Genomic DNA, 72,089 nt, shown 5'->3' with positions numbered 1-72,089 from the left:
CAGATTTACTTTATAGCCCTGTTAGTTACGCATGCATTAACACACTTCCGAATTAGAGGATGGACCAGAACTGCTTGAACACTTGTGGTTTTTTCTGTTCCCAATTGGATTATTAATTCAAATTTTGGGTTCTCCCGGAGTGGGTGAGCCAATTCTAAGTCGGTCCCACCAGAGTCGCCAGTAATATGTTGCTAACTTTTGGTTGGTTCAATTTGCTCTGTTTTATAACCTTTGCTCTAGAGTAGCCAGGTATCTTTATGATACCGCCACGAGGTTCAAGTTCAAGTACTGATCAATAACTCAACACACCAATTAGTAAGATTCAAATCAAAACATATTTATTATATACAGTAAGTCACTGCTTATGCATATAACTCTACTTTCTAGACTATTTCTATCATTAAAAGGCCTATACTTAGCTTCGGAATTGGCCCACCAGGTCAGGGGAATAAATGGCCTTTCGTTCGATCTGAGTCTGCAGGATTCAAAAGCTGGCATGGACTTGTAGCTAGGAGCGCCTATCTCGTAGCGAGCGTTGACTGGAGACTTACTTGGTTGGTGCGGCAGCTGGGCAGTTCACTCTCAGGGGTTGATTCGCGTTGTTGAGTGACCCTGCCAAGAAGACCGTTTTGAATTTGGGGGCTTTGCTTTATAGTCCCCAGGGGCTTCCCGCCCTTCGGGGCGGACCCCGTACCTGGTTACAAGTGATTGGACTGCGTTCCGATCACTTGGATCGATTTCTCCAATACTGGAGTTGTTCCCTGATCGCTGGGCGGTCCCTAAATATCCAGTGGCCTTCCTTTGCCTTGGCTCCTGCTGGCGCCAAGGAGTCTGGCTTGGCCTTATTCACCTGAAATGTTTCCATTGTGCCTGGGAATCACTCATTACTATGCAGATGGCTGCTGGTTTCAGTGCTGTCTGGTTTTTGCAAGTTCCAATACACAGGATTTCTGCACTTGCTCGTTTTTGCCTGTGTTGGCTGAATTTCCCTTTAGTCTTTGCGGTTCTCCATTTTAAGTCAGGAAGTGGCCAACCCAGGTGGCTACAGTGCCCACTAGCTAGCGATCTGCTGGTGCCAGCGGGTGGTCCAGTATATTTTTCAGCTGGGCATTATTAGCATTCAACTGATGCACTGTGGATGAAAATGAAGTGATCTGGGAGCAGACTGCCAGTCATGGGAAGGAGATGTGCCCACTGGCTGGTCCAATCTCAGGAGGGAGGAATTCTAGTACAGTTGATTTTGTGGAGCCCTGAGGTAATTTCCTATTCTCACTGATCCCACCAAAACAATGAAAACTTACCTTTAGCCTCCTATTTGCCTGATACTGGGCTCGGTACCGTGTACTCTGCCCAGGGGAATTACACATGGGATCCTATGGGGGCGATTCTCCAAAATGGAGACGAAGTGTTTGCACCATCATGAACGCCGTCACGTTTCACGACGGCACGAAATGGGCATGGGGACGACCGATTCTGTCCCCCACAGGGAGCCTGAACGGCACTGGAGCGGTTCACGCCGCTCCAGCCTCCCTTCCCGGCGCCAAATGGGCGCCGCGCCAACCTGCGTATGTGCAGTTAGGCCGCACCAACCTGCGCATGCACGGGGGACTTCTTCAGCGCGCCGGCCCCGACTCAACATCAACGACTCAGTGTTCAAGGGCCGGCCGCGCGGAAAGTAGGCCCGGGGGGGAGAGGCCGGCCCGCCGATCGGTGGGGAACGATCGTGGGCCAGACTCCATCGGAGGCCCCTCCCAGGGGATGGATCCCTCCTCCCTCCCCACTGGCTACCCCCCGACCCTTTGCGCAGATTTTCCGCCAGCAGCGACCAGGGGTGAATGGCGCCGGCGGGACTCTGTCGTATCCGCGTGGCCCTCGGCCCATCTGGGCCGGAGAATCGAAGGCCCCGCCAATTCCAGTGGCCGGCGCCGCGTCAAACGCGCCGGCGCAAATGGCGGCGATTCTCCGCACCTCAGAGAATCGCACGCCGGCGTCGGGGCGTCGTGGCGTGGTTGCGGCGATTCTCCAGCCCGGCCCGGTGCTCGGAGAATCACCCCCTATATATCTCATAGTACCATCATTTGTTTATGCAAAGGGTCCACTGCCCATTCAGATAAGTGCTAAGTGATTCCCATTATTTGGGAATAACATTTCCATTGGGCAACAGTCCTCAAAGTCCTTCACACTGCATCAAAAAATGCTATGAATAACTTTTGAGAGATCTAATTTCAGTTAGGATTCATGTTGGTGTTGTATTTTGAAATCACTTTTCAATTTTCTACAGATAATGCTTTCATGTGGATATTATTTATTCAGTCTAAAGTTGTTTTAACATCAAATGGTTTATCCACTTTAATTCTTTCAATTGTTTTTACAACTACCAAATTTGCCTTTCTCCTTAATCTTTTTTATATATCCTCAAATTACCCGAACGATACAATCTTTTCCAATTGTCTTCACATCCACAGTTGTAGATAATGGTTCTTGTATAGTTCTGGATGACATCTGCCCCTGGATATGGAGGGCCTCAGGCATAACGCTTAGTTACTTAACCTTTTGAAAACCTGAGATGAAGAAAAGTGACAGAATGTTCACAATGCAGAAAGTTTCACAGCATTAAAGACAACAATCTTCCCTAAAATGTGTTTTGTTTTTCTCAGCAGCTGTCGAGAAGAAAGCAAATATTGCTTTAAATTGAGTAGAATATTGTTATAAGTAAATGGGTCTCTATTTCATTACATGCATGAGATGAATAAATGGGTATCAGTGACCTTTCTAATTAGTCCGAGAAGAAATCCAGGTTAATCTAGCAACTTTACTATTTTCATAGAATGTACAGTGCTTCAACTAAGCTCTCGCTTAGAGAAAGAGCATTTACTTCAAATAGACGAACAATACGATGTTCAATTTTTTGGGGAAAAGCAGCCAAAAATATTTCACCATGTGGTTACACAGGAAGCAAGTTTTACAAAACTGTGCTTGCTTGTCAGAAAATAGTACCCGTGTCTGTTTCTTCTTGGGTACTTTGCGGGAGCACATTCCCTGACCTGCGTCACTGAATGTAGTTCATGGTAGCCTTGCATAAATGATGTATTATCAGTGTAGCTGGTAAGTGTTTATACATTGAAGCTCTGGGGTGACTATGAAGCAGTCCAGTGAGGTCGGCAGCTTGTTTTTCAGATTTTTGTGATCATTTCCTATGCCACTTGCTGTAAGCCCCAGTGACTATTTAAAATAGTGGTGGTTCATATATAACATGGGACCTTTGACTTTTACATCGTTTTTCATCTCCTTATTCACAACAGTAGGGAGATGACGAATGTCTTTTCTTCTGTCTATCATTCTTTTCCTCCTCTAATCTTTATATTTACTATTCCATTTCTTCAAGAGGGCATTTGTACTTAGGTTCAATTCACAAATTATGAGAGACATATCTGTATTATTTCTGAAAAGAAATCTTTTTTTAAAGGGATTTTGGAAACACATTTGTGCTTGTTTTCACAGGTGTTTGTACTTGGAAAAGGGTTAGCCACTGCCTAGGAGGTTCTACCACACAGCACTGTGCAGAGACGACTGTGCTGTGGGTCCTTTAGTTGTTAACAGTAGGTAAGAGGTTTAACAGATATTAATCATCTGTGCATTACTCAGAGCTGTGTTTTAATTTCTGACTGTGAACACAAATATTGTACTGGGATAGGATTTTATTTTGTTTTGTAAAAGAAAAGAATATATGATTCAAGTAAAAACATCTAAATTGACCAGCTTTTTAACTTTTAGCATTTGTCCCAAAATGGATAGTTCCAATAGGAGTTCATTTACTTCATATATTGTGCTCTATTTAAGTATAGATGTTGCATTCACCTTACGACCAATTCAAATATTGAAAGCAATGATAGAGCTTGGAGGGAAGTGGTAAAATGATTGCTGTAATTATAAGAATGTGAATTTACTGTGTATTTCCATCACTTTCCATTATTATTTTACTATTAACGGGGGTACATATTCATTTAAATGTTGGATAGGTGCATTCCTTCATTATTATACACTACTTGTTCCACTTTTTTAAACTGAAAAACATGCAAAACATATCAGATCGCTGTAACATAGCTCTTGTTACAATATGTTTTTGTACATTCCCAAAAGCAACATTATTAAAATGTTAGTTACCAAAGAAAAGAATAAGATCTAAAATGTAGGCAGAAATTCACATGGAAAAGTGGTAGGAGGCAAAATTTGATTGTTGAAATTAATGGCCGTTTGATTTACAGCACCAGGCTGTTTATTTAAGTTCGTAATTGTGTTCAAATTCTGATGAGTATGTTTTAAAAATTAACGCTCCCGTGCATTGCTTTGCATGATGCAGGCTTGCTGGCGAGTGGGCCCTGCACAGTATTCTGTTCATAGAATTTCATGGTTAGAAAATGATGTAGAGCATGAACACCTCCTTGCCTGAATTCCCAATATGCACTTCCAACATGTGAAGCTCTGAGCTGGCAGCACTAATTCATAAAACCTTCCCCATGTAAGTGTTGCTGCCAATTTGGAACTTAAAACTATGAGGTTATGGTTTAATACATGTGACATGTAATAATATCCTAACATTTAAAATGAACATCAAGTGCCATCATTTTTCTTTTATTCATTTTGTTTCTTGTGAAATACAGAAAGGTATCCAGCATAACATTTATTTCAGCCTTAAGATTTGGGCTGCTAAAATAAACACTACTAAGTTATCTTTCTGGTGGTAAAGCAAATGTCAGCAGGTTGATCCAGTTAGACTCGTAAAGTCAATGTAACAATGGGTCCTATCCACTGCCGGTTGCAGCAGCCAGCTCAACCTCTCAGCAGAGCAGTGAAGAGTGCAAGATGTTTTTACAGCTGAAAATAAGATGAAGCGCTATGGCCACTGCACCCCCTCCCCCCCCTCCTTGTGCTCTCCATTAGCTGCGAAACTCCATGAAGTACAACACTCAATGTATAAACAACTTGTGGAAACCATTCCAAAAAAGTCTGGAAGAGGAGAAAAAACACCTTTGAATTGTGCAATGTAGGCTTACATTCGACAGAACTCAAGATGGAGGCTTTGCTTAAAACAGCAATTAAGCGATCTGTATGAATCAGATACAAGGAAACAATATTTTAATTATGGTTTACGTATTTGTTTATCCCCTTAAAATGTGAGTAGTCCGACTCGACCAAATCTCCCCCAAACACAGAGGTTTAGAAAATAAATTTCATGAGATGCAACATTCATATTAAGTTAGGGTTAGTTGTTGAAAAAATAAAGCATGTGGCGGGTGTGAGGTGGTCTCGAAATGCAAATCAAAATAAATAATTAAACTAAAAATTCAAACATGTGAGGTGTCTGAACTATAGAATTAGTTCTAAAAGTGGGAGGATTTTATTATGACAGCAAAATTTATATTTACCGTCGAGATGTTCAGTTCAGTACAGTGGATAGCCTGGAACTGAACCACACAGAGCCAAAGCTTCCCATGAACCTATCTGGTTCTCAGATAGTATTGAGTTTGGTGAGCTGAGTTAAGGTGGTAACAAGATACCCTATAAAATGCTTCACTTAGCCTCAGCACCACAGTTAAGCAGGTTCCTGACGACTGTCCAGTTGCTCTTATTGGAAAGTGTGTGAGAAGCAAGGGTAATGTTAAGCATGGCTGTGATGCCTTTAACAGTTGTATTGCATTCTGGCACCCTCTATCTATGCTCACATGCGGGAAGAGGCCACTCAGACAAGTTGGAACCATATTTATAAAGAGGATTAGGGCCTTTCTGTCCATTTTTCAGCGAAAGCACATATGAAGTTAGCATCTCACCTATCAGTTTCCAACAATACCCTCACCCTCACTCTCCTCAATCTTTCCCTTATACATTTTTTTCATGCCCTACGTGGAATCTGATGATGTAGGTTGGTCAACATGCTGAAGAAAACAGCCAGAAGCTTGAGTTAATGCACAAATAGACCATTCAGCCCTTCGAGCTTCATTCACCATTCAATGAGATCATGGCTAACCTTTGACCTAACTTCAAACACCTGCCCATAATATCGGTGGTTAACAAACTTCTGTCATTCCTTGCTTGCAGAAATCTTTCCTAACTTCTTGGGCGGGATTCTCCGACCCCCCCCCGCCAAGTCGGAGAATCGCCGGGGGAGCGGCGTGAATCCCACCCCCGCTGGCTGCCGAATTCTTTGGCGCCGGGGTTTTGGCTGGGGGCGGGAATCGCGGCGCGCCGGTCGGCAGCTACTGGCAGTGGTCCCCCCGCGATGGGCCGAGTGGCCGCCCGTTTCCGGCGTGTCCCGCCGGCGTAAATCACAACAGGTCCTTACCGGCGGGACCTGGCTCTATGGGCGGCCTGCAGAGTCCTCGGGGGGGGGTGCAGGGGGATCTGGCCCTATGGGGTGCCCCCACGGTGGCCTGGCCTGCGATCTCTTTCCCTCTGCACCGGCCATTATCAACTTCCGCCATGGCCGTTGCGGAGAAGAACCCTCCTGCGCATGCGCTGGAATGACGCCAGCTCACGCTGGTGCTCCCGCAACTCGCCAACTCGTGCCGGCCGGCAGAGGCCCTTCGGCACCGGTTGGCGTGGCGCCAAGCCCTTCCACACCGGCTGGCGCGGCACCAACCCCGCCGGCTCCGGCCTAGCCCCTAAAGGTGCCGAGGATCGGCACCTTCGTGACGGCCCAACACCGGAGTGGTTCACACCACTCCTTGGCGCCAGAGTGGCCCGTCCCGCCAGTTCGCGGAGAATCCGCCCCTTGTCTTAAAGGTTTGTCTCTAATTTTCAGTTTATGTTCCCTGGTCTGGGATTCCTAAACAGCAGAAGTAGTTTTTCTCTATTAGCCTTTCACTTCTCCTTAATATCTTGAAAACTTTGGTCAAATCACTCCTTTACCTTCTAAATTTCAAGGAAAACAACTCAAGTTTGTGTAACAAAGACCTAAGAACACAAGAAATAGCGGCAGAATTAGGCTATTTGTTCCCTTGAGTCTACTGTGCCAGTCAAGAAGATCATAGTTGATCTGATTGTGGCCACAACTTCACTTCCCTGCCCATCCCCAAATAACCTCTTGGCAGCACGGCAGCATAGTGGTTAGCATTATGGCTTCACAGCGCCAGGGTCCCAGGTTCGATTCCCGTTTGGGTCACTGTCTGTGTGGAGTCTGCACGTCCTCCCCGTGTGTGCGTGGGTTTCCTCCGTGTGCTCCGGTTTCCTCCCACAGTCCAAAGATGTGCAGGTTAGGTGGATTGGCCATGCTAAATTGCCCTTAGGTTGGATGGGGTTGCAAGGTTACGGGGATAGGGTGGAGGTCTGGGGTTAAGTAGGGTACTCTTTCCAAGAACCGGTGCATACTCAATGGGCCGAATGGCCTCCTTCTGCACTGTAAATTCTATGATATCTATGATGATATCTATGGTCTTCTGCAAATCACCAAATATATTCAATAATCCAGCCTCCTCTTCTCTCTGCGGTAGAGAATTTCAGAAATTAACATCCCTCTGCAAGAAGATATTCCTCCTCATCTCCGTTCTAAATGGGAGACCTCTTATTCTAAAGCTGTAACTCACTAGTTCTAGATTTGCTAACAAGAGAATACATGCTTTCAACTGCTACCTTTCCAAGCCTCCCTCAGAATTTTATATGTTTCAATCTAAATTACAACGGATATAGGGCCCAACCTGCTCAACCTTTCCTCATAGACAGCCCCTTCCGCACAGGAATCAACCTAGTGAACTTTTTCTGAACTTCCTCCAGTGCAAGTATTTCCCTCCTTGAATGATGATGTCAAAATTGTACACCGTATTCTAGGTGTGATCTCAGCAACAGCTGTACAGTTGCAACAAGACTTCCTGTTTTTATGCTCCATCTACTTTGCAACAAAAGCCAGCATTCCATTTGCCTTCCGAATTACTTGCTGTACCTGCATAGTAACCTTTCTTGATACATGTAAAATACGCACTGATTCCATTCCACAGCAATCTGTAGTCTCGCTACAGTTCAAAAATATTCTGTTTCTCTATTTCTCCTACTGTGGAAAACGTCACATTTCCCCACTTTATACCCAATCTGTCGAATTTTGACCCACTCACTTCTCTATATCTATACGGGAGGAATTCTCCCAAGCACCCGCTGGGAGGCGTGCGGGGAAAATATGACAGGAAGCTAAGAAACATTTTTGACGCTGGCTTGAATTTCCTGCCAGATCCTTCGCTGGTGCCCACCACGGCGGGTCGGAAAACCTGCCAAAGACCGGCGTGAAAGTAATTTGCACCTCACTAATGGGATGCAGATGAAGGCTCGACCAGAATCTTCCATCCACTCCTGATTCTCCATGACACTGGCTGGAAAAAGTGCCGAACATGTTTGGAACATTGTGGCGTGCAGATGTTGGGACTCACCTGAACAATGCTTGGAGCTGCCTCTGACGTTCAGGGTGGAGGCCGCCTTGGACCCTGGAACATCATAGCAAATGGTTTGGAAGAGCATCTCGCAGGTATTTCCAGATTTGGTGTCTTTGAAGGGTGCCATCTTCCAGCCTCAGAATGTTCCTGGAGATCCATCTTCTTTCTCAAGAGGTCTATTTTTTGGCCTCAAAGTGCTCCCGGAGATCTGTCCTAATTTTTACGAGATCATCCTCTTTCTTCAGTGATGTTGGATACCTTTTCACTATGGTGTCCGGATAGGACGGCGGACTACCCACCATCAGGCCTCCCCCACCAAGCAATGTGAGACAATATCTCTGGGGCTGATAGAGACTGAGGCTGGTTTAGCACAGGGCTAAATCGCTGGCTTTGAAAGCAGACCAAGGCCGGCCAGCAGCACGGTTCAATTCCCTTACCGGCCTCCCCGAACAGGCGCCGGAATGTGGCGACTAGGGGCTTTTCACAGTAACTTCATTTGAAGCCTACTTGTGACAATAAGCGATTTTCATTTCATTCCATTTCATAACCTGGTGGGCTTTAATCCTGGCACCCTGGTTCGAATAGGTGACCCCCTCGGGGCACTCCATCTACCATGTTCTTGCCCACTCACCCACTCCTTCGTGTTTCCTCACCATTTACTTTCTCAGCTAACTTTGTACATTCAGTAAACATGAATATGTTACACTCAGTCCCCTCATCTAAGTAATGAATATAGATTGCTAATAACTGTGGTCTGAGTACTAGGTGCATGCTTATTATTGGAAAATTACAAGTGTATTAATGTCAATGGATGGATATTCACAGGTAAAACCACTGCAATTTTCTAGCAAGTTGCCCACAATGGATAAAGTCCTGTCGGTAAAGCTCTTCCTCCCTAAGGGAACTGGAGTGCTTCAGTGAGTAATTCTCCTAAGTCTGTGCCAGAAGGACCTGGGTTCGAGTTCCACTCCAGGGCTCGCTGATTATGAGAAAATCCTGCGCTGGTGCGGGCAAGCTAGTGTGTATTGGTGCTGCTCCCCAGTCTGGGTATATGGGAAGGGTTGGTGGCAGGAAGGGCAGCTTACTGTAAAACCACCCGCCAAATCCAAAAATAAATGATGGCTGATATGAAGCGATCAACCAGCATCCTGGAAAGGGAAAGTACATTTTTCCCTTAGCCTCTCTCCATATCCACTAGACAATAAATTTGCTTTTTACCTGGATTAAGACTCTCTCAGCCTTCTCAGTTTAAATGCAAGCCATTTCTCCAGTGTGTAATCAGTGATTTATCCTGGCAAAAATCTCAATAATTTATGAAGGCAGTTCTATTTGACCCAAATCAGCAGGTTAGCTACTCATTTGCTTCTATAATTCTATTCATCTTTTCCTTTTTCCAGAGATCAAAAATAAGATATACATATGGCGAGAAAATGCTATTGAGCCTCCCTGTAGAAACAAAAGCAAACCTAAGTTACATTCAAAATTCATGTTGTAAGAGCACTTAATCATGTCAGGGTGTGCCAAGGAACATAAGACAACACTTCATCTTCATGTTGTGATTAATTCCTTCCACTGATGGGACAAGTTATCTATCAATAGAACCTGACAATCCAACTCCAAGTACTCTGATGAATATCCAAGCAGTGATTTTTGGCAATGAAGTGAAAAGTATGCCATTGGGATGATATTTATTGATGTTTCTGTCAACACTTTACCAGAAGAATAATGACAACTGCAAACAGGAGATAGGGAAAAGTGATGTACTGAAAAAGTCTCACACTTCGCAAATTAAATATGTGACTAAGAGGCAGAGTAATGTTTTCCAGGGTTTAAGTTCAGTAAGTTCAAGGCAAAAAGCTGAGCCACTGACTGACCGTAATGCAACATAATGTTGAAATACATGGGGCAGAATTTAATGCAGGCCAAGGGAGTGGGGAGCAAGGTGGGGGAGGGGATGTTGAATCGCACATGCCAAATCGCCGATGTTGAGGTTAAAGGTCCAAGTGATCCTGGCTGCAAGGAAAATGATGTCAATACCGACGCCATGAGGCAGGAAAGTAATTTCAATTGCTTTGAATATCATTGAATATCACTTTTAGCAATCCAATGTTGCTTCGCAATGAAATATTAGACACATGGGATCATGGGCCTTCAGTTGTACTACAATTTTATAGGGCAATGGTGAGGCCACACGTGGAGTATTGTATGTAGTTTTGGTGCCCGAGGAAGATATTTTTGCTATGGAGGGAGTGAAGCAAAGGCTGATTCCAGGGATGGCGGGACTGTCATAAGTCGGTTAAGATTATATTCATTGGAGTTTAGAAGATGAGAGGGAATTTCATAGAAACTTATAAAATTATAACAGGATTAGACAGGGTAGATTCAGAAAGAATGGTCCCGATGGTGGGGGTGTCCAGAACTAGGAGTCATAGTTTGAGGATAAGGGGTAAAGGGCGGCATGGTGGCACAGTGGTTAGCACTGTGGCTTCACTGCGCCAGGGTCCCAGGTTTGATTCCCAGCTGGGTCACTGTCTGTGCTGAGTCTGCATGTTCTCCCCGTATCTGTGTGGATTTCCTCCGGGTGCTCCGGTTCCCTCCCACTAGTCCCGAAAGATGTGCCAAGTAATTTGGACATTCTGAACAGGTTCTGGAATGTGCCGACTAGGGGCTTTTCACAGTAACTTCATTGCAATGTAAGCCTACTTGTGACAATAAAAATTATTGTTATTATTTTAGGACTGAGGTGAGGAGAAATTTCTTCACCCAGCGAGTGGTGAATCTGTGGAATCGCTATCACAATAGTAGTTTTGGCCAAAACATTGTGTAATTTCAAGAAGGATTTAGATGCATCTCTTGTGGCTAAAGGGATCAAGGGTTTGGGGGGGAAGGCCGGACCAGGGTATTGAACGTGATGATCAGCCATGATTATAATGAATGGTGGAGCAGGCTCAAAGGGCTGAATGGCTTCCTCTTGCTTCTATTTTATATGTTTCTATGTTTCCTGGCTGTTTTAAGCTGGTGATGAGCAGCTGAGGCAGTCTATGATATGGAAGGTCAACCAGTTGGAGCTGCTGGCCACCACTTAGAAACTTTCTTGGAAGAGGGAAGAGGTGGCTGTAGTTCATCATGGGGGGGGGGGGGGGGGGGGGGCAAGTGTCCTTGCTAGAAGGTCAAAGATCATCATGGGATACTTTGGAGAGGTCAAGTGTGATACTAGGGAGGTCGAAGGGCAGATCTACCTGGCTACAGCAGATTCATGGCTGTGAAAGTGGTGATCCAGTCACAAGTGCCATGACTTTGTTGAAGGCAGGAGCCCAGCGGAGGAGACACCCTTGCTAGAGTCCTCACCGGTGTTGTGTTTTTGGAGGCAATGTGCATCTTATCCACCCAGTGTTCCCAGAGATCCTGGTGGAAGGGGAGCAGGACAGTCGAAACTGAGTCCAGATGCACAACTGGCAGAAGGCCATCAACGATAGCATAGAGTTAGCACAATTGCTTCACAGCTCCAGGGTCCTAGGTTCAATTCCTGGCTTGGGTCACTGTCTGTGCGGAGTCTGCACATTCTCCCCGTGTGTGCGTGGGTCTCCTCCAGGTGCTCCGGTTTCCTCCCACAGTGCAAAGATGTGCAGGTTAGGTGGATTGACCATGCTAAATTGCCCTTAGTGTCCAAAATTGCCCTCAGTGTTGGGTGGGATTACTGGGTTATGGGGATAGGGTGGAGGTGTAGTCTTGGCTAGGGTACTCTTTCCAAGAGCCGGTGCAGACTCGATGGGCCGAATGGCCTCCTTCGGCACTGTATATTCTCTGTAATCAAGGGGCTCAACCTGTGGCCGGGGCAAACACTAAGCACTGTCAGAAGAGAATCACCATGGCCAGTTCCTTAACTACCTGCAGTTATCTGAGAGACAATGTCAGCAATGGTTGAGGATGTCTCAGGAAGCCATCACTGACCTTTGAGCAGGATAACCTGTGACCCTGTGTATGGTTTGGAGGAAACCCAATGTCAGTGTCTTTGCAAGTCACAGGTGCATTAAATCTCCACATCAGTGGCTCCTTTCTGTACTCTATAGGGAACATGTGCAGCATCTCACAAACAGCCGCTCATTGTTGCATCAAAAAAGTGATGAAAACCCTGTTTAGAAGGGTTGGAGAGTTTGTGCAATGCAGCATGGACCCAGGCAGCTAAACTGAAAGAGTTGTGGGCAGACCCGTGAGCTTTGGGGCCGTCACAGATTTTTCACAGTGTAGGAATTGTTAATTGTTTGCATGTGGAAATCTGAACTCCAAGACCAGCCTGCATCTTTTATCAACAGAAAATAGTTCCACCCCATGTATAATTGGTGTGCAACCACAGATGACAGATCCTCCATCTGTGCTCAGATGAATACTTGCTGATCTGGAGGGCCACATGATGTTTGCTCTGAACCATGTGCAAGGTGGATTCCCCCCTTCTTGATGCTGATCAGAGATCAGGACAAACAAGCTTGATTCTGGAACTTGGGGTTCAGTGGCAGATCGTGTTCCCACAACTCCTAGGCTAAATCTGACCAAACCCCCAACAGCCAGATCTGCACTTAAACACCGGATAGGCTCGCGTTCGCGTGCTCCATTCCCATAGGTTCAGAGCCTGTCACTTGACCTGCGAAGTATTGCCCTTAAAGGAGCCATGCTACAACAGGGACCAATCGATACAATGTTCGGGGTTTGTTTTCACCAGCTGAGTAGATCAGACAGAAAACAGTATAAAGGGGAGCCATGAGGTGAAACGTAAAAGAGGAACATGAGGAATACAGCGCAACAAAGCAGTACACCAGAGCCCCCTCCCTCTACAATCAGAAGCAAAGGAAGTTGCATACCCGAAAGAATGGGGACAGCCCCGAGGACTTTGACCAGAGAGGACACACGGGGTGAATGGTTCATTTGTAACCTGCAGAATACTAAGCCCAACGCCGTGTGCCGGGTCGACTCACATCTCCTGACCAAACAGTGGGTAATTTTGTGGTTTTGACAACCATGAGTAAGAGAATTCAGAGGGGCTTAGCTCGGTGAAGTCCAAGGGGAAGTAATTTGTTTTGTTATCAGCCGAAAAAGAACGGTTAGCATTGCCTGTGCCACATTTAGCTTTGTTGTACTTAATAAACTCACTCTGAAAGCTTGGAACCTGTGTCAATTGCATGACTCATCATCCTTCAGTGTGGTTCATCAATGTTAGCCCAGACCTTCGACTGTAACTGAGTTGTGACCAGAGGCGGACTTGCACTTTGAGGCCCATGCTCTCCCTCTTTGCGGGGACCCAATGTACACCCCATCCCCAATGGCATCGATCCCCGTTCCCATTGATGGCAAGCCCTGCAGAAAATGCTGTTGAGCCCCTCCCACAATGACGCCGAACCCTGACCCCAATGACATCGAGCCGTGCCAGCAATGACGTTGAACCCTACACACAATGATGTCCAGCCCAGCCTCCAATGATGTCCAGCCCTCCCCCAATGGCATTGAGCCCTGCCCCCTTGACGTTGAGCCCTGCTTCCAATAATGTTGAGCCTCACCCACAATAATGTTGAGCCTCACCCACAATGGCATTGAGCCCCGCCCCAGTGGTGTTGATTTCTGCCCACAATGACATTGAGCCCTGTTGCAATGATGTCGCGTCCCGCCCCAATTACATCCAGCCTCACCCACAATGAAGCCAAGCCCTGACCAAAATGATATTGAACCTCAACCCAATTACATCAAGCCCTGCCCACCATGACGTCGAACCCCAGCCACAATGGCATTGAGCCCCACCCCCAAAGACATGAAGCCCTGCCCATATTGACACCCAGTCCGGTTGCTGCCCAGTTCTGCCCTCTCGCTCTCAGCCCTGCTGCTTGGCTGATCACTGACTTCAGTTGAGTCGCCCTTGTCGTGTTATTCAACTTGGGGTAACATGGACTGCAACTGGATGCAGTTGTACTGTAAAGTAGACACCAAATTTAGACGTTAGTTCAATACGTTTTATTGAATTTCTGGAGCAGTGTACACAGCTTGCTGTGGGTTGACACTCTACTAATCTAAGTGTGCTAACTATAACTAACTAGACCAGACTAGCTTGAGCCACATGTAGAAAGTGCTAACTGATATATACACCCTGACTGTCACTACAGTTGTCACCAGTGGAAAGAGGCAGAGTGTTGATGCCTCATGTGTTTTATAGTGGTAAACCACCCTCTATTGTTCTGCCTGGTTATTGGTTGTGTTCTGTCCTGTGTGTTGATTGGCTGTACTGGGTGTCTGTCACTGCCTGTCTGTATCTCATTATGTGCATGAGTGCATATCATGACAGCCCTGTTCCTGCTGGCTGCTGCTCTGCGATTCCCCGAGATGCAATGCCGGCGCTGGCCTTCTTCACACCTCCTGACTGCTGCTTGCTCACTCTCGCTAGGGTGGCTGGGCCTCGAGCCTCAATGACCATGTGTGCGCCTCGCTGGCTGCTGATGGCTATCTGACCTGGTGGCCTCTGCTCCTTTTGGGACCCACACCGGGATGACTGAAGTCCACCCATGGAAAATTATTGAGACAAATAAATTGAGTCATATTTAAATGTCCACATAAACCACAAAGAATATTAAGTGTCATTTAGCGGTCCTGTTAGCTGCGGGTGCAAATCCCGTAACTGGACCGGGCATGCTGTGGAAGACTCTGACTGAGCAGGGGGACCTTACGTCCTATCTGCTGGATCATGGCTCACCTGGAACCTTGGGGGCATGGGGGAACTCACCCGCTCCCAGTGGCCGTAAAGATGATCGTCACCCTGCATCTTTACGCCACTGGGTTTTTCTTGGTGGTAGCATCGACATGGGTGGACCAGGGAAGATTGGTGGTGATATGTACAACTAGGAATTTGAAGCTGTCAACCATCTCCACCTCGACACCACTGTTGCAGACAGAGATGTGTACGACACTTCACTTCCTGAAATCAATGACCGGCTCCTTAGTTTTTGTGATGTTGAGGGAGAGATTGTTGTCATTACACCACTCCACTAGGTTCTCTATCTCCCTCCTGTACTTTGGCTCATCGTTGTTCGAAATCCAACCCACTACGGTCGTGTCATCAGCAAACTTGTAGATGGAGTTTGAGCCAAACTTTGCCACAAATTCATGTGTGTATAGGGAGTGGGATGCTATACCGTGCCAACTTAACTGTGTCTATCTTTCTGGCCTGACGGGCCCTAAAACTACATCTAGGTGGATCCACAGGCTCTACATCAAAGGTTGAGGCAGCCTGCTGCAGTTCCCGCCCTGTGACAGGGGCCCCCATTGGCAGCTGCCCTCTGAAGATACGGGACCTGGATGGGTCCGACAGTCACTCGGGTGTCCCAGGTGGCATGGTGCCACCCTGTTCTGCTTGCTGCGCAGCAAATGCGCCAGAGACAGTAGGGGGGGGGGGTGGAATCTGAGGTGCTGGGGTGTTATGGCACCACCCCTGCGGGTGTCACCGGCACGGGCCCACACAGGGTGCACCGGGCCTTGGACATCCTGATCCATGGCCGATACCTTCGCCTACAAGGCTTCCACCGCGGTCGTCACTCGTGCAATGTTGGTGGCATGCATGGTCGGCACCGCCGTCTGCCCCTGCATCCGGTTGGACTCTTCTGGGTGGTTGCTGACAGCCCCTCATGTAGTCCCTGGCTATGCGTCTGCATCTCCAAAATGGATGGGGCCGCCCTTTCCAGAAGTCCGAGACCCATCTGGACGGTAGCTAGTCCCTGGGGTCAGGCCGCCCTCCAACTGTCCGCCCCCTCGGGAGTTCCTCCCTTGACCTGATGTACCACTGCACATGTTGGTGTGCACCAGATAGTGCCCCAGGAGCCTCTTCACTAAATTGTCCAACTGAGGTGAGTGTCTCTGGGGTGGTGGAGGGTGTTGGAGATAGCTGTGATGAGACATCAATGTCATCCCCGGACTGGTGCTCCTGGGTGTCTGGGGCTGCAGTTTGGGGCATCTTGTCGCTGTCTGTTACCTCGTCGTCACTGGTATCCACTTGGGGTTGGGGTCGGGGGTGTGGGACACCAGAAGGGCCCGCCTCATCCCCAGGTGATTCTGAGAGTGCAAATCAGATGCAATTCAACTCCGGTGGGAGAACATAATTTCCCAAATGGAGAATCCTACCCCTTGAGTGCCTGCTGCCCATTCAATGCGGGAGTGTAATGAATGGTCTGTCATGCTTCTCAGCTGCTGCTTATACCTGACTCCTATCTGTCTGCTGCTCGCACGCTGACTCCCCGGTTCATATCTGAATGAAGTTCTGCACTACTTCCTTTATCCCTTTGCTCGAGAGGGGGATTAGGGGTGAGGATCTCGGGTTCACTGCGTCATGCCCAAATCCTATCACTACGAATAAAACATTCACTCTGAGAGGGCCTAACCATCTGGCGACATTGTGGGCCGTTGAGGACAACTGTGTCCCGATTACGGGATGAGCCATGTCACTGAGAGGAGGGTTAAAGATTCTGAGGCATTAAGGTGGTGAGCAACAATAATATTAATTCAGTGTGATATCCAAATGTTACAAAGGACAATGTCTCCCAAATATTAGTGCCTAACTTCACCTGTGCCCATGAAGTTCTTAGACATGAGTACCCTCCCACTACGCCTGGATGTCATCAGAGGTGGTGGCAGTCTGCTGCCTGAAAGCTAATCCAATTGCTTCATTCACTTCTTATAGCCCAATATCTTCCTCTGCATCAAATGCTTATCTATCTAACAACTATTTCCAGTTGCACAGATTCCATATTTATAATAATTCACTGTATACATGCATTTCTCCTTAAACTTTCTATTCAGTCCCTCAGTCATATTTTAAATTGAAGTTTCCTCATCATGTACTGAATGTTGGATTTTTTAATATAGTTTGTATTATATATATCTGTTGCAATAATGTTATTAAAAGTCTGGGTAAGGTACACATATATCTGTTGCAGCAGTATTATTTTAAATCGAGATTTAACATACAGGCAGGCATTTTGTCAGCAGAAGGTGCAATTAAGTTGTCATAAAAGTGAGATCATCATTTACCAACCATGTATATTGTTCACCTATATGGGGCTCATGGAATTTTGTTCATAGAATGAAATGGTTTAGATAATTGAGGGGTTGAGGTTTAGCCTTTGGAAGATGGTCATAACCTAATTAGTGGGATAGAGATGATGTAATTATGGGAGGACTCAGGGCTCTAGCAGGAAGTTCAGTTTTTTAGTATTGATGGGAGCTTTGAGCTCAGCAGCAGCTTTTGCAAAAGGCTGTCAGGTTAAGCAGTAGTCTGACACAGATAGGAATCTGCAAGGTGTTTCCAGACAGGATCTCTTGCTCTCTCCCTTCAAGCAGCCATTGAAATAATAATTCAATAAAATAACTCTTTATCCAGAGGCCAGCATGTAATGCTTTGTTTGGGAACTTTATTTAAAAGTGTTTTGTATTACCTATGATGGGTTTTGCTTGATTGAAAATAAAGGAGGTATCAGGAAGGAGATTAAGTGTTTCATTTTATTGTTAAGCATTTTTTAGCTGGTAGTTGTGAGCTATATTTCTGTGATATTAAGATAATTTAATGCTGTGTTAGTAATAACGTTTTGTTAAATATACCATATCCCTATTTGTGTGTGAAATCACTCCTGGAGTGAGGTATCCTTTCCACACTGTCTTAAAAATGAAAAGAAAGTGATTGGGGTTCCTGTCCGGTATCGTAGCAAATGTTGGGGTCTGGGTCTAGATTGTAATAATCAGCACATGCCCAAACAGAGGAAACAATCTATCCCTCTTAAACCTGTCAAAATCCTATTTTAAATCTCCTCCAATGCTTCTTTTCTTCAGTGGAAATAATGGCAGTGCTTCAATGTTATTGGCATAATTATCAATTTGTATCCCTGGTACCGTGATGCTGCATCTGTGCTGTATTCAATCAACAGCTTGAGTGCCTATTCTACAATAGGGTTCTCAGTACTGCATCCATTATATCATCAGTAACCTAACCATTGCTTACCTCCAATTTATCGATATTCCTTTGTGATTACATGCTACTCCCTATTTATAAAACCTCAAATCACTTTGTCCCTTTTATAATTCTATGCATTTGTAGTTTTTAAAGCATTATGTTTTTAAAATCTTTATCCCACCTGACAAAGCAGATCACCTACCTGTTATAAAATCTAGATAATTTTCAATGGAATGAGAATTGGGCATACTCTATAACGTCTTTGTCGGATTTACTGCCCATGCGATGAAGAAAGTCCCAAACAGCGTTGGATTGCTCAGTGTTGATGCAGGTAATGCTGCGGCCTAATCCATATAAGGGCATGCCTTTAACATGTCACATTCTGGGATTATTGGCTTTTGATATGGGTTGGGGGTGGGGGGGGGGGGGGGGGGGGATGGTGGGTGGTGTTATTCTTGCTTTAATATCTAGTTTTTGTTCTGCTGTTAACCAATTTTCAGAATTTTCAGATGCAGCGTCTCAGTTATTTTAACATGGCGAAATGTTAACTGCTGGGCCAAAGAAAGAATAGGTAAATCGATGCGATATTCTTTGAAGTTTATCCAGAACGATCTGGGATGATTAAATTTGGAAGGAAAGCGAGGAAAAGAGAAAGAGACCACAGAGAGAGACAGAGATGTGAAAGGAAAAATAGTGCATGAAGAGCATATACGAGAAAACTAAATGGACAGACAGGTGGAGGAGGAGGGAGTTTTTGAAGGGATGGTGGAGGAAACCAAGACAGGAGACAGAAAAAGGATTGTGGAAGACAAGGATACAAGAGGGAGTGTGAGAAAGAGGACAGAAATCGGCAGTCCTTTCCTGATTAAGACTGCGCAGTACAACAAATACAACAGTCTGGAAATTCTGTGATCCATGCAGAAGGGGTCATGTGAATATTCAGGGTGGTCAACTCTGCTGGTGGCAGAGTAACAGAGGCCCTCATTTCAATCAAGGGGTATATCCCCGAGTGTCACAATGCGTCTTAGACAAGGGAGCATTTGGGCCGAAGAGAAGTGATCGTTCGTATTTATTTTAAAATTCTCCCCTGGGAAGAGTGCTTCTGGAATATTTTTGGATTTCATTTACTCAGGACCTTTGCTGCACAAAATGGGACTTACTCCCCCCCCCCCATAGTCTCAATGGATCAAATCGGTTAAGCTTGGCAAAGCTCCCAGAAATGCCTCGGAACAACCCAAGGTCCCCCCCCCACAAAATGTTAAACAATGTAATGACGGGTGCAGATGCAACATGCCTCTCCCCCTAGTGCAATTTCTCAGGCAGAATATGGGGCAGAAACCTGGTGGATCAGTTGCTGCTTAAAATTACAATCTCCCCTTCCCCCCATCTTATCCCATCTACCATGGAATCCTGTCTCAGTTATGGATGCCTCAAAATGTGGAATTTCAGGGCTAACTGTTCATTAATAAGCAAATTATGCAGAAAAGGTAAAAATATGAAGAAAACATTAAATGCATCATTGTATTGTTAAATTCTAAAGAAGGTACATATGTTCACTTTATATTAAATAACCTTTATCGTTATAATTAGATAGTTAAGTGTCACAGCCAGCAATGTTCTAAAAAAACATAAGAAAGAACAACTGGATAGTCTCTTTTTGGGACTATGTGCTGAGGAAGAATGTTAGTTTGGATAACTCTCTGGTCTTCTTTTGATTAGTGCTAGGGAGATTCTACAGTGCTTCTTTTCGGATGTCTCACCCAAAAAGGGCCATTTCTGACAATGCAGCACTCCCTCAAGTCTATACTTGAACGGTCAGTCCAGATTATGTGCTATTGTCCAGTGACGATTGAACCACAACCTCTTGACTGAAAGCAAGAATGCTATCATCTCAGCAAAATTACACTTACAAAGCAAGACAAGTAAATGATTGTGCCAACAAATAATTGAAAATTAACTTGTAATTGAGCAAAATATGTTTATATATCACTATAATTTAGCTGGCCCACTTGCCATTCGAGTCATTTAATGGCTCTGAAATGCATAACAACTCAAGCATACACCCAGATTTCAGATGTCAAATAGTCTATTGTAAAGGAAATTTTTACATTTCGAATTCCCTCAGCTCCAACTCCCATTTCATTGAGGACCCAGTACACTGGGAAGAACGTGGCATATCAACACACTGCGCCCAGGATGGGCGGCTGACTTGGATTCTGAGGTTCTAATGAAATAGCGCCACTGACAATCAATGGGCAGGTTATGTGCTATAAATTTAAGAAGCAGGATTGCCATTGGCTGCACTAGCAACTAGCCAGTGCTCTTCCTGGCCCCTCTTACGATGCTGGAAATCCACACACTGGTGTCAGCTTCCACAGGCATTATTATTAAGAACTGACCTCCTTGTGACTCCAGAGACCTTAGTGCGACCTGGAGTGAGGATGACCATAAGGTGCTGGTCAGCGCTTAAATAGGCGGAGTGGGTGTGTGAATTTTCCTGGTCATATATAAATTTACTTTATCCCCCATTGGATTGTTACTGAAATAAGGCTTTTGATGAATGTGCCTCGTGATGTCCCCAAGGATAGTTGAACAATAAATTGATAGTTGTGTCACGTCATGATGTTGAAGTTGTTGGAGTGCAACTATTATCTGTGCAGAGGTTGGTACCAAATGTGCTATTTTCTTCTGTGGCTGTACATTGCTTTAGAGAGTTGTTTTTTTGGCACTGAGTGAATTCCTAGGTTTTGTTTTCCATTAAATGAAAGAGTTATTTTTAGTGAGTTGCTAACCAGCAAATCTAGCCTCCAGTCAGTTTTTATGTTATGTAAACACTGTATTATTTAAACTGGTGTTGATTTTCACTCCCAGGCGATTTGCCTGTTTGGATGAGGCAGCATTTTAATGGCCGCCTTTGCCTCATCAGCATGTCACTTGATGACTTCTTGATCAAAATAGCCGAGAGGTGTTTGTTTGAGTGTAAAAGTGAGTGCCAGGAGGTTACCGAAAGGGCCCCATGGTGTAGTCCACCACACAATTGGTAAGAGCTCCAGTAAAGGAATTCTGGTTAGGTTACACCAGGGGAAAAAGGTAGACTAATGGAGGCAACCAACTATCCTCTGGGTTCTAAAGAAGCACTCCTTTTCCTCTTGACCCAAAAGGAAGCCAAAAGAAAAGTTAAAACAAACTTTGCTAAGCCTCTATCCTAACTGGTTTCAGGCATGTTTTGCCGAGCAAGGATGCTACCACTCTCCCCTTCTGAGGAGTCTCATTATAGTGGCATTTAGTAAACTCTCGATGAGTCAAATCCCAGGAGAGCTGCATTCAAATTCATTTAAACAGAGCTTTGTGATAACTGAGGGAGCCAAATGTGCCACATGAATGCTTCTTTATGTAACTCAATATGCCTATAAACGTGATTTACATGGTGCTGTATTTGAAATACTACATGATGAGTCATTCTTCTACTCATTAATTTCTGTTGTTCAGATTCAATTGCTGAATAAAAAACACACTAAAATACAGTATGTGAGTAAATAAAAATCCTTATTCCAGTAGAGTTTACCATGGGTTGGCCGTGAAAAAGGATGGGATTTAGCATTGGAAATGCTCTGTAATCTTGTTCTGTTTAGTGTGCTGTCTTCAGACATGAGTGATACAGTCCACCATGTCATCAATGCACATCAAACATGTTTTTGTTGTTTTTGTGATGCAATGCAAAATCCAGGAAAATCTCTACAGACTTCAGACCTTTGGCAGGGAAACAGGTGGCCAGTGTGAAGGCATTCACTGGAATTGTCAGGGTCATTAACCTCCAGGGCTGAAGAACATTCTGCATCTACAGTGGCATCATCATCTAGCAATTCGTCATGCATTGTACGGCATCATTCACATCTGTATAAATTTACATTGCTGTCTCCACTGAAATTTCCACACCGGCATCCTGCAGGTGAGCAAAACGTTCCCAATCATTGGTTTGGTTTGGATCACCCTGTCCTTCCCCTTTCTCACTGTCTTGTGTGGCTGCAACCTGTTTTGAACACAGCATGGTGGCAGCAGTTTGTGAATACGGCTTCTTTAATAAGGACACGGGGAGTCCATACCGAGTAAAATAAAAAAAGTTTTATTTACAATACGATATATACACAGCCCAGTAGATCCCCATCAGGTTCTTCTCTCTCTGGTCGGTGCCTTACTGCCGATCTCTTATACATTGGTTAATAAAGAACCCCTGCCCCCTAGCGGGGGAGCTCATACTCCACAAGGACCACGGGAAGATAATCATTCCCACCCCATAGGTCCCATGTGGGCTATTACAGCTTGCTTCACCATCTTCCCTGCTCTTTTTCAGCATCAACATGGCCTATGGTATGGTGGGGTTGTTTCTTATCAGGGGCCTCGATAGGCTGAGAGATAATTGCTGTCAGTATAGGCTTTTGGAGTTCCCAGTCACTCCCTGATCCATTGCCTGGAGCTAGGCTGTAGTGTTGGGAGGCTAGGACACTAGTCTGATGTTCTTCAGGCCAGCTATGTCAGGGTGTGTGGGGCAGTTCTCTACGAAAATGACAATCATCCTCTTCATAGAATCTTAGAGTCCCTACAGTGACGAAGTAGACCATTTGGTCCTTTGAGTCTGCACCGACCCTTCAAAAGACTACACTACCGAGACCCAGCCCCCTACCCTATCCCTGTAATCCCACCTAACCTTTGGACACTAAGAGACAAATTAGAATGGCCAATCCACCTAACCTGCACATCTTTAGATTGTGGGAGGAAGCCGGAGCAACCGGAGGAAACCCATGCACACACAGGGAGAATTTCAAAGTCCACCCAGACAGTCATCCAAGGCTGGAATCAAACCCGGGTCCCAGGTGCTTTGAGGCAGCAGTGCCAACCACTGTGCCACCGTGCCCTCCCTTTGTTCTACGTATGACTATAACCAGTAGAGTTTTCCCCCGATTCCAATTGATTCTACTTTTGTTAGGGCTCCTTGATGCCAGATTCAAACAAATTCTGCCTTGTCAAAAGCAGTCACTCTCACCTCACCTCTGGAGTTCAGCTCTTTTGCCCATGTTTGAATAAAGGCTGTCAGGAGGTCCAGCGTTGAGTGATTCTGGCGGAACCCGAACTGAGTATCAGTGAGCACGTTATTGCGATGTAAGAGTCCTTCCTGTTTGTTCCTGTTTATTCTCTTATTTTCCCTTTCTCTTATTTCTGCTGTTTTAAACTGGTGATTTGAGATTGGCTGCCCTCAGTGATGACTCGGTCTGATTAATATGGCTGGTGTCCAACGAATTGGCCCAGAAGGCTGTGATCTGCCCGGTAACAGGTAGTGATTGGGTATTATCCTTCTGGAATGTTTGTTGGAGCCACGAGGGAACATTTTAGTTTCGCTTTAAGTTCTGCAATCTGGGTCGGGGATTTCAACTAATTCTCTCCCAAAAGACCCTGATAAATTCTCTTCATAATGCCACTATGTGAACTTATACTCTCTCTAGTAAGCCTCGGTGCAATTCTCTCAAGACCGCAAAGACGAAGTTAAACCATGGGCTGGAAGCAGAGTTTGATGTGAGGCAAAATGTCTCAAGGGTGGCATGGTAGCATAATGGTTAACACAGCACCAGGGTCCCAGGTTCGATTCCCGGCTTGAGTCACTGTCTGTGCGGAGTCTGTAGGTTCTCCCAGTGTCTGCGTGGGTTTCCTCCGGGTGATCCGGTTTCCTCCCACAAGTCCTGAAAGACATACTTGTTAGGTGAATTGGACATTTTGAATTCTCCCTCTGTGTACCCAAACAGGCGCCGGAGTGTGGCGATTAGGGGCTTTTCACAGTAACTTCATTGTAGTGTTAATGTAAGCCTACTTGTGACACTAATAAAGATTATTTTTAAAAAAGAAATTGACGTGAATGTGAACCTTTGAGTTGAAGGCCTTGTTTAATAAAAACCAAAGTGTATCTCCAGAAGAAAGCATGTTCCCTGTGAGTACTGAATGAATGACACTTCAAGGAAGATCATCACTAGCTGTAAACCAGAAGCTTTTATGAACCAGAGCGCTGTGAGGAAACCACCATTTGAAGCAAAGACTCTTATCTTTTGATTTTAACTCTTATTATTTTCACCCTTTCCCTCCCCCCCACACTCTGTGTTTGGCTGACATATGTTTGTGGGTGGAGGAAGTGACAGTTAAAGGGGGTAGAAGGTTATTTTGTTGTTATTCAGTTACATTCACTGTATATTTCAGCATTAATCGTCTCATAAATGAACAGTAATTGTGCTTCAGCTTACAAACCTGGTGACCATAATTATTGGAGAGCCAAGGGCCAAAGGTTTCAGGTATTTGTACAGGAATTATTGCTTTATTCACTTGTGTTGTGACTAGGGGCCTGTGAGGCTGGAATTGACTGTGCACTGACTCAAGGCATTGTAACAGCTAAGTAAGTTCCATTTAATAGCACTGTTGATGACCACTTCAACACTTTATTGATGAATGAGAGTAGACTGATAGGAATATGTCCTGCTGTTTGTGTATAGAATATGCCTGGGCAATTTGCCACACTGCCAGGTAGATACCTGTGCTGTAGCTGTACTGGAACAGCTTGGCTAGGTGTGTAGCTAATTCTGGAGCACAAGTCTTCAGTACAATTGTCGGAATATTGTCAGGGCTCATAGCCTTTGCAGTGTCCACTGCTTTCAGCCATTCCTTAATATCTCATGGAGTGAATTAAATTGTGTTCAGTGAAGACTGACATCTGTGATGCTGGAGACCTCTGGAGGAGGCTGAGATGGATCACCCTCCTGGCACTCCTGGCTGAAGATTGCTGCAAATGCCTCAGCCTTGTCTTTTGTCAGGTTTGATCCCCTGGCTTTATGGTAATAGCAGAGTGGGGGATATGCCGGGCCATTATGCTACAGATTGTGACTGATTACAATTCTGCCATTGCTGATGGTCAACAACACCTCATGGATGCCCAGTCTTCAGTTGCTAGATCTGATCTGAATCTATCCCATTTAGCATGGTGGTAGTGACACAGCACGATGGATAGTATCCTCAATGTGAAGACAGGACGTTGTTTCCCCAAGGACTGCGTGGTGGTCACTCCTTCCAATACTGCCATGGACAGATGTATCAGTGGCAGAGAGGTTGATGAGGATGAGATCTAGTATGTTTTTCTCTCTTGTTGGTTTCCTCCCCAGGCGTAAAAGGAGGATGACTTTTCCTTCAATCCAGCAGCAATGTCCTTTAGGATCCGGCCAGCTTGGTCAGTCGTGACGCTCTAGAGGCACTCTTGGTGATAGACATTGAAGTCCCTCACCCAGAGTACATTTTGTGCTCTTGCCATTCTCAGTGCTTCCTGCGAGTGATATTCAACATGGAGTAGTATTTAATCATCAGCTAATGGTGGACGGTACATAGTAATCAGCAGGATTACTTGCCCATGTTTAACCTGAAACCATGAGATTTCATGGGGTCAGGAGTCGATGTTAAGGATTCCCAGGGCAACTCCCTTCTGACTGTACACCACTGTGCCACCACCTCTGCTGGGTCTGTCCTGCTGGTGAGACAGGACATACCCAGGTCTAGTGATAATGGTGTCCGGGACATTCTTTATAAGGTATGATTCTGTGAGTATGACTATGTCAGGCTGTTGCTTGACTAGTTTGTAAGACAGTTCTCCCAACTTTGGCACAAGACCCCAGATGTTAGTAAGGAGGACATTGCAGTGTTGGTAGGGTTTGGTTGGCCATTGTTGTTTCCAGTGCCTAGGTTGATGCCGGGTGGTCAATGCCAGATAGCCCGTCCGGTTCCTTTCACTTTTATTGACTTTGTAGCAGTTTGATACAACTGAGTGGCTTGCGAGGCCGTTTCAGAGGCATTTAAGAGTCAACCACATTGCTGTGAATTATGATGAGGACATCAGGTTTCCCTTTAGTGAACCAGCTGTTGTTTTTTTACGACAATCGACAATAGTTTCATGGTCATCATTAGACTTTTAATTCTAGATATTTATTGGATTTAATTTCCACCATCTGCTGTGGCGGGATTTGAACCTGGATCCCCAGAGTATTACCCTGGATCTCTGGGTCATCAGTCTAGTGACAATACCACTACACCACCAACTCCACATATCTCATGGTGGTTTGCTATGCTCTGCACAACCTAGTGCTACAGAGGGGCGGGCAACTGAAAACTCAGATAACGCTAAATATGGTTGCAAATCTTCGAAACAGCCTGCAGAGAACTGCGGATGATCTCTCGTTAAACATGTTCACGATTAGAGATCAACAGGTTTTCTTTGTACTTAAGGTAATCAAAGAAGATGAGGATAAAGCCACCAAGAGGAGTTATGGTCAGAAATCAGTCATGTTCTTGTTGAATTACGAAGCAGGCAGAAAGGGCCAGTTGGCCAACTCCTGCTCACATTTTTTATGTTCTTAGGTTAACTCTTTAAAAAAACTTAGAGTCCCCAATTAATTTTTTCCAATTTAGAGGCAATTTAGCGTGGCCAATCCACCAACCCTGCACGCAAAGACAGGGAGAATGTGCAAACTCCACACAGACAGTGACCCAGAGCCGGGATAGAACCTGGGACCTCGGCCCCATGAGGCAGCAGTGCTGCCTTGTTCTTAGGTCAGCTCTATCAGCCAACTTGCTTCGATACTTTTTATTGGTTGTATCCTGGCATCCCAATATCATGAAGACAGAGAAATTGGAAACATTATACATGTGTGTGAAGAACAATCCAAATAGTCACATGATTTGCACACAAAGCTTTCTATTTTCTCATTTTAGGTACGTTACTGTCCAAAAACCGAATTCATTACATTCTTACCAGGTTTGGGATGCAAATTATCTTCCACTTTTTGGCAAAACAGGTTCACTGTATCAATTAGTGAAGCCTGGTCTTTGTCTAAGAACATTGAAAACCATACTTGTTAGTCATGGTTTGACTGAAATGCTGACTGACGTGTTTGTGTGTGTACATGTGTGTACCTATATATTCTTGTGACAATTTCCTGATGAGTGTTGTCCTTTTCCCAGGATCGTCACCATGATGTGTTGGAGGGGCTTGCGTGTTCCAATTAACCCGAGAGCGATGCCGTCCGGGGCTTTCGTTCCTGGTGAGGCCACCCCTGAAGGGAAGGTTGAGGGCGAAAAAGAAGGATCCAAGAAGTACTCAACAGCAGAACAGGCGGAGGAGGGCGGTGGCCCCAACTGAAGAAGGCTGAAATGGGCAAGTGGCCCCATTCGTCATGGTTCGCCAGGCCGCTGAATCCGGCCACAAACTGCTGAGACCGTGTGGAACCCGGCTGTGCATTGGATCACCGGAGATTCTCTTCCAGCTCTCCGTTGGTCAATGGTCTAACGGGGGCCAAGGGCAAAGGTATAAGGATACTCTCAATGCAAGGAGGCATTAAAGCCACTAACTGGGAGGAGAAGGCTCTGGACCGCTTAGCATGGTTCTACTTGGTCCAATAGGTCTCAAGCAGATTTGAGGCTCAGCGACTTAATAGCAAGGCAGAACGGCGGCAGTGGAGGGAAGTCAACCTGGGGCTGCAAATTCCTCTCCGCATTTGCAACAACATTCCCCCACTGTAGAATCAGACTGTTCAGTCATCTGAAGATTCACAAAACTTGAGTGAAGTCATGCTTTTTATCAAGGGACCGCTGATGACTATGACCTATACATTCTTGTGATGATTTCCTGGATGTGTGATTCCTGAACTCAGTTAATCTGATGATGTGCTATCCACAAGGCTACTGGGCAGCACAATTGCTTCACAGCTCCAGGGTCCCAGGTTCGATTCCGGCTTGGGTCACTGTCTGTGCGGAGTCTGCACATCCTCCCCGTGTGTGCATGGGTTTCCTCCGGGTGCTCCGGTTTCCTCCCACAGTCCAAAGATGTGCAGGTTAGGTGGATTGGCCATGATAAATTGCCCTTCGTGTCCAAAATTGCCCTTAGTGTTGGGTGGGGTTACTGGGTTATGGGGATAGGGTGGCGGTGTTGACCTTGGGTAGGGTGCTCTTTCCAAGAGCCGATGCAGACTCGATGGGCCGAATGGCCTCCTTCTGCACTGTAAATTCTATGAAATCTATGATGATGACAGTTAGATGTGGTGATGTTTCCAAGTGTCCTAGAAGATATGGACACCTAACCTTAACTTTTGGATTGTAAGATTAATTTGACGCAGTACTGGCACTAGTAGAATTAGACAAAACATGGCTTTTGGAAGTAGTTGTAATGAAATGATGTCAACACACAAACAGGCACAGAAATAAAATGAGCGAAACATCGTAGATGATATACTGATTACTAGTAAAGCTGTAATGTTGATTTCAATTTGTTATTTTCTGTATGAAAAGTCTACAATCAGGCAAAAAGGGATTGAAGTGTTTCAGAGATTAGTTTTTCAACAATATCCGTCAGTTTGATTGATACTCAAAACACATAAAATTGTAGAGACAATTCCGGTTGAACAGGATTCGAATAGAATTCAAGGTCAAATGATATAGAAACGAATGTGGGCTACATGGATCTCGGTAGAAAGACTAAACAGTGGACAATAGAGATTCAGTATGTTTTGGTATTTTCTTTGCTTTCTATGTACTCAGCTGCTTTCCTGCTGTATTCTTAGAGCAATGAAACCCTGATACGCGTGAATTCCGGTTCCACCTCACTTGCAGTTAATAAGTCTTATCAGGCTCATGACATGGAGGAGAGGCAAAGTACTTTCTTAGCTGTGACAGAACCAGCCAATAAGTAGGCCGTTTGGAGTATTTGTGGTTTTTTTTTAGACTCACATAAAACATTAAAACGGCATTATTTTCAGATTCCTCTACCTTTGCCAGGTTGGTCTATCTAAAGGTTCATTTTAATGCGCCCCATTTGAGCAGCAGAGTGGAGCAAATGTGCAATGTGTGTCAAACAAACGTTGGTGGTTTGTAGTCCTCACGTTTACCAGACCCAAAATAGCTTCTGGCTAGCTCCACAAGCTTATTAAACAAGTTGTTTAATATTCAAAACCACATCTGAATCAGATTTCTATCCTGGTTTAATTTACATTATTTTTAAACATTATAAATATATTTGCAGTTCACACATTTATGAAGTTATAAATATAAAAATTTCATTTTAAAGGCATTTATGGTGCTACCATAATGTAAAGTTTCAATTAATCTCTTTAGTATTGAACCTTGCCCGAGTTGGCATCATGACTTTCATAATACACACATATATCAATGCATTCTGTCAATGGCAAATTGGCTGACCTCCCCAAGGGTACATTTAGGTACTATGAGAAGAATCTAACAGACGGGTTTTTCATCCCCACTCCAAATAATGTGGCTAAATTTGGTAATGGCCAATTACCCAAGAAAGGCCAGATGTGCAGGCCAGTTAAGATAAAGTTTAAAGCAGCATTGTCCAGCTCAGAGAGCTATTCCAGCTACTGCTAGCTATGTGGTCTGCTCCTACTATGAAATTAAATTAAATAAAATATTGCATTTTACAATATCCGTAGTGGCATTAGACCTGACTTATTTCAGTGTTGTATTCTTCATACACGCTTACAATTTAAAGCACTTCCTTCTGTTTATTATTAGAGATAGAGGCCATGATATTTTCCCATCGATTTGCCAGTGTATTTAGCAGTCTCAACCCATCCAAAGCCCAGACCTCAGTTAGGATTAGGAAGGAAAGTTAGGTGGAACTTCTGATAGAGAGTGGAATTGACAGCGGAGCGTTTACACTTTTGGGGGTCCCATGCTCTCCCTTTTTGGGGTGGTCCCCAATGACATCAAGCCCTCCCCCCCACTGAGGTTGAGCCCCGCCCACATTGATATCACGCCCCACACCAAGCTATGATTTATAACTCCTGGACCACATCAAAGACAGTTACGTGCTCTCACTTTTTCTTTTTCTCTGCAGAAACCACTTAACTGTCCTTGATGTGGGGGACTGGTAGGGGTTTCTCTTATGGGGAATCTCTGATGGGGGACTCTCTTATGGGGGTCTCTGTAATTGGGGATCTCTGATGGGTGTCTCTCTTATGGAGGCATCTGGTGGGAGGTTGTTGGAGGAGTGTTGGGTCAGCCTCACACTGAGGGGGGGGGGGGGGGGGGCTGCATAAATTTGCATGGCAAGGGATTTGTGTTCCCAGCAAGAGTACAAACCAATAGTGATTCATCCCCGGCGGGGATCACCATTATAGTCTCCCACGCAGAGATTTCTGCCCTATATCTTCGACACCAAAGAAACATATTTGTTTAATGTCTCCCTCCCCCACCACCCCTCTTGTCCTTGGCACATCTGGTGGGCAGCGGGCAGAACAGGGCAGCACCATGCCACCTGGGACACTCGTGAAGCAGCCGGGCCAATGCAGGCCCGGTCACCCCAGAAGAAGGCCTTTAACGGGAACCCAGGTCACAGGGCAGGAATCACAGTGGCCGCCCCCACCCCTACTGTACCATCTGAGGATCAAGCTAGATGTAGCGTTAAGGCCCGTAAGGTCAGAAAGTTAGACATCAGTTAAGTAGGCATGGGCGCAGGGCACAGTTTAGCAATAGGTGCTAGGGCACATACCAGTATTTTTGTTGTCACATTAAACACCTGTTCACATTGTTACAACATGCCTCGGTGCTCTGTCAGATGTGTGTGAGGGGTGGGCTGGTCTGGGCTGGCCAGGGAGGGGGTGCGGGGAAATGGAAACAGGTAGACATTGTGGGTGGCCTGGGCTCTCCACTCTTCCCCCCCTCCCCCCCCCCACCCCCACCCATCCCCACCACCATCACTCCAGGGATTCGATCGGACAGTGTGATGGAACGGCCAGCTCTCCTGCAGGTACCACCCAGGTGGAAGGTGGATGGTGCTGCCGTGGGCAAGAGTCAGACGTTGTTGAACCATGTGGACCATCAGAGATCATCGTAGAGCAGGTGGTCATCATCCTCCATCCCATGGACCAGGCCAGCTGTTGCTGCTAACCCAGGACCCCCACCCCATCGTGCGGCAGGTATGTATCATGGAGGGCACTGCAGGGGGGGTGGGGGGTTGCCGGGGGTGAGTGGGCGCGGGGTGTGATGTGATGTCAGTGCCCCTGGCCAGCGCCTGCCCTGCCATCCACTCCCCCCCAGTCGGTGAGCCTGGAGGCGATCAGGGTGTCCCGCTCGCGTTGGCCCTGGCGCGGGGGGATCTGGCCAGGAGCACGGCACCACATCCCCCACCCAAACCACCCCCACACCCCCCTGGCAACTGCTCCACCTGCAACCCCATCCGTGATACATACCCTTCCACTCAACGCCTGGAAGGACCACATTGCATAAAAGTTTAGGGGACCATCATCTTGACAGCCACAAGGAGCGGGAATCCTCCCCAATACCCCGCGGTGCCAGGTGCGCCATGATCTGGCAGATATGTCGCACTGTTTCCCTGTTCAGCCGGAGTCTTCGACAACTTGCCCGGCAGGTCCTTGAATGACAGGCCCTCTATGCTCACACAGGGCCTTATGCAATGCCTCCTTGGTACCTCCTCCTCCTCAGCCTCTTTGGTGGCCGGCTCACCCCCAGAACTGCGGCAACTAGCAGGAAGGCCACCATTGCTGGTTTCAGGGGCCGATGCTCTGTCCCCTGAAAAGCGGCGTGCTCTAGGAGTACACTGCGGGCTGCATCTACGCCCTCCTTACGTTGGCTGAGGGCCGCTCCGCGATTCTCTGTCCCCCGACCCACGCCGTCGGGAGCTGGTTCCTCACCCGTCAGGAACTCAGCGTGGTGGCTGCGGACTCAGTCCAGCGCCGCCATAGTCACGGAAGGGCTGACCGGCGGGTGGGTGGAGGTATTATACGGGGCTGCGAGCACTGTGGTGGGGCGGATCCGGGGCAAGCAAGCCAGTTGAAGGGGGCAACTATTTTTGCGGGCCGGGTCTGCCATGAAGCACCGCATGGCCACCGTCGTGCACACGTGGCCATGGACCCGGCAATTCTGCAGGCCGTATCGGCAGCTAATGATGGGGGCTCTACGCTTCCTGACTGATAGCAGCGCCCCCCCCCCCCCCCCCCCCCCGAGCAGGGTGGCCAGTTTGCACCTGCTTTCCAGGCGTAAAACACCACCGTTTTCACGCCGGCGTGCAACCTTAGTGTCCAGAACGGAGAATCCAGCCCAAGATTCTTTTTAAAAACATGACGACTTCAGTCACACACACCCTAACCCAGGCTGTTAACCCTTAAATTGCCAAATGATTATACTCCAATTCGTCACATTCTTAACCCATGCTTAATCCTCAAATAGCCAACAGTAATTGTTACTTAATAGTAATCTGTTAAAATATTGATAGTTTTCAACTGAAATTATCCTTTCCCTGTCAAGGCATCCTTGGAATAATACTGGAAAAATTGTTAATCCCATGTTGAATGGGTTGTCAAACCTGTGAAGTACCAGTATGAGGACACTGACGACTGATTAATATGGATTGTTCAAGGCCTTTGTGTCAGTCAGCAGTCCATGCAAGTTTTATATTTGTTTCTGTCAGTCAATTTAAGGGTGAGACCATTGAAAACAGCCACATTACGAGGCTGCATCTAGAAAACTGCATACCACAGTCATATCTACAAACACAAAATAGCTTCTCACTATCTCCACTTATCTAGGGTCAGTTACTGCATAATTTCTTCTCTAAAAACCAAATAGCTCAGTTGTCGTACACAATCAGTTTTATTTCTGGCTTTAACGTTTGCTCAAATTACTTTATTCTCTTCACTAAGAGATTGCCAAAGTAAACTGACATCCAAACCAGATAGATTTTGTGAATTTGAAATATATGCCTGAAGGATAGTGGGCGGGATTCTCCCATCGGGCAGCTAAGTGCCGACGCGGAGTAAAACCGGGAGTATTTTACTCCCGCGTCGGCACCCGTTCCGGGACCCCATTCTGCAGCCCAAAGGGGGCTAGGTCGGCGCTGGAGCGGCCTATGCCGCTCCAGCTGCCGATCCAGGCCTGAACCCGGTGCTGCGGGTTGGCGCAGTTGGGCCGGCGCCAACTAACGCATGCGCAACGGCCTTCTTCCCCGCGCTGGCCCCGATGCAAAATGGCACAGGGCTACAGGAGCCAGCGCGGGGGAAAGGAGGCCAGGGGACAGAGAGGCCGGCCCGCCGATTGGTGGGCCCCGATCGCAGGCCAGGCCATTACTGAGGGCCCCCCGGGGTCGGACCCCCCCCCCCCCCCCACCACAGGCCGCCCCCGGACCCTTCAACGTCGAGGTCCCGCCAGCTCAGAGGATGTTAGAACAGTGCCGGCGGGACTCGGCTTTTTGATGATGGCCTCGGCCCATTCGGGCCGGAGAATTGGCGCATACCCTGTCCGGCGGCGCGCCGACCACGCTGGCGCCGATGGCGGTGATTCTCCGCACTGCGGAGAATTGCGTCCCGGCGTTGGGGAGGCGTGGCGCGATTCGTGCGGCGCCGTGTCGATTCTCCAACCCGGCAGGGGATTGGAGAATTCCGCCCACTATTCCTCAAGTTGCAAATGTTTGCCAGCGTAGTACAGTTGCATTTCTGAGGAGCTTCTACCACCTGCCCAGCATCGGATAAGATCCAGGAAAATCCTAGTGAAATGGCGAAACTGGATGGCTTAATGGATGCAGAATTGTGACCCTTTAATTAAGCTGATATCCAAGTCCAAATCTGAAGAAGTGCTGCATTTTTAGAGGTTTTGGACAAAATAACTTAGCTAAAATCTGATATGCCAGTTGTGAAATACATGACATAATATGATCGAACCTATTGTAATACTCCTATCCATACTTAGATTGGTGTATTATAGATTTGACATTACAACTTGTGGGAAGTGGCATAAGTGGTCAGGAACTCAAGGAAAGTCTTCCTCCTCCATTGTACTCGCCATGATGTACAAGATGCAGCAAGACCTAGAGAATATCTGACAAATGCCAAGTAACATCTGCATCACACAAGTGCCAGGCAATGATCATCTTCAACAAGAGAGAACCTAACCATCACCACTTGATATCAAAACCCTGGGTAGTACCATTGATCAGAAGTTGAACTGGACTAGCCATATAAATACTGTGGCGACAAGAACAGGTCAGAGGTTAGGAATTCTGCAGCGTGTAACTCACCTCCTGACTCCCTAAACCCTGTACATGATCGATAAGGCACATGTCAGGATGGAATACTCCCCACTTGAGCACCATTCAAGGAGCTCGACACAATCCAGGGAAAAGTAGCTCGCTTGATTGGCACCCCTTCCGCAAACGTTCACTCCCTGAACCACCGACACACAGTGACTCATGATGCACTGCAGAAGCTCCTCAGACAGCACATTCCAGACATACGACCACTACCATCTCGAAGAGCAAGGACAGCTGACACACGGGAACACCACCACCTGGAGTTCCTCTCAGAAATATATTGCCTTTTCTTCATTGTTGCCTGGTCAAAGTCTTGGAACTCACTCCCTAACTGCACTGTATATGTACCTGCACCTCATGGACTGCAGTGGTTCAAGAAGGCAGTTCAACATTACCTTTTCAAGGACAATTAGGGATGGGTAATAAATGCTGCTGTAACCAACAATGCCCACAACGCATGAATGAATTAAAAAAAAATATATATATATATCAACTCAAATTTTTATTTTGTACTCCTGGCAGGTGTAGCTATCTACTGGTTTCTCCCCTTCCTATTTTTGTAACATCCTGCAGCCTGACAACTTCCTGAGAGCTCTTCATTCCTCCAATTCAAACCTCTTGTGTATCCCCTATTTTTATTGACCCACCACTGGCAGCATTGCCTTCAGTTGTCTAGGCTCCTGTGTGTAGAATCTCTTTCCTAAATCTCCCATGCCTTTCCTCTGTTCCGTTAAGACACTCCTTAAATCATATCTTTTTTTAAAATCTGTACTGATATCTGTTGATACAGCTCAGTGTCAAATCTTGCCTAAGAGTGCTTAGCACCTTGGACATTCTACTGTTTCAAGGCAAGTTGTTGTTGTTAAATTTGGAAAATGACTGCCTAATTTATTCAAATCCCAAATATGAGACATAACCAGGGTTGAGTGAGTGCAGAAGGACTCATATTGCATCAATCACCTGGGTTTGATTTACATTCAATGATTGCCTTGGCTCGTTCTTCCCACAGGCTGGAAAATTAATGTGAGCCATTTGCCTGCAAAACCACAACAGCAATAAAGCAGCATAATAACATATAGTATATATTTTTAAATATTTGTGTGATGTGGATGGATGTATAATAATACATCATATGAATAGGAAATTAGGTGTTGTTAAAATACTTTAAAAAATATTATTATTTAATAAACACCTGTAGGTTTCAGACAAGCTCTCCATATTCCCTGGTGACAGAAACACAGTGAAACGCCTCTCCTCCATTCACAATGCAGTGTAATCAGGCCCTTATCCCATTCACACCCACACACATGCCCCTCTTTCCCACACCCTCTGCCACACACATGCCCCTCTTCCCCTCCTGCCTTACACTCAGCCCCTCTCATTCACTCAGCAGCCCCTTTTCCCCATATCCCTCCATTCCACTCACTCAGTAGCCTCTTAAGCCTCAGTGCAGGGCCCCACTCACCCACACACCATCCCCCTTTCACAACCTCCCCGCCCCCAGACAATCAATCGCTCAGCGGCCCTTCCTCTTCCCCACTTTTGGTTTAGTTGTCGGTGCCTGCGAAGTAGGGTCACTATCCTGGAGCAAGGAGCCTGTACAGACGTACACAGCAGCAGGAACAGCACAGTTTGAAGCCACTACTCACCTTCCTGGCTCATCTGAAGGGCCTGCAGGTTTTTTCTGCACTATAGAACATAGAACAGTACACAGCATGATGGCCTCTGTCTGAGCCAAGCCGGCGCAGACACATCTCCGACCCACTGGAACTCACTGCCAAAATTGCCTTCTGCAGGTAAAGAGCACTTTGGGCTCGCCGTACACCCCTTGGTGGCATAAATCCAATGGGTCTAAGTCCCCCAGATCCTCCAGACTGGATAGTCTCCTCTTTACAGTCACCATTGTTGCTTCCAGGAGGGAGAGTTCCTGACCGCAAATATGATCCTAATGACCTTACTGGGCGTTGCCATCCACAATTTTGGAAATAAGTGTCGACTTTGCTCGCTTATCTTGATGCATTGGTAAATCTAGTAAAGTTAATGAAGCTAACATTGAGAAAGTATGAACAATTGATTAACCAAATCCCATCATTTATGGTTGTGGAGAGGGTTCATATCCCATTAATCATCATCTTTTACTTTTACTTTTCTGTCCATGAACAGTATGCCCTCCCTGGGGTGTATATTCTGCCAAGAGTTTTTATTTAACCGTGCATGGTTAACAAGATATTACAATCACTCGGTTAGATTATAATCATTAGGCTGCTACATTCTGTGTTGATGGAAGACAAGAGGTGATTCAAAACTCTTCTCAGTGATTCACTTTGGTTAATTGATTTCTAGCCCTTACCAATTTTACAGACCTGCAGTACCATGCTTAAATAAACTAAGACATCTTGGACAGTCCAGTCATGATCCCCTATCTGAATCAACATTGTAAAAATAATCTTGCCGCTGAGAGAGAATGTTTTCTGCAGCTTTGGGAGTTAACCCTTCAAGATTTGATTTTACAATTATAATTTTATCAGCATAACTTTTAAAAACCTCCTGAACCCCCCCATAGAGCTAAAACCTATAATGCTACACTAACGGGTAAAAAGGGTTTGCTACCTCTGAACTGGATCAGCTGTGTCAATTCATGAGGCTGAACTCATAGATACTTGAGTTTAAGTAGCAAGATGTAGGTAGATTTGTTTAACAACTCTGATAGTAAAGCAACTCAGGAAATGAAAGGAGGTCACATCCGCTGCACATTCTGAACATCTTGGGTCCAAGTTTACAAAATCAGACATCGTAAAGCTGCGGAAATTCTTGCCATGGCTCTAAGGAAGCAAGAGATAACCAAGTCTGGTCAGGGGGCCACACGGGAGAAATGGTAGATAGAGGATAGAGCTGCAAGGCCAGTACATCACAGAAATAAAGATTACAGCAATAAACATCTTTGTGGAGAATACAACTGATTTAATCGGCCATTCTTAGATTTTTATACTTGGCAATATATAATTATTTCTCGGCCTAGAAATAATTCACCTGATGAAGGAGCTGTACTCCGAAAGCCAGTGATTCGAAACAAACCTGCTGGACTTTAACCTGGTGTTGTCAGACATCTTACTGTGCTCACCCCAGTCTAACACCGGTATCGCCACATCATAGAAAAAAATTGTTGTTGAAAATTTATTATCTTATTCCTATTCTGAGGTAATCCTTCAGTGATTGTTAAAATCAGTAAGCGCTATTCTTAAGTAAGTGTTTATAATGCAAACAAAGATTTCATAACTTAAATTTTAACTGCAGCTTTAGAGCGGCACAGTAGCACAGTGGTTAGCACTGTTGCTTCACAGCACCAGGGACCCAGGTTCAAATCCCGGTTTGGGTCACTGTCTGTGCTGAGTCTACATGTTCTCCCCGTGTATGCGTGGATTTCCGCCGGGTGCTCTGGTTTCCTCCCACAAGTCCCAAAAGATGTGCTTGTTCGGTGAATTGGACATTCTGAATTCTCCCTCAGTGTACCCGAACAGGCGCTGGATAGTGGCGACTAGGGGATTTTCACAGTAACTTCATTGCAGTGTTAATGTCAGCCTACTTGTGACACAAATAAAAAGATTACACCCTCCACCATTCCAGAGACACTCACCTCGGTTGGGCACTTTAATGAAGAGGCTCTTTTCTTAACTTACATATCGTATGCTTGAGGATAGAATGGTGTACTAATCTTAATGGAAGGTAGACAACAAGATTTCATTTTAATTGTATGAACCATTTTTTGATGTCTATTATCATGATTAATATTAAGACCATCTCTTTTTGTTCTCAATCTACCCATACACCACACAATCATAAACTACTACTTGAGTAAAACTGGATTTGCATCTCCAGGGTCCTCAGTAGTTTCATTGATTGTAAGCTCTTCTTTCAGCTCCTTTGATGGTTCTGGCAGCCTACCTTGACCTTAAGCATCTATGTTCAGCCCATCACCTCAAAGTGATATCCATAAAGTTATGCAAGATTTGAATTTTCTTGGAGTTTCTCTCGCTCCACTGCTGTAATCTCAGTGAGAGGTCACTTTAACTCAGTTAATGAACCTTCTGAATTTGCGGCAGTTGAAGAGAAGTCACACAGAAATTCATCACCATGGATGTACAACGACTCATGATACTTTCTTTCAATCCATGGAGATTCTATAAAACATTCCTCCTAACCTAAAAGGCTCTGGGCTGGATTCTCCATTTCTGAGAACGGCGCAGGATTTGTGGACTTTCACAAAAGCAAAACGGGCACCACACCTGGACCGATTAAATTAAGGGACAGGCAACGGCGCCATGTGGAACACAATCGATTCCAATAAGAAAGAGTGTGGGATTCACCAGTTTCGTGATTGACACTCAGGAGGCTAACAAGCTGCAGCCACATATAAACACTTCACTCCCCACACGCACTATCCCAGCCAACAAGATGGCAGCAAGGCGGCATTTCATAGACGGCGAGCTGAAGACCCTCCTGGACGCGGTAGAGGCGGGAAGGAGGTTGCCAGCCGCCACTAAACATCACGCCTGGGCGCAAGTGGCAGTCAGTCAGCGCCGTGGGCAACACGTCCGGACCGGCCAGCAGTGCTGCAAAAACTGCAAGACCTCCTCAGGGTGAGTAGGCAACACTGTGCCCCTGGCACCAACCCTCGTCCCACACTCCCGTAACGCTACACCCCCTCATCAGGTGGGTGGCTGAACCCACACCCTGCACCACATGCCAGCACCCATACCAACTGCCCTGGCTGGGTGCCTTGGCCACTGAGGCCACCAGATACCCACCGCCTGGGCTGCATATTGGACTGTCGAACACTATCGTTTTCCATTTGCCCCCCCGCCCAGGAGAAGGCCGCTGGGAGCGGGAGAAAACTGGGGGGGTGACCGCGGGACCTGTGGCCCCTCACCGTGGCAGAGCAGAGAGCCCTGGACGTAGTCGGTGGCCTGGAAGAAAGGGAAGCCACCGGGGTGGAGTTTGGCTGCGCACAACAAAGCGAGAGCCTGCTGAGTTGTGGTTCCCTGTAACGCATGTGTCAGCCTCCCCCACCCCCCCAACACCGACCCACACCCCACCTTCACTCCTACCTCACCCTGCACCACCCTCACCCCCACCCTCACCCTACACCATCGTCATCCTCACCACCATCACCCTGTCTCCAACACCCTCCACCATCCCAGAGACACTCATCTCGGTTGTGCGCTTTAATAAAGGGGCTCCTGGGACACTACCTGGTGGGCACCACACAGCTGATCCGCTACATCACGGTGGAGGTAGGACCCCACTGCCCAGGCATCCTGGTGCGATCAGCTCACATTGAAGTGGATTTATTGAGCCACCTGGGCATATAGGGCCTCCATGATGGCGGGGATGCACCTGTGCCCCGAGGTCAGTGAGGTCTCAGACAGGTCTCCACTTGGAGCCTGGAAGGATCCCTGGGCCTAGACGTTCAGGGTGACCATCACCTTGACAGTCACCGGGAGCGGGTATCCTCCCCTATACCCCCCGGTGCCAGGTGAGTCATAATATGGCAGATAGTTTGCACTGTCTCCCTGCCCAGCCGGAGTCTTCAACAGCATGCCCGGTCCGGCAGGTCCTTGCATATCAGGCGCTTCCGGTACACAAGGCCTCATGTGGCGCCTCCCTTTTACCTCCTCCTCGGCCTGTTGGGCGGCCAGCTCTCCATCCTGGGTGGCTGCCTCCTGTTCCTTTGGGGCACGCTCCACTGCTGCACACTCCGCTGCTGCAGATTCTTCCTCCTTAAGCAGCCCCAGGGTGTACAGCTGCAGGGCATCCCCCAGGACTGCGGCGACTAGCAGGAACGCCACCATTGCTGGTTGTATTCCAATATCCGTTGTCTGCAGGGGATGAAAGGCCAACATGGTGCATAACCCCGTGCCAAACCAGATCCAACGGGCTACATGGCCACGGTTGGCACTGCAGGCTCCGCATTCCCCCCCCCCCCCCCCCCCCCCCAATCTCCCTGCCCCTGGCCCTGTCCATGCCCAACACTGAGGGAAGCCCTGGCCCTGGTGTCCATCCCTGCTGCCAGGGTTACTGTCAGCTGGTGCTGCCCTTGCCAGGTGTATGCTCCGTGACGCCAGCCTGGTGCTCCCTTAGGGGCTACAGTGGGCGTTGCCCTGGGTGCGGTGGTGGCGGCTGGTTGGGTGGTGGGGTGTATGGCAAAGGTGAGGTGTGGGGACACCCATACGCCAGTGTCACTCTGCAAAACCTGGGGCCAAGGAGGGTGGTCAGTGGGGTGCGCAGCAAGATGGCTGCCTTGCAGGCCGTGGTAATGGCAGTCCATACCTGGCGTCGCCCTAGTCCCATGGGGGGTCACCCCGGCCACACGGCCCTTTCCCCCGTCATACCTCCTCGGCCCTGGCAGGGCCTCCCCACCCCCCACTCCAGCCAGCCCAACCAGTGTCCGGCCCAGCGGCCCACAGTCGCACCTCTCCGTGTCCTACCTCCTCTCTCTCCTTCATCAGCCATGGCGTCGGTTTCACGATTTTTAAAAGCACAAGTGATCTGCGCCATCGGGAACTTGGCCCATCGGCGGTGGAGAATCGTGGAGGCCCCGGAGAATACCAGGCCATGCCTGCTATTGATATGCGGATTGTGTTTAGGGTACGTGCAATCCGGACCGCCTTGACGCCGCTGTCGAGGTGACGGAGAATTGCGATTTGGTGTCAAATCAGTGCTCGCTGCATTCTGCCGTCGGATCCGATCTCCGCCAAATCGCGTTTCGCAATTTCGCCGTCAGCAAAAGGAGTATCCCTGTCTCTTTGACATGATATTGTAAGAGGCTGATTGTATGTTTATTTTTGAATGCAATTACAAACTTCATCATGCTACAACAATATGACAAGCCAGGGATTGGGGAAACAATGTAATATTGAAATCTTTCATACCATGGCAACCATTTACAGAGAGTTTACTTGTTTATAGAGAAATGTTGGTAAATAGATAAGGCCCTGACTGATACAAAAGAAAAAACGAATTGGTCAGTTTAATCATGAAATTCCTTGGCTTGCAATCCCATGGTCATTCCAGGTCTGGAGCCAAAGATTCCCTCCAGCGCAGACGTTGTTGGAGTAGGGAGGCTTTACTGGAGAATATCTTATTAATGCAGGTCTCTGGCATGTTCTATGCATATGAAAACTTTTATCTTGCTGTGCGGAGGAGTTGCTGACACCTTCCCCCATAACCCCACAAATCTGTCTATTAGCCCCCTGAGTAAACAGGCAGACTTTCCAAATTGTGTAAAATAAATATTATTATTCTTGGGAGAATCTAAGCCATTTATGTGGCCTAGCTGTCATCAGTACCATGTAATGAGACCAAGCTCAACCAGATCATCACTATGTTCGGCTCCTCAGTAGCCTATAATTTATCACACTGCTTATCTGGTATTCAGTATTGGATTAAATTAACTATTGGCATGCCGCAAGCATTATCTTCATACCTTGCCACAACCTTTGTTTCCCAACCATTGATTCATTCCCCCCCTTGATCACTGTCTGAGACTGACCTGGACTGTTTGTAACTATATTCTATTTGACCCTGAACTGAGACTCTGACTCCATGGGCACAATTCAGCGATCCCGTTGTGCCCAGTGTGGATTTGGGCGCAATGGATGAGTCGCGCGAGAGCCCAAATTGAGCTCCGCGCTGGGCGCTGGGCTGCTTGCGAGTCACCCGACTCGCTCCAATCTGGATCTTGCCCTCGCTGAGTGAGATCCAGATCTGCATATTTAAATGGGCCATTATTCTCATTTAATTAACCAGTCGCTGGATTCACCCAGTGCCCATGACTCAACGGCCGTACCTACAAGGCGTCATTTAGTACTGGACCACACGAACATGGACGAAGCATAAAGGCACCATGGGGGGTCTCGGAGGCCATTGGAGACCCCAGGGTCAGGGACATGCAGAGTGGTACCCTGGCAAACCCCTGGCACCTGGGCACCTTGGCACTGCCAGCCTGGCACCTGCCTGGCACCTTGGAAATGCCACTTGGGCACCCTAGCAGTGCCCCACTGAAACTGACTGTGCCAGGCTGTCAGTACCAAGGTGCCCGGGTTCCAAGTTGACACTGCCAGGGGTCGGGTCTGGGGTGGTGGGCCTTGCCACTTGGAAGGGGCAAGGGGAGGTTGACCCAGGGACATTGATAAGGTAAGGGACTGTGGGGCGGGGTTCGATAAAGTAGTGGTGGGGCTGTCTGAAAGAGGGGGTGGAAAGATCGGGGCTGCTGGTCAAAATGGTGCCCCGATCTGCGAACAGCCATTCCACCTGGCAAGAGCAGCTCACCAGCAGGAAATCTCTCTAAATGCAGCCACGGAGGGAAGAAAGTCCCCAAGGCCAAACAAACCAGCAAAGTGCAGTTGAATAGCGGGGTGTTTCTCTGCCAAGAAGCGCCCAAAACGGACTTTAACATTTGTCTCTGAATCACATCCCATATCTCTTTGTCACCTAGAAGGCCTAATTCCATCTCATAATATAACCTGTCTCTGCCTCAGTCCAACTGCTGCTGCAAGTTCATCCATGTCTTTGTTACCTCCAAACTCAATTATGCCAATGGTTCCCTGGCTGGCCTCTCATTTCTTGCACCATCGATAAACCTGAGCTCACCAAAGATTTCCTGGGTCTCTACTAACCCTTACAAATGTATGGTCAGCCATAAAGCCTGCACTGACCTCCATTTGCCTCTGGTCCGTATGTTCAAATCACACCATAAGCTTCATGGGCAGGATTCTCCGATCCTGGGGCTAAGTGTTGATGATGTCGTAAACGGCGAAGAGCTTTACGACGGCGTCATCTGGCCGCTAGGATCAGCGATTCTGTGCTGCACAGGAGGCCAGCATGGCACTGGAGAGCCTCACGCTGCTCCAGCTGCCGATACGGGTGTCAGCATGGGTCCGTTCATGCGCGCCATGGCCGGGGCGTGTTCGCGCATGAGGGTGGGTTGCCGTCTCTGCGCCGGCCCCAATGCAACATGACGGAGACCTACAGGGGCCCGGCACGGTGGAACATAGGCCCCCACCGGGATAAGCCCGCCGCCAATTGGTAGGCCCCGATCACGGGCCAGGCCACCGTGGAGGCCTCCCCGGCGAGTCAGATCCCCCCTCCCCCCACCAGGCCGCCCCCCGCAGCCAGAACGCCGAGGTCCCGCTGGATAGGGCCACACGAGAACGACACAGGCGGGACTCGGCTGAACTCGGCCCATCGTGCGGGGAGAATCTCCGCGCTGGCGCCACTGGCACCGAATCTCCAGTGACCGAAGAATCGGGGGACCGGCGTTGGAGCGGCGTCACGTGATTGTCTCCCCCCCCCCCCCCCCACACGCCAATTCTCCGACCTAGTGCGGGGTTGGAGATTCCTGCCCCATATCTCTGTATGCTTCTTCAGCTCCACAATGCTCTAAAAACTTTGTATCCCTCCAATTCTGACCTCTGGTACATTGTGGCTATCCTTTGCCCTACCATTGTTGGCCATGCCTTCAATCTCAAGGTCCTTAGCACTAGCACTAAAATTCCTCAGGTCTCTCTGAACCTCAAACACTTCGCCCTCCTTTAAATGTCTCTTAAACATAACTTTTTCTCCAGATAACTCTCCTAATATTGGCCTATGTGATTAGGTCCAAAAATGTGTTTGATGATGCTTGTGAAACACCTTGGGACAATTTAACAATATTAAATGTGCTCTATAAATTCAGCTCAGAAGGAAAAAACAGTCAAATGGGGAAATAACAATACTGGTCTGAACTGGTCTTGTATACTTTAAAATGGAACACCAACAAAATGGGGAAATAAGAATACTGGTCCAAACTATTGTGACATCAGTGGTTTTGCGTGGAATCCCTCACTCAACTATTTTAACGATTTCAGGTTTCTGGTTTTTATGATCTTGTTAAAATATTGAACAAAAGATTTTCATATGAATAACATGATTGTTATCAAAATTCCAAAGTGCAATTTCAAACCTGGTGAAAATTCCTGATGGTTTCCCTTCCTCCCATTTTGTGAAGGAAAGTGAATTCTCAAGCATACTACATAATGAAACGGATACATAGCAAATCACAATGCATGCACTGTATAGAAAGTCCATATATTGAGACCCCAGGGTAACTTCTGACAGGAGCTTCACACACTCTGCTTGACGGGAGGCAGTAGACAGAGTAAATGTTGTGTGAAACAACCAAAAGGATATGGCCACCGATGAGGTAGCTAATATTTCACTGTATTAAGTAGATGTGCAAATTATGCATGTCGCAAAGAGTTTCCTTTGACCCAGTTAAATCCGGACAGAGATTATAGCCTAAGCCCTTGGAGAACAGCTGCTTCCAAGCTTCATGTGTGTTTCCATGCCACAGACTTTATTACTGTCGTGTCAAACTGGACCTACTGTTGACTTGCTATTAGAAAACGTGAGCCCACAGACGAACATACAAATCTCACAAATATCCAGGAATTTAGCAATCCTCCACTGAAGAAAAAATGAGAAATTATAGGAGACCTGTGGAATTTCTTTACCTAAAGATCACCAAGAGGGGAAGCACTGGGGCATATTAATTTTGGCTCCACTTTATTTCAATGGTGGTCAAAGAGGTTTTCCTTTGAAAGTGTAGAATGAGGGATTAGCAGATCAAAGGATGGGCATGTATAGGATGGTCAAATTGTTCAATTAGTGCAGAGACAAGTGCCATTTGTTTAATACAAACTTAGCGTTATTGTGAAGAGTGCTTCGGGATGCTACTTTGTGCACATTTGGAGAGAGTGGTTGAGACATTGGGTGGGTATTGTACTCAGTTGAAAGTCTGTGAGAATCTGCCACACTGCTGCTTAACCTAGCAAGTTGCTGGCATGGACGTGGAAACTGACTGGTCTTTTTCTTTGCTGCAAATATATTTAGTTATTTAACTAGTTCAGTCTGCATCAGTTGTAATTAGAAGCATGTGCCAAGTCAAACCAGTGTCAAACTGAAGTAACTGTAGTTCTGTTTCATTTTGTTCATTTGATTAGGTAAATTTATATATTATAACAATTCAAAATCTACAGTGCAACTGGTTCATAGTGTTCTCATTGTATGAATCATTTTCCCGAGCACTGCCTGAAGTGATCAGATTTGCATCACGAGAACCGTGGTGCATTTTAATGTTTGAACTGGGACATAATGGAATGAATAAAAGTAAATTTTCCTGGTCTCATGCCAGTGTGCATGCATGAACAACTGGCCAATTTAAATGTTGACAGTTGGAATCATGCATATTTAGTATTAACTGAACATGCTCAAGTGGCCAGTTCACAATGGAAAATGGCAAATATATGTAAAGAGAGAATACAATGAAACTCTATTGTGGAATCAATGTTTTACAACAGTATAGTTTCAAAGGTCCTTTTAGTCTGCCCTTCCTTTTGCTCATACTATGTGCTGCAGTTACAGCTGTGTTTTCTTCAGTGCCGTTTATTTGGATGAAAAATTAACCCTTAAAAAAAATAATATTTATTGTTGTTCAGATTTAAATCTGAAGTTTGTTTTAAAACTGAATTCTTCCCTCTGAACCACATGCAAGTAGTGTCAATAATAGATATGGAGAATTAGTATGGAAATACAAAGAAGCCAAATCTTTAGTGGAGGGAATTTCTTGTAAAGCAAATTTAAATCACACTGTTCAGCTGAGGTGCATAGCATGGCTTGTAAAATCTATTCAGTTTAGCAGATGTAATTCCTTTTGCCAGCCAGTTTAATATTGCAGAAAGAAAAATCCAGTAAGTGTGAACACGTTCTCAGTCTCTTCCTGTACAAAAAGTATTCAAACAAAATTGCTTCTTTTACTTTACTGTTGCGTGGTTCCAGTTTGGTCCAGACGTACCCAGCATTGTGTTCTTCTTTTTTGTAGTGCGATCGGTTGGAATGCAGTTTAATTCATCTCCAACTCCATCTACATGTTGGCTAATGACACAACCGTAGTGGGTCGGATCTCGAACAACGACGAGTCAGAGTACAGGAGGGAGAGAGGACACGGTGGCATGATGTAACGACAGTCTCTCCCTCAACGTCAGCAAAACTAAGGGGCTGGTCATTGACTTAAGGGAGCAAAGTATTGGACACACCCTTGTCTGCATCAATGGTGCCGAGGTGGAGATGGTTGACAGCTTCAAATTCCTAGATGTGCGCATCACCAACAATGTCCACCCACGTCACCAAGACAAGAAAGCATAACAGCGCCTATACTTTCTCGAAAACTAAGGAAATTCAGCATGTCCACATTGACTTTTACCAATTTTTACAGATTCACCACAGAAAGCATCCTATCCGGCTGCATCACAGCCTGGTATGGCAACTGCTCGGCCCAAGACTATAAGAAACTGCAGAGAGTTGTGAACACAGCCCAGTCCACCACGTGAACCTGCCTCCCATCCATTGATTATGTCTACACCTCCCGCTGCCTTGGGAAAGTGGGCAGCATAATCAAAGGTCCCTCCCACCCTAGTTATTCTCTCTTCCAACTTCTTCCATCGAGCAGGAGATACAAATGCCTCAGAACACGCATTAACAGATTCAAAAACAGCGGGGTCGATTCTCTGTCCCGCAATCCAGATTTCTGGTTGAGCATGCCGGCAGGATGCTCCGTTTCGCTGGCCGGTCAATGGGGTTTCCATTGTGGGGCAGCCCCACGCCATCAGGAAACCCCCGGGCTGCCAGCAAAATGGAGCATCCCGACGATGGAGAATCCAGCCTGTCGTGTTGGGTGTTCCGATACACAAACGAACCAACACGGTTGTAGATGGTACAACTCTGTTTTATTATTCTGTACAATAATAACTATTAACTTCTGGCCATGGTTCGTACTTCACCAGCTAACCTGTGGACCCAGCCCTAGCACTATCTTAGTGAGGCACTCAGCACATGGTCCATGTCTGAGTGGCACGCTGTGAGCTCTGTGCTCTGAGCTATCTCCTGTTAGAATGAGCGGGAACTGTGGTGTTCCCTGTTTTATAGTGCGTGTGCTCTCACTGGTGATTGGCTGTGATGTTGTGTGTGTGTTGGTTGGTCCATCTACCTGTCCATCAGTGTGTGTGTGATTGCACCATGATATGTTCATATGGATATCATGACACAGCCCAGCTTCTTCCCCACTGTTATCAGACTCCTGAACGACCCGCTTATGGACTGAACTGATCATTCTATGCATCTTCTTGACAGTTGCAACACTATTCTCCGTATGCTTCACCCGATGTCTATGTATTTACATTGTGTATTTATCGTATGTCCTATATTTTTCATGCATGGAACGATCTGTCTGGATTGTCAGCAGAACAATACTCTTCACTGTACCTCGATGCATGTGACAATAAATCTAAATCTAAATCTAATGCAAATAAATACGAGGTTTCAAATTCAATTGGCTATGTCTTTATTCTGAGAAATTTTGGTTCAAAATCTCTCACTGTGATCTGCATTGCTGTTGCTTATTTAAAACAAGCTTTACACCTGCCATCAGGTAGCGAGGAGTTTTTTAAATTTCTAAGAATGAATGGGTTTTGGTGAGGGTGGGAGATTAAACTGGCAAAGAATTGGGAAGTTGGCTCCATCTCACCAACATCTGCATGTAACTGCATTTTGTTTGGCTGGTTGGAAGAAAGCCTACAGGAGGGGTAGGTTGCTAATTTAAATATGTTAATAATAATAATAATCTTTATTGTCACAAGTAGGCTTACATTAACACTGCAATGAAGTTACTGTGAAAAGCCCCTAGTCACCACATTCCGGCACCTGTTCGGGTACACAGAGGGAGAATTCCGAATGTCCAAATTCCCTAACAAGCACGTCTTTGTGGGAGGAAACCAGAGCACCCGAAGGAAACTCACGCAGACACAGGGAGAACGTGCCGACTCCGCACAGACAGTGACCCAAGTCGGGAATCGAATCTGGGACCCTGGAACTGTGAAGCAATGGTGCTAACCACTGTGCTACCGTGCCACCCTATAGATAGTGATAGAGAGTTTTTTTAACAAGGAGCTTTTAACTTTAACTGTAAGTGCACAGGTTTCCAGGGCTTCCTGGAACTTACCAGTGAAATAAAAACAACAGTATAATTGAGGCACTGACAAAATGACAAGCAAAACCTGACATTAGCACTGAGATCTCATTCCTGCTTGTAATGACCTCCAATTGGCATTATTGGTTGGCCAATTGGAGTATGAGCTCCCTCAATGATAGCTCATTGAGGGGGCCCATATAAGCACCACCTGTGTAGGCTTTGTGAACCAGTCTTAAGTTGACTGGAATGCTAGCAGCACTGTTTGGAGCTGCTCTTGAATATAGTTATTGCAAATAAATACTGGTGTAGTGACAATACCCCTGCCTCCTGTGGATTATTACAGTGGCGACGAGGTCAACAAAGAACCTTGCGGAGACCAGCTGTCGCACTCGGAGGATAAGCCTTGCTATTTCAAAAATGCCGTTTTTGGGAAGTTGGATGCATTCGACCCGACTATTGAGGACTGGTCCCAGTATGCGGAGAGAATGTGTTACTTTTTCCAGGCCAATGAGATGACGAAAGGAAACGGGTTATACTGCTGTCGGCGTGCGGACCCTCAGCCTTCGCCATTATACGTAGTCTAACTTATCCCGATACGCCGGACACGATACCTTTCCAAGAATTAACGGAATTGGTGGAATTGCACTATGACCCAAAACCACCCGTCATTTTGCGTAGGTACAGATTCTACACAACGAAGTGGGAAGACAGAGTTAGTCACGAATTTCTTGACCCGCCTGAGAAGGCTGGTGGAAAAATGTGAGTTCGGCCCGACGCTAAATGAAATGCTTCGGGACCGGTTAGTGTGTGGCATAAATGACCTCACAATACAGAAGCGCCTGTTGGCGAAAACGCAGCTAGCCTGCAGGTGGGCGTTACAGCTCACACTGTCCCTAGAAAAGGCAGCAAGTGGGGCGCAGGAACTACAGGGCACGCCAATGGAGGTAGATGCCTGTGAGAGGGACTACCACAACGGGTCCAGAGACCAGATAGCCTCCCTCAGGAAAAGCCTGAGGAATAGAGGGCCAAAGGAAAACCCCAGAACTGCCCCCAAGTCTGCTAGGACTAACTGGAGACAGAGGGAACTACCGGCTGAGGCTCCCCCAACTGAGAAGGACCGTTTCTGGCACCAGACAGAGTGGGGTAACAGCGACAGAAACCCTAGAAGGAGGTGGCAAAAGAGGAATAGCAGGTGGGGACGCAGGGAAGTACACAACCTAGACGCCCCATCCTCCTCCGAAGGGGAACAATTATATAATATAGCGACGAAGAAAGCAGAACCTATTAAGATTACCCCACGGGTGAACGGTCGGCCGACAATAATGTAAATAGACACGGGTGCGGCTGTATCAGTAATTGGAGTGGCAGCATTTTAAAAAATCAAAGACGGACTCCAGCCACTAACCCTAACAAAAACATCGACGAAACTTAAAACCTACACGGGGGAACCCCTGGAAATTCTAGGCACGACTCAGGTACCCGTGGAATATGACAAACAATTGCTCAGATTACCGTTGACGATAGTAGAGGGCTCCGGACCGAACTTGATAGGACGGAACTGGCTGAAAGATCTAAAATTAGATTGAATGGAAATTTTCCAGAGTGGAAGCGGGTAGTTGAGTGGAGTACTCCAAAAATATCCGGAGGTCTTCCAAGAAGGTTTGGGGGAAATTATAGGCGCCAAAGCAACTTTGCACGTGGACCCAGAAGCCCTTCCAAAATTTTGTAAGGCCAGGCCAGTACCTTTTGCATTATGGAAGAAAGTAGATGTTGAAATAGAAAGGTTACGGCGCGACGGCATTATCAGACCAGTAAAGTTCTCTGAATGGGCAGCGCCGGTGGTACTAATTTTGAAGCCAGATGGCTCGATACGTCTCTGTGGAGATTTCAAACAGACGGTAAACAAATACGCACTGCTGGACAAATACCCGATCCTGAAAATAGATGACCTATATGCCAAATTGGCAGGTGGGCTTTTGTTCACGAAACTGGAAATGAGCCACGCCTACCTGCAGTTAAAACTGGACAAGGACTCCCAGAAGTTCGCTACGATCAACACCCTGAAGGGACTTTTCCGTTATACTAGGCTACCTTTCGGAGTATCATCAGCCTGCGCTATATTCCAGCGTACGATGGAAAATATTCTGCAGGGACTACTGCTGGTGGCAATTTATTTGGACGATGTCTTAATCACGGGTAGGACAAGCAGGGAACACTTAACGAACCTGGAGGAAGTGCTCAGGCGTTTCGCAAAGTCAGGCGTACAGCTGAAAAGAGAAAAATGTGTTTTTCTGGCCCCACAAGTGACGTACCTGGGATATAAAGTAGACGAGTCGGGCTTACACCCATTGGAAGACAGAGTAAGGGCAATAAAAGAAGCCCCAGCTCCCACCACGGCCCAGGAGCTACGATCATTTCTCGGGTTAGTAACCTATTATGGCAAATTTATTGAAAATAGGGCATCCATCCTCGAACCCCTCCACCAGCTACTAAAAAAGGGACAAGAATGGAAATGGTCCGCCTGCCAAAACCGAGCATTTAGGGACATTAAGGAACAGCTGTCATCCGAAAATGTCCTAGAGCATTATGACCGAAGGAAGGAGTTGGTGGTCACGTGTGACACATCACCTTATGGGGTAGGAGCCGTCTTAGCCCATAGAGGAAGGAATGGGGAAGAACGGCCAATAGCCTATGCTTCGAGGACCTTGGCGATGGCTGAGAGAAAGTACGCCCAAATCGAGAAGGAAGGACTGGCAGTGATATTTGCAGTAAAAAAGTTTCACCAGTATCTGTACGGGCGGAAATTCACCATAGTGATGGACCATAAGCCGTTATTAGGGTTATTAAAAGAAGACAAGTCAATACCCCCGATTGCATCAGCTAGAATCCAACGCTGGGCGTTGCTACTGGTGGCGTATAGATACCTTCTGGAGCACAGACCGGGAACGCGAGTAGCAAATGCAGATGCTTTGAGCAGACTTCCCCGCCACTAATACCGAAAGTAGAGGAGACAGTAATGACTCTCAATTTTTTGGACACCCTACCAGTGGAAGCGCAACATATTCGGTTGTGGACGCAAAAAGACCCAGTTTTAGCCAAGATGAAGCATTTACTGCTAACAGGGGAACTGGAGAGACCAGTGGAGCCCCAGATGCACCCATACTGGAGCAGAAGGGACCAAATAACCATAGAAAACGGTATCCTATCATGGGGAGCTCGGGTAATAGTCCCAGCTCAGGGCCGTCAGGCAATCTTAACCGAGTTACATCACGGACACCCAGGGGTGTCTTAAATGAAGATGCTAGCTCGAAGCTACGTTTGGTGGCCAGGATTGGACACAGACATAGCAGCCTTGGTACGTCGGTGCCAGGAGTGCCAACAGGGGCAAAGAGTGCCACCAGCTGCGCCATTGCACCCGTGGGAATGGCCAGGCAGATTGACCACGCCGGCCCTTTCATGGGCTCAATGTTTTTGGTGATAATGGATGCCCACTCCAAATGGTTTCACGTCCACCGGGTAAACGCGGCAAGCACAGCATCGACAATTGAAAAGCTCAGGGCATCGTTTGCAACACATGGACTTCCGGAGGTATTGGTGTCGGACATCGGAACGGCATTCACAAGTGGGGAATTTGGAAAATTCCTAAAGGGAAACGGAGTCCGCTACACCAAAACGGCCCCTTACCATCCAGTGTCCAACGGCCTGGCAGAGAGAGCGGTCCAGACACTAAAAGCGGGACTCAAGAAGCAGCCGGCAGCCTCAATGGACACAAAGCTCTCCCGCTGGCTGTTTGATTACAGGACCACACCGCATTCCACAACGGGCATACCGCCAGCTGAATTCTTAATGGGAAGGCGGCTGTGAACGAGGCTGAGTCTCCTTTTCCCAAATTTAACAGGGAAAGTGGAGAAACAACAGGAGGTCCAATGCAGGGGGCATGATAATAGTTGGCAGCAGAGACATTTCCAGGTGGGGGCACCGGTTTGGGTCAATAATTATGGAAATGGACCAACGTGGGTCAAAGGCACGGTAGTGTCCCAAACAGGGCCCATATTCTATGAAGTTTCAATTGGAGGTAAGGTGCTAAAGAAACACCTAGACGAAATAAGGGCAGCGGAACCACACCTGGAGGCAGGCGAAGCAGGACCGCCTCAAGCTGGGATAGCCCAGACGGAAAAGATACCTACACCCCAGCCCCGAGCAATTTCTCCAGACCCCGTCATCCAGTCGTCAGAGTCGGAGATGGACACGCTCGACGAGGCCGCCGCGACACCTCTCCCCGAGGAGGAGGAAGAACAACTTCCAAGGAGGTCATCAAGGAAAAGACGGGCATCTATAGGGGGGGGGGGGTGTAATGACCTACAATTGGCATTATTGGTTGGCCAATTGGAGTATGAGCTCGCTCAATGATTGCTCTTTGAGGGGGCCCATATAAGCACCTGTGTAGGCTTTGTGAACCAGTCTTAAGTTGACTGTAATGCTTGCAGCACTGTTTGGAGCTGCTCTTGGATATAGTTATTGCAAATAAATATTGGTGACGGTACCCCTGCCTCCTGTGGATTATTACACTGCCTTTAAAAAAAAATGTTTTTATTGGGTTTTCTACATGAAAAACAAAAAAACAAAGGAAGTAGAAGGCACATAACACATAACAGGGGAGGGGGGTCTTTCTCCCCTGATTTTTCTTTCTTTTTTTACAGAATAAAACTGGGTGGAAGGGCCACCTGGGTGGTGCCCTGATGCTATTTACATCTCTTCATTGTTTTTTTTATTTTTGTCCCCTTGTATTAGCATCGGCCATTGACTGTTCCTTCTTCCCGTAATTCCTTGCTCTCTTTCGGCTTGCTGTGCTTGTTGTGATCATTGTCTTCCCCTGCGCTCTACCCCCCCCCCCCCCCCCCAGTTTTATGTTCCCTCCTCCTTTTTCCCTTCTGGCTCCCCTCTATTGTTCTCCCCTCCTCCTCCCTTCTCTCCCCCCCCACCCCCCACCCCTCCCGTCCCCTCCTTCTCTGCTACCTCCTTTCTTTCCTGCTGGGTTTGGCTACTCCCTTTGCACTCCCCCACCGCCCCCCAACCAGGTCCTCCCGCACTCCCCTCTCTTATATCATGTCTTGGCTATTTTCCCCTGGGTCTTGGCTACTTATTTGTTGGTTTGTTTGTTTGTTTGTTTGTTGGCCGCAAACAGGTCTTGGAACAGTCGGGTGAATGGGTCCCAGTCGGGTGAATGGGTCCCATGTTTTGATGAAGCCATTTCCGACCCTCGGATGGCAAATTTGATTTTCTCCATTTGGAGAAATTCTGAGAGGTCGGACAGCCAGTCTGTAGCTTTGGGTGGTGCTGCTGACCGCCAGCCAAACAGGATTCTACGGCAGGCGATCAGGGAGGCAAAGACAAGGGCAACAGCCCTCCTCCCCATGAAGAGATCTGGCTGGTCTAATACCCTGAAGACCGCCACTTTTGGCACGGCTCCACCCTCATCCCCACCACTTTGGACATTACCTAGAAGAAGGCTGTCCAGAACCCCGCAAGTCTGGGGTAAGACCAGAACATGTGGGCGTGGTTGGCCAGGCTCCTTGGCACCTTTCACATCTGTCCTCCTCCTCCGCGAAGAACCTACTCATTCAGGTTCTTGTTAAGTGGGCTCTATATACCACTTTTAGTTGCGTTAGGCTGAGTCTTGTACACGTGGAGTTGACCCTATGTAGTGCTTCGCTCCTGAGTCCCCACCCTATTTCGAACCCCAAGTCTTCCTCCTATTTCCTCCTCATCGCATCCAGTTCGGTATCGGTCCTCTCTATCAGTCATTCGCACATGTTGCTACAGTTCTCTCGGTCTAGAATGCCTGCATCCAGTAGTTCTCCCTATGGTGTCTGTCGTGGTGGTCGCGGATACATCCTTGTCTCCTTCCAGAGGAAGCTTTTAAGCTGCAGGTACCTGGGTTTGTTGCCCTTTGCTGTCTGGAATCTCTCCATCAGTTCATCCAGTGTTGTGATCCTACACTTAGTGTATAGGTCCTGACTGTCAATGTCCCTCCGTCCTATCCCCACCTTTTAAAGGTGGCGTCAGTGAATGCCGGAGTGAACATATGGGCCAGGATTCTCCCCTACCCGGCGGGGCGGGGGGTCCCAGCGGGATGGAGTGGCGGGAACCACTCCGGTGTCGGGCTGCCCCAAAGGTGCGCATTTCTCTGCACCTTTAGGGGCCAAGCCTTCACCTTGAGGGGCTATGCCCACGCCGGAGTGGTTTGAGCGCCACCGGCCGGCGGGAAAAGGTCTTTGGCGCCACGCCAGCCGGGGCCGAAGGGACTGCGCTGGGCGGCGGAAGTCCGCACATTCGCGGGAGCGTCAGCGGCTGCTGACGTCATCCCCGCGCATGCACAGGGGGGGTGTGTCACTTCCGCATCGGCAATGTTTACTTTACAGGTGATTTGTTGACCGTGTCTTATGGTCTTATGGAAGAATAATTATAACTGTATAAAGAAATCTGGGGCGTCATTCTCCGACCCCCCAGCGGGTCGGAGAATGGCCGTTGGCCGCCGTGAATCCCGCCCCCGCCGTTGCCGAAGTCTCCGGTACCGGAGATTGGGCGGGGGCGGGAATCGGGCCGCGCCAGTTGGCGGGCCCCCCAGCTCAATTCTCCGGCCCGGATGGGCCGAAGTCCCGCCGAGAAATTGCCTGTCCCGCCGGCGTAAATTAAAGTAGGTATTTACCGGCGGGACAAGGCGGCGTGGGCGGGGTCCTGGGGGGGGCGCGGGGCGATCTCGCCCCGGGGGGTGCCCCCACGGTGGCCTAGCCCGCGATCGGGGCCCACCGATCCGCGGGCGGGCCTGTGCCGTGGGGACACTCTTTCCCTTCCGCCTCCGCAACGGCCTCCACCATGGCGGAGGCGGAAGAGACTCTCCCCACTGCGCATGCGCGGGAAACTGTCAGCGGCCGCTGACACTCCCGCGCATGCGCCGCCCGGGGATGTCATTTCCGCGCCTGCTGGCGGGGCAACAAAGGTCGTTTCCGCCAGCTGGCCGGGCGGAAATCCCTCCGGCGTTGGCCTATCCCCTCAATGTTGGGGTTCGGCCCCCAAAGATGCGGAGCATTCCGCACCTTTGGGGCGGCGCGATGCCCGTCTGATTGGCGCCGTTTTGGGCGCCAGTCGGCGGACATCGCGCCGTTGGGGAAGAATTTCGCCCGTGATATTTTAGCTTCAAACTGAGTAACAGAAAGTTTTGAAGGGATATTTCTTGTTTTAATTGATTTGTTATTGGGATGAGGGTACTGCAGGCAAGGCAAGAATTTATTCCCATCCCTTATTACACTTGAGTAGGAGAGCCGTCTTCTTGAACCATTCCAGTGCTTGTGGATAGGTACACGGGCAGAGCTTTTTCACTATTGGTTTGAGTGGCTTGCTACACCATTTCAGCAGCGTTGTAATAGAATCGCTTTTCCCCCCCAAGTCAAAGCAAGTCACAAGTAATTTTTTTGAAGTGAAGGTCAGTAACATATGTACTCTTACTCTTTGCTCTCAAGTCAAATCTCAGTAATTTTGTTGTTGGAATACATTTGAAAATATACACCCATTCTTCATTGACATGCTGTTGAAAGTACAAAATGTAATCAAAACTATAAAATAATGTTAAAACTTACTTTTCAGGATGGCTTCTTGGGTGGTGAATGAAGTTTGATGTGGGTCAGCAATCGAACCTGACATCGGACTGGTAAGGTTGCTGGGCACAAATCATAAAGGAAAGTTCCATACCTTAAATTTAAACCATCACCCCAAAGAGCTCAGGCTGCAGAACACGCCATGTGCAGTAGAGTAACACACGGAAGTAGAATGGGACAGAGAAAAATAAACCTTGCAAGCTGCTACAATTGACTTATTCAACATTGGACGTGACCTAATGGCTGCACTGCGCCCGCCTCGGATCCGAGCGAGCTGGTTAGATCGCAGGAGAGGCTGAAATCGGGGTTGTGCTGGGCGTCGATCGGTTTCCGATCTAACCGGCCACTCTTGTTTACTACATCCAAATCCTGCCTAAATGTGGCAAGAAACTAATAATCGCCAAATAAAACCATTCTCCATATCATTAATGGGGCGGATCCCCTCTCTAATAGCCTCCCGTGATCTAACCGTCTCCCCAGTAAACGGTCCTGCGGGAGCCCTTTAGCACACCTATTTAAAAACATGAAGCTAGCGCAATGGCTGCGAGCAGATCGGAGGAGGTGAGTAGCCATTTTGAAACCAGCAATCAGCCTAGGGGCACTGGAGCTGCTGCCATCTGCTGTGTCCAGAGCTTTTGGGACTCCTCCAATCGGCAATGGACCCGTTGGAGTGTCACAGACATTCCCCTCTGAATCTCACGGCTGCACCCTAGAATCTGCATCAGCTCCAGGTTAACTTTGTCCAGAGGCTTGGCATCTGACTGGGATCCAGCTGGGTTATGGGATCCAGCAGACCTGCAACTGATCCCCCCTGGATGAGACAGGTCACCTGGGTGAAGTGGTAGTGAATGCTCATCTCTGTGGCAGAGGCCAAGCTCGACCTTGGTGGCCACTCTGTACTCGGTCACCCCGTGAATTCCAGGTCCCATTCCTTACAAGGGGTGAACACTCTGATCACCGGCATCCTGCCCTCCCGTCTGGGCCCTTTCCCACCTGTCATGGGCTAACCTCTCCTGCGGGGACAAAGAGAGGGCATTGTGAGCCGCACACTTCATGATTCGCAGGGGTGGAGGGTGGTGGGGCTACGACGGGGGACAGGTGTGGGCACCGCTGTTGGGCATGGGAGGGATGTGCAAGTGGATATCAGGGTGTGCTGGGGCACAAGCATGGTATTATGCTGCAATGTGAGTGAGGTGTGCGGCCAGGGTAGGCAGGCAGGACCGATGCCAGGGGGCTGATGCCAACTCACCAGTGCGACGGGTGGAGATCATTAAGCTTTATAAGGCAATGGGTGATGATCCTCCTTGTTACACGCCCCGATTTGGCGTGTTGCTGCCACTGCCTCCCAGGCAACACTGGCTGACCTGTGGCTGACCCTCCAAACTCCTCAGGGGAACAGAGTCTCCTGCCTGGACTCCACCGCGCCCAACCATCTGGCCAGGTCAGCATCTCCGAATCGTGGAGCAGGTCTGCACGGGGCATGGCTGCATGCTGTCTGGTGTTGGCTCTGTGGGATCGGATTAAAAACTGTTCCCGCTCGTTAATGGGTAGCTTCCGGGCACGGTCCATGCCGTTCAGCTGGTGGGACAGCCGTTTCCGAAGTGAAGCCTGTGGGGCATCATTACCGGCCTTAATTAGCGTTAGATATTGGTGGTGGGCTTGACAGGCTGGCAATTCTCGCTCGCTACTGGACTTAGTGTTCCTCCGTTATGTCGCGCAAATTATTAACTAGACCATTTATATGAGGGAAGTTGCAAGCAGATCCGGATATCATGGAAAAATGGCAGGAAATTTTGGCGCCATGGGTCCATTTGAGGAATGTACATATTGGAATATTGGAAGTCATATGCATATGCAGAAAGATTTCACTACTATATCTTGGCCAACAAAATATCAGAAGATATAAATATCAGAAGATATTTTGGTCCGTGATTTTCTTTGTACCATTGGCAATAAAACTTTTAATTTACTCCGAAGACTGGCCCAGCCCAAGAAACCCAGTGATAAAACTTATCAAGAGTTGATTAAGATGCTAGAGGACCATTATACACCTAAACCATTAATAATTGTGGAGCAGTTTAGGTTTCACTAAAGGAATCAGCTGGAAGGGGAGAATAAAGCACAGTAGTTGCTGTAAGTGCCTTGCGGAGTGTTGTGAATTTGGTGACCCTCTGGATGATAATATTAGAGACTGTTTGGTATGTGGGCTGAGGACTGATGCCATCCAGCGGAGACTGTTAACGGAACAAACTTTAAGTCTGAAAACAGCCTTCGAGATAACTGCTTCAATGGAGCTTGCTGCTAAGGATGCTTCTCAGCTTGGAGCAGGCATGAGGATCCATAAAGTGGCTGTCGCCCAGAGAAAGTTTACCCAGCAACAGGCGTGTCATCGCGGTGCAAAAAAGTGCCATTCACAGGCTGATTGCTGGAACAGGAATAGCCAATGCAAACATTGTGGCAGAATTGGCCACATAGCAAGAGCTTGCTGGAGTAAACCCGTTTCTCCAGAGAAGGATGCTCAAAGAAAAGCACAGAACACACCTAAAGGAAGAAACCAAATCAATTCCACCAAGCGAATTCACAATGTTGAAGTTAAATGTACTTTCAGCTCATGTCCATTGACATGCCAGAAATGATCCCGCAATGGGGAAGGTTATTAAGTTTGCCTCTGTCTAACTCCTCCTTACATTTACTCACTGTCCTGCATCTACCTCACTCTGGCGTAGCAAATTCCACAGCTTCACAACCCTTTGGGAGTAGTTTCTCCTCAACTCGGTTTTACATTTACTAAGATACTAGAAATGATTTTAAAATGGAGGAGGATACCTGTTGTGAGGGATGGGGATAATAATTCCTCCAAACCTGCGACAACGTGGATTGGAACAATTACATGAAGGACACCTCGGTATGGTTCGAATGAAAGAACTAGCACTGAGTTATTTTTGGTGGCCAGGAATCGATGCCCAGATAAGGGAAAAAGTACAATTGTGCCGGTCATGTGCATGGATAAGGAACGCACCGCCATTGTCCCCATTGCATCCATGGGAGCAGCCTAAAATGCCTTGGCAATGTCTACACATTGAATTTGCTGGTCCATCCGAAGAGGACATGTTCACGGTCATCATAGACGCACACTCCAAGTGGCCTGAGGTGGTCCTAATGAAGTCAACAACTGCAGAACAAACCATTGAAAAGCTCAATGAGATTTTCGATAGGTTTGGGAGTAAGAACAAATCGTGAGTGACGATGGTCCACAGTTCACGGCTCAGGAGTTCAAGGACTATTTAACGATGAGTGGTAGCCAATACATAAATCAACTGGTCTGGTCACGTGATAGTCCGTGACATCATCAGCTACTTCAGGTGCTTTGCCTCCGTCTAGATCAAGCCATCTAATAAACCTCCGTTGATTATTGAATTCAACCCTAAGTGCTTCAGCATTCCATTCTTTTTATCCTGCAAGTACAGTACACAACAATAGTGTTATAGTTTTGATTTTGTGTAATTATAATTGTGACAATGGGACAGAAAATGTATAACATTTACGAACAACTCGGAGGCATGAGTCGTGAAAGAGGTAGATCGAAAACAAAACAAGATTTCAGAACATTGATATACCACCGACAGTTTCAGCAAACACTACGTATTTACTGGAAGGGTAGAACAAAAAATGGCAAATATTTAGCACTTAAGAGGAAAGTAAAGGAAAAGAAAACAAAGTGTTCGACAGGTGGGAAGGGATGAATTGACTTACATGTCTTCACCATCTTTGGTTGGTCACAACATATGTTTTAAATTTCCTTTTCACGACAATATGCCATTTACGAATCAGAACGTATTTAACTATTTAAGCTGTGAGCAATAAGGAGCCAGTCAGATAAGGTTTTCTTGTGTTAAAGCAAGAACTGATTTATTAACCACTAAACTCTAGAAAAAAAATGATAAAAATGTGAAGTCAAACATTCACCCCTCAGGCAGTACACACAAACAGGTATCAGAGGTAAGGAGAGTTAGAGTCCAATAAAGGAAAGGTAAAGAATGTATAGTTAAGTGTCCTCTGATTGTTCTTTTTAAAAAAATATATATTTTATTAAAGTTTTTTGATCAACCAAGAATTTTCCATTTTTACAACTTTGTAACAGTATATACATTGATCATTTTTAAAATAATATATTAACTAACGGCAAATGCCAACACAAATAAAAAACATAAAGAAATAGTAACACTGAGAAGATAAATATGAAGAACAATTATGTAACAACACACACAAAAAAAAAAACCCAAAGACCCGAATGCACCCTTCCCCCCCCCCCCCCCCCCCTCCCCCCTGGGTTGCTGCTGTTGTCTTTCCTATTTTCCCTTATCGTTCTGCGAGATAGTCGAGGAACGGTTGCCACCGCCTGATGAACCCCTGAGCCGAACCTCTTAGTGCGTACTTTATCCGCTCCAATTTTATAAACCCTGCCATGTCGTTTATCCAGGCCTCCACGCCCGGGGGTTTAGCTTCCTTCCACATAAGTAGAATCCTTCGCCGGGCTACTAAGGACGCAAAGGCCAAAACATCGGTCTCTCTCGTCTCCTGCACTCCCGGTTCATCTGCAACCCCGAATATAGCCAACCCCCAGCTTGGTTCGACCCGGACACCCACCACCTTTGAAATCACTTTTGCCACACCCACCCAGAACCCATGCTATACCGGACATGACCAGAACATGTGGGTGTGGTTCGCAGGGCTTCCCGCGCATCTCCCGCACCTATCCTCCACCCCAAAAAACCTGCTCAATCTTGCTCCCGTCATATGCGCCCTGTGTAGTACCTTGAATTGGATCAGGCTGAGCCTGGCACACGAGGATGAGGAATTTACCCTACTTAGGGCATCTGCCCACAGCCCCTCCTCAATCTCTTCCCCCAGCTCCTCCTCCCATTTTCCTTTCAGTTCCTCTATCATTGTCTCCCTCTCGTCTCTCATTTCCCTGTATATATCGGACACCTTACCGTCACCCACCCATGCCCCCGAAATCACTCTGTCCTGGATCCCTTGCGCCGGGAGCTGCGGAAATTCCCTTATCTGTTGCCTCACAAATGCCCTCACTTGCACATAACGAAATGCATTCCCAGGTGGCAACCCGTATTTTTCTGTTAGTGCTCCCAGACTCGCGAATGTCCCGTCCAAGAACAAGTCCTTCAGTTTCGCAATTCCTGCTCGCTGCCAAGATTGAAATCCCCCGCCTATCCTTCCCGGGACGAACCTGTGGTTGTTCCTTATCGGGGACCACACTGAGGCCCCCATCACTCCCCTATGTGGTCTCCACTGCCCCCAAATCTTCAGAGTCGCCACTACCACTGGGTTTGTGGTGTACCTTTTCGGGGAGAACTGCAGCGGCGCCGTTGCCAGTGCTTTTAAGCTAGTTCCCCTACAGGATGCCATCTCCAGCCTTTTCCCCGCCGCTCCTTCTTCTTCCCTCATCCACTTACATATCACAGACACGTTAGCGGCCCAATAATAATCACTCAGACTCGGCAGTGCCAATCCCCCTCTATCTCTACTGCGCTGCAGGAACCCTCTCTTTACCCTTGGGGTCTTTCCGGCCCACACAAAGCTCATGATGCTCCTGTCCACCTTCTTAAAAAAGGTCTTTGTAATCAGTATGGGAAGGCACTGAAACACAAAAAGAAACCTCGGGAGGACCACCATTTTAACCGCCTGCACCCTGCCCGGCAATGACAGGGGCACCATATCCCACCTCTTAAAGTCCTCCTCCATCTGCACTACCAGTCGCGTCAAGTTAAGCTTATGCAAGGTTCCCCAGTCCCTGGCCATCTGGATCCCTAAATATCGGAAATCCCTTGTCACCCTCCTCAGCGGCAGCTCGTCTATTCCCCTGCCCTGTTCCCCGGGGTGCATCACAAACAGTTCACTCTTCCCCATATTCAGTTTGTATCCCGAAAACTCTCCAAACTCCCTGAGTGTCTGCATTATCTCAGGCATCCCCTCCACTGGGTCCGCGACATATAACAGCAGATCATCTGCATATAATGACACACGATGTTCTTCTACTCCTCTAAGTACCCCTCTCCACTTCCTGGAGCCCCTCAGCGCTATGGCCAATGGCTCAATTGCCAATGCAAACAGTAACGGGGACAGGGGGCACCCCTGTCTTGTGCCCCTATATAGTCGGATGTAGTCGGATCGTTGCCTGTTCGTAATCACACTTGCCACCGGGGCCCCGTATAGGAGCCGAACCCATCGAATGAACCCCTCTCCAAATCCAAATCTCTTCAGTACCTCCCACAGATAGTCCCACTCCACTCTATCAAATGCCTTCTCTGCATCCATAGCCACCACTATCTCTGCCTCCCCCTCCGGTGGGGGCATCATCATCACCCCTAACAACCTCCGTATATTGGTATTCAATTGCCTTCCTTTAACAAATCCTGTTTGGTCACCATGCACCACCCCAGGGACTCTGATTGTACTTGAGGTGTAGATTTTTAAAATCATTAGGTTAGCTGGTTTCGGGGCAGCACGGTGGCGCAGTGGTTAGTATTGCTGCCTCACAGCGCCGAGGTCCTAGGTTCGATCCCGGCTCTGGGTCACTGTCCGTGTGGAGTTTGCACATTCTCCCCGTGTTTGCATGGGTTTCGCCCCCACAACCCAAAGATATGCAGAGTAGGTGGATTGGCCACGCTAAATTGCCCCTTAATTGGACAAAATGAATTGGGTACTCTAAATTAAAAAAAAAAATGGTTTGCTGGTTTCTTGGTGCAGTCAGATGGGGAAGATGTTGCAGTTCATCCCACATCTCGGTTTCCCGATAAGTTTCTGATAAAGTTGACTTCTTGAACTTGGTGAGACAGACTTTTTACAAATGAAAGAGCACAACGTTCAGCCTGTTTCCTCTGCTGAAACCTTTCTTGACACCACCTGCATCACTTGCAATCCCTCTCTGCAGTGGCTGTCAGCTTTATTCATCCCTCCCCCATTAAGTCCATTGTTATATAGTACATTGATAACTTACACAACTTTCAAAATATTAGCAATAACAAACAATATTTTTAACGCAGTTTATCAGAATCTCACTGTCTGTTGGGATTTTTTTCTTTCTCTTGGATTGGTGTATCTCACTGGTGGAGGTTCAGCTGTAGAGACAGCTTTGGTTGGACTTGCTTCACCAGGATTCTCTCTTGGTACCAGCACATTACTTTCCACTATTTGCTCAGTTTCACTGGGAGCAGCAGTTTTGCCTGTCATTGGTTGATCAGCCGCTTCACTTGTTAGACACGCAACAACACTGCTTGCTGACACAATTGGATCGGGCAGCAACATTGGCTTTTGGGATGGCTTCCGTCTCCGCAAATGATCTATGTGCTTCTTCAAAAATTTGTCCTGCACTTTCACTTTATCGGACAGTCTTGGCCATCGGGACTCTCGGGGCCAAACTTGGTGCACTTCTAAAATTCTTTACAATAACCTCAGGGGTTGAACACCTTCTTGGAGATAACGGTAGGTATGTGTGCTCATGACAGTAGCTGGATTTTATACTCTGCTGGTACTGGGCAGGCCAAACTTGTTTTTACATTTTGTGCCTCAAATGTCCTTTTTTATTACACCAGAATCACTCTGCTTCTCTAAATCTACAGATTTCGAGGGAGTGATTTCCCTCGCACTGGCAGCACTCTATTATTCCTAGGCTGTTGTTTAAATCTTCTATACTTTGTGGCTCTGTGGCTTCTGCATTATTCTCCCTACTTAAACTAGTACCTTCACTCCGGGTACCATTGCTCCTCACACCTTCCTACCCTAACTGGTCGACCTCGTCGTTCTGTGCACTTTGTAACTCCTGGGGACTCTTCTCGGCACTCTCTATCGCTGATACCATTTCCAGCACCTTTTAAAAAGTTAACTACGATTCAGTTGCATTTTTTACACTACATACCAATCGGTCCCTTAACACAGTGTTTTTCAAACTTTTTTTTCAGGGACCCATTTTTACCAACTGGCCAACCTTTGGGACCCAACCTGGCCGACCTTCACGACCCACGCCGGCTGACCTGCACAACCCACCATTTTCTCTTACCTTGTTTCTTGCTGACAAAAATGGTGGAAATGGTTTTGGGTCCCTTTGGCCCCAATGGTCCCTTTATCCCTTTGGCCCCTCCGAACTTGAAAAAAATAGGCTGTGACCGTATTAAAAAAAATACAGCCGCACTGCGCATGCGTGCCCGATCGTCGGTGCACATGCGCATAGTTTTGCGCATGCGCACCGATGATTAGGCGTGCATGCGTAGTGCAGCCGAATTTTTTTCATCTGTTCCTGGCCATTTTGAAGGCCGCTCGCAGCCGGCATTATTAAAAGCCGGCTGCTGCGGCTGTTGCACATGGATTTGCACGATTGGGAGCACCACGACGGACTGCTCCGCGACCCTCCCGACACCCACCTGCAACCCACCCGCGGGTTGCTCCCCTGAGTTTGACAATGCCTGCCTTAACATGTCATTCAATGCTACCCCAAATTTGCAAAGCTCCGCGATTTGTCTCAGCCTTGCTACGAAGGCTATAATGGTCTCCTCTGGGATTTGCTCCATGGAGTTAAATTTGTAACTTTGCAATATTGCTAAGGCTTAGGATGGTAATGCGCCTTTGCTAGCTTAACGAGCCCTGCAAATGTCTTCATGTCAGGAGCATCCGGGGACGTCAAACTTTAGATCAAGTTATACGCCTGGGTCCCACATGCAGCCAGCAATATAAATTTATTCTTATCCTTCCCCTCTATTTCATTATTTCATTAGTATGGAAAAAATATTTCAAACATATACTTCCACATACCGTACCCAACCTTCTGTGGCAGCATTGAAAGTTTCTAGTTTTCCGAAGAGACTACCTTTTGCTCTTGTGCAGGCTGGACTCGATTGGACTTGTTCTGCAACTCTTTCAAATGACCTTTCCTTTCAAATTCTTTCTTCTTTGCAATCTGTCGCCAATTTAGTGACCACCAGTTAGCTAACTAACAACAATGGGTTTATTACCAAAACAAACTATGTACTGAGCATTATAATCGATGTCTTCATTCTCAGCACTAGGATCACAAAACTGGCTGCAAAAGCCCATGCTGTGAACCGAGATCCCTGTGCTCGTTTCCATTGGATGAGTGAGTCACATGACCCTTCTGATGTACGCCCCCTTAATGCAGTGACCGACTAGAGCTACCAGCGAAGTGAAGGTGGCAGAGGATGAGACAGCCACTGACAGCATAGATGATTAATGAGAGCAGAGGCAGAGCCAGACAGGAATACCAATGGGAAAATTACAGATATCCAAATGGATGGTGGAAGCTCCTGAAAAATCTTGGGAAAAAATTGAATAATGTTTGATAACGCCTGTCTACTTATCGTCTTACGCTGTCCTTCCGGATTTAGGATGGGTTGCTTCCATTCTGTTCAATGGGTTCTGAGATGGCTGCTAAGTCCAATGTGCAATATGGAGGCTCTGACACATGTGGGCCTGGGGGTGCTTGGAGGGTTGGGTGTATGTGGTTTATTTTAAGTTTGTGCACACGCTCTGATGCCTTGACTTCATCCCTGCACATTCCCACAACATTTTGGTTGGTAACAAGCCAGGATCTCCCGTGAATTGGTGGGAATGTTTGACCTCTTCAGGGATGCTTTAAGACATTCCTTGAAATGTTTCCATTGTCCTTCTGGGAGTCTCTGGGTTCTGGGACGATCAATTGCTTTGGAACTCTGGTGTCAGGCATACTAACTACATGTCTCACCCAGCGGAGCTAGCTTTGAGTGATTAATGCCTTGATGCTGAGCAAGTTGGCTTGCCCCTGTCGATTAAGATCAATGATGAGATCCTGGAAAATGTGAACCATTTTTCATACTTTGAGAGCCTCCTCTCAGTGGAAGCAGGCACAGACAACAAAATTCATCATCACCTCTAATGTGCCAGCTCAGCCGACTGAGGAATAGAGTATTTGAGGACCATGATCTCAATATCAGCTATAAATCAGTCTTCGAAACAACTGTAAAAACTATCTTAATAAAAAATATATTTTAAAAAAAGAATAGCCAACTATTTTAGTTCATTTAATAATATTAGGTTGAGCGCTTTCAAATTGTGAATCTTTCCAATACGGTGAATAAAGATCTTGGCTGGATTCTCCGATCCTACAGCTATGTGTTTCCCGGCTTCCCGCTGTTCACTGGCTTCGACGTTCTCTACTCCCGTCGCATGTCAATAGGATTTCCCCACACCGCCGGGAACCCACGGACAGGGATGCACTGCTGTCGGGAACAAAGAATCAAAACGGCCGGAGAATCCGGCCACACTATTTTGTTCTGGTTGAGAAGTCAGTGACATTTGATCACCAGTTTAAGGTTGTCGCTGAGAGAATCACCTGCAATGACTTCTCATTCCACTCCAAACTATTATCTCTTCTGCTTCCCAAGGATCTATCCTTGGACCCCTCCATCTTCTTATCTACATGCTTACCCTCGGCAACATAATCTGGAAATCTGACATTAGGTTTTACATACATACTGATTTTAAAAACTAAATTTAGAGTACCCAATTCTTTGTTTGCAATTAAGGGGCAATTTAGCATGGCCAATCCACCTACCATACACATCATTGCGTTGTAGAGGTGAGACCCATGCAGACACGGGGAGAATGTGCAAATTCCACACGGACAGTAACCCGGGGCCGGGATCGAACCTGGGTCCTCGGCACCATGAGTGCTAACCACTGCGCCACCATGCTGCCCCATATGCATACACCCAGTTCCACCTCACTAATTTTCTACATACCTTCACTGCTTCTGATTTGCTCAATGCTTGTCTGACATGTAGTCCTTGGTGAGCAGAATTTTCCTCCAACTATACATTGGAAAGAACAAATTTTCTTTCCGGGAACTGCCTGAGGCTGTACCAGACAGTTTGCAGCCTTGATGTCATCTTGACCTTGAGCTTAGCTCATAGCCAACCCATCACCAAGACTGCCTATTTCCTTCTCTGTGATATTGCCTGACTTTCTCACTCCATCATCTGCTGCTGAAACCCTCTTTTGTGATGCTGTTAGCTAACAGATGTTAGTTGTGGCTGAGTTGGCAACACTCTTCCCTCTGAGTTTGAAGTTTCTGGGTTCAGGTCCCCCTCCAGGACTCAAGCACAAAAATCAATACTGCCACTTCAGCAAGAGGCTGAGGGAGTGCTGCAATGCCAGATGTGCAGATTTTGAACGAGCTGTTAAACTGAGGCTCTCACAGGTGAATGTAAAAGAACCTATTGCACTATTTCAAAGAAGAGCACATGAGTTATCCCCGGTGTCTGCCAATATTCATCCCTCAGTAAATCTCACAGATTGTCATTATCACATAGCTGTTTGTGGGAGCTAGCTGTGGAGAATTTGGATGCCATGTTTCCAACACTTCAAAAGTATTTCATTGGCTGTAAGGTGCTTTGAGGCATTTGGTGGTTGTGAAGGGTGCTATATAAATACAAGTCTTTCTTTCCTATTAGTTTTATAACTTGACTATGCCAATGCTTTCCTGGCTGGCCTCCAATATTTCACCCGATTCTTACTGGAGCTCAACCAAAATTCTGTTACTCCCATCTTAATGCACATCAAATCCTGTTCACACATCACCTCTGTGCGCACTGATTTACTTTACGTCCTTGTCCATAGCTCTTTGATTTTAAAATCCTCATTCTTGGTTCCGAATCCCTCCATGGTGTAAAGGCCCTTCCTGTGTGTTCCTGTTTGTTCCCTTATTTTCCCTTACTTTTATTTTTGCTGTTACATTTTTGATCCATGGATGATTTATGGACATGTGTCTTTAAGGCAGACAGCACTGTTAATTCAAGCAGAGGGAAGCAGTGGGCTGTGCCTTTGATTCAACAGAGGATTTCAGAAGACTGTGCTGCTTTAGGCTGGTGATTGTCGATTGGCCGGCATCAGTGATGACTTAGTTTGATTGATTTGGCTGGAGGCCAATGAATTGGCCCAAAGTGTTGTGCTCTGCCTGGTAAGAGGTGGTGAAACATTCCCACTGGAATGTTTTCAGAGTCACGGGGTTCCAGTTTGTTTGACTTTTGATTCCGGCAGCCTGGATACAGGGTTCCAACTAACTCTTTCCAAAAAGATCCAACTAATCCTCTTCATAGCTCCACTGTGAGTACTGACTCTCTCCAGCAAGTGCATTCTCTTGAGACTGCAAAGGCCTGAAGTCAAACCACGAGCTGGAAGTAAGGTTTGATGTGAAATAAAGGGTCTCTCCAGAAAGATATGGGCCTGAATCTGAACCTCAAACTGAAGGCCTTGGGCTGGATTCTTCCACCCCGCCAGCCGCAAGATTGCCACGGGCGGGATGCGGACCATGTAAAGATCCACTGACATCGGGTGGGAGTTTCCAGTCACTGGGCAGGCATAGCCAGAGGATCCCAGTCCTAGTTTGATATGTTATGCGCCAAGGTATGGAGAACACCCAAGTATCATGGAGTTCGCCTGACCCACAAGCTTTAATAGATTTTGGTTATGAGGAGCACAAGGGCTTGCTTTCCAGGTGTTATGCAACAGAGACCTTAAGTATTTTTAAACAAAACAATGTTTATTCTATGAATCCAGTTAACATTTTATAAACACACAGTAAACATCTTATCAACTACCAACACTGATACCCCCCAATGATACAGTACTCTATAGGTAACCCTTAGTAACTTTCCTAACAACATCCGTAAGCCAAACATCCTTTTTCTATAAAACAGTAGGTTTGAATTTCTTACAGAAAACAGGTATTACTTTGAAGTTATCAAGTGGTCTGGAGAAATTCTTTCGCATGCAGAGAGAGAGCAAAATACACCTTCTTTGTTTGAATGCAGCTCCCAACTGTAAACGAAACAAAAAACTCAGAGCCACAAAGCAGCTACCAGCTCAAAATGAAAGTAAAAGACAGAATCACAGACCAGCTCCACCCACACATTAACATCACTGCAGTCATTTGATAAAACACACTTTTCTTAAAGGGACCCTCACATGACAGATAAGAAGTAAAGTGTCTCTCCAGAAGAAAGTCTGATGCCTGTGAGTACTACATTTGTTTTCTCACATACATGGACCCTGAATGAATATTCTACAAAGATGACCATTACCAGCTGTAAACCAGAGATTTTAACCAGCGAGTGTGCTGTGAGGAAAGTGTGCTACATTTGAAGCAAAGACTCTTAACTTTTGACCTTCATCTTTATTATTTTACCCTCCCCCTCTGTGTTTGTCTGTCTTCTGTGTGTGGGTAGAGGGTGGGACAGGTAAAGGATGTAGTAGGTACTGGCTTACTGTTGTCTAGTTTTACTACCTGCACATTTCATGATAGTCCTAAATAAAGAGTAATTGTGTTTCAACTTACAAACCTGGTGATTGTAATTACTGGCTAAGGCCCAAACACTTTGGGAATTTTTATAAGAATTATTGTTAATTCACTTGTGTTTTGATTCCGGGGCACGTGGGGCTGGAATTGACCGTGCACTTGCCCCATGTGGCATAACAGTGGCCTTGCACTTGCCCCATGCTCCCCTATTCTAATAACCTCCTCCAGCATATAATCCTCCAAGATTGCTGCACTCCTCCAATTCTGATCTCCAGTGTGTCCCCAATTGAACCACTCCACAATTGGTGGCTGTGCCCACAGCCGTGTCGGTTCTAAGCTCTGTAAGTTTCTCCCTATACCTTTCCACCTCCTGACTTCTCTCTCTCCTTTACAACACTCTTTAAACTATTATCTTTCTGACCAACATTGTGCTCACCTTCACTTATATCTCTTTTGTGGCTCTATGTCAAATTACACCTGTGAAGCTCGTTGAGACATTTTATTTCTGCTACGTAAATACAAATAACTGTTGAAAGATGTTCGAAGAAAATATCTATACACAGAGCATTATTAAGCATACAAAGCTTGGGGCAGCATGGTGGCGCAGTAGTTAGTTGAGGTCCCAGGTTCAATCCCGGCTCTGGGTCACTGTCCGTGTGGAGTTTGCACATTCTCCCCGTGTTTGCGTGGGTTTCACCCCCCACAACCCAAAGATGTGCAGGGTAGGTGGATTGGCCATGCTAAATTGCCCCTTAATTGGAAACAATGAATTGGGCACTCTAAATTTATTTTTAAAAAGCATACAATGCTTTACCACAGAGAGTGGTTGAGGCAGAGGTTCTGGGGGAAGCACTGGATCGTGGGGTAAAATGTGCATTTCTCCAGCATCGAGGCGTTACAGACTGGAGGGGCTGAATGAGTTCCTTCTATGCTGTAAACATTTAAGGATAGCTCAATGCGTGGGTGGTTTTTGAACTTGTGGGATTCATAGATTAGCAAATGGAGACATTAACATTGTGCGTCACCATGACAGAAAGGTTAAAGACCCCTGAAGTGAGCCCTGGCATAAACAAATTAGCTCATTATTTATTTGACTTCCAATTCAAAGCCTCACAAATTTGAATTGTAGCCTTTATTGATCACTGAACTGCCTCGTTCAGGCGCAGACTGAACTGCCTCGTTCACGTGCAGACAGACACACACACTCACATATACGCTGAGCTTTACCAGTACTTATCCAAAGTGGGGTAAGTGAGAAAGGTCAGAATAAACTTACCCAAAGGTGAACATTTCATGTTGGCTGATCACGATGGTTGTGACTACGTTACAGTCCAAACCACCAAACTAAAGAGGAAACACAAATTGGGAAAAGGCATTGGATGAGGAAAAGGAAAAAAGAACATTATGAAGGAAGGAAGTGGGATTCATTTCACTCCCAGTGCGAGTGGTTTTGAATGTAAAATATTAGTTCATTACTCCAATACTGTGATTACAGACTGTTGAAAAAATATAATCCATGCCACGATAAAACAAATGCATTGCTCTAATAAAATATTAAGATCATGTAATTTAATGTGACGTGAAAGCATTTGTGAACAATTCACATATCTGATACAGGAATTGGGATTGTACATGTTGCGGACTGATATTAGAAAGTTGTACACACAAATAGGTTGTGATTTAATATATGTGTATTGGTCTCAAAAAGTGAGAAAAGTTCTCCCCCTAGTGACATAGATAGGTAGTACCTCCATTTTCAGTTTTCAACATCTCTGGCATCTTATTATAATTGACATGTTAAAAAGCAATTACTTCACACCATTTAAATAACCAATAAATGAAAGTGATCTTCACTTGTTTTTAATTGACATCTATGGACCTAGTTACACTGACAGGAAGTAACAAATATGCTTTGATGCTTAGCTAATCCTTAAAGACTGAACGTCAATGTCTCTCTCGGGTTTAATCTTTAGATGGCAGTCTTCTGCTTATTCTCTTTCTTAGCTAATATAGTGTTGGTAGTTGAGGTGGAAAGGTGGGATCTGCTCCAGCCCCTGTCCAAATGGGCAGCAATCATGAAGGCTCTGTGCAGGCCACTCACAAACCACTCTCTTTAAAATGCTGCACCAAGGTACGTAAAGGTAGTCTATTGACAACAACAGGCCTTGAGAAACAAAGAAAATTTAGATGGACCATAGGCCTTGTCTCCCTGCTGCAATTTATGAAAGGAGCAGCCGCAGAGGACCCAGCAGGGGTAAGGATTAGGAAATCAAGGTCAAGACACTGTGCTGGTGGTCGAGCTGCCTGGCAGATTTTACCAAATGATCTCTTTCTGTGCTGGAAACTTAATGATTCATCAGTTATTCATCATTTATTGACATTTTCATTCTCGCTCTTCTCTCTGATTTTAAGTACAACAGCCACAATTCCTCCATTGCAAAACCTGTCCTGCAAGACACTGGGTTTTCTCCTTGGTAACACAACCCTACC

The sequence above is a fragment of the Scyliorhinus torazame genome, chromosome 3 (assembly GCF_047496885.1).
Source record: "Scyliorhinus torazame isolate Kashiwa2021f chromosome 3, sScyTor2.1, whole genome shotgun sequence".
NCBI classification, from domain to species: Eukaryota; Metazoa; Chordata; class Chondrichthyes; order Carcharhiniformes; family Scyliorhinidae; genus Scyliorhinus; species Scyliorhinus torazame.
This window is presented reverse-complemented; position numbering follows the sequence as displayed.